The sequence below is a fragment of the Elaeis guineensis genome, chromosome 5 (assembly GCF_000442705.2).
Source record: "Elaeis guineensis isolate ETL-2024a chromosome 5, EG11, whole genome shotgun sequence".
In the NCBI taxonomy this organism is placed as follows: domain Eukaryota; kingdom Viridiplantae; phylum Streptophyta; class Magnoliopsida; order Arecales; family Arecaceae; genus Elaeis; species Elaeis guineensis.
The window spans coordinates 23,703,397-23,775,485 of NC_025997.2; the positions used below are offsets into that span (position 1 = coordinate 23,703,397).

Here is a 72,089-nt window from a genome sequence, read left to right on the forward strand (position 1 = left end):
GAAGCATCTTCTGAGAATTGCCTTACTAGTCTACCAATATGATCCGTTATAACTTTGACGTCATGCATATCGAGAAGAATATATTCGATAATATTTTCTATACTATTATGGATGTCAAGAGTAAGACGAAGGACAATTTCAAAGCTCGAGCAGATATGAAGAACATATGTAAGCATCCTTTATTAGAGCTAGTTGAGGTGTCACTTGAAAAATTTCTGAAGCAGAAAGCATCTTATACCTTAATAAGAAAGCAACTGAAGGGTGTTTGTGAATAGTACAAGAGCCTTAAATTTTTAGATGGTTATGCAAGTAATCTAGCTTGGTGCGTCAATATAAAAAGTTATAAGTTTCATGAGCTAAAAAGCCATGACTGTCATGTATTCATATAACGATTACTCCTATTGGCTTGGCGTAATCTTCTTCCCAACTCCATATGAAGTTCTTTGATTGAGCTTAGCCTTCTATTCAGAGACATTTGTGCTATCAAACTATCCACCGATCACATCTCCAATCTTGAGACTAGCAGTGTAGAGACCATATGCAAGTTGGAGAAGATATTCTCTTCCAGCTTCTTTGACTTCATGGAGTACCTCGTGATTCATCTACCATATAAAGCTAGGGTAGGGAGTCCAGTGCAGTATAGGTGGATGTATCCATTTGAAAGATACATGCACAATCTCAAGAAGAAAGTAAAAAATAAGCCTGAGTCGAAAGTTCTATTATGGAGGCTTATATAATAAAAGAGATTTTAAATTTCAACTGATACTACTTTAATCCCAATGTGTAGACCAAGCTAACTTAAGTGGGCCGAAATGATGATGGTGGTGCTAAGAGATCAGAGTGAGAGATCTCAATATTTGCGTATCCCGCTTGAGAATTTGGCACGAGGTTCGTCAGATTTTCTCCGATACTAAACTTCGACAGGGAGAAACATATATTTTACTAAACTGTGCGAAGGTTGACCCATATATCTTGTAAGTGTCCATCACAATCCCAACTCTTTAATCACTTATTTTAGTATATTTATCTTATGCATGTTTAGGCAATATGATGAGATGCTGAAAGGAGAAAATTTGAGCATAAATGATGAAGAAATATCAACACAGCGCTCATAAAACTTTGCATGTTGGTTCCATCAATTGGTAAGCATCCATTATTATTTTATATATTTTAATTTCTCTAATTTATTCTTTTTATAATATGCAAGTCATTTAAGAGAGCGAGTCCATATCAACGAAGCTGAGACTATTAGGTTACGGGCCTGAAAAAACGTGACATGCTATAATGGCTGTAACGTAAATGGTTTCAAATTTCACACCCATTATATAAAAATTATAAAATCATAATGAACAGTAGTGTGTGCATAAAAGACAGCGGATGGAAAGATATGATAGAGAGTGACTGCTATGGAATCCTCAAAGAAGTGATTAAAATAAGCTACATTGGAGGTAATAGTGTTATTCTATTTAAGTACCAATGGTTAGATACCGACAATGGTATGAAGGTTGATCCACAGCATGGGCTTATTAAAATCAAACATGCATCAAAAGCTTATGTTAATGAGCCATTTGTACTAGCTGCACAAGCTGCTCAAGTGTATTATACTTCTTTTCCATCAAGAGAAAGAGGAAAGAAAGATTGATGGGCTATATGCAAAATTAAGTCTCGAGCTATTCATTACGTGCTCGAAAAAGAAGAAGAGCCCCAATTACCCGAATGCTTTCAAGATGATGAGACAGTAGGAGTTCATCAATCATTAGATGATGTGAAATTGGATGCTCCAGAAATTCTCCTATGTGAAGATGGCTAACATGAGGAGATAGATCCAACTAAGATTATTTTAAAGGACAATCTTCCCCAAGAAGGGGAAGAAAAAGAAGAAGAAGAGGAAGAGGTAGAAGAAGAGGAAAAAGAAGAGGAAGAATCGGAAGAAGATTCTGAAGGATACCAAACATCTGAAGAGGTCGATGAGTAGTGCTAAATATATAATTTTTGGATCATTTTAATTACTTGTCTTATATTATTTTAAATCTTGTATTGTCATCCATAATTGTATAATTAATTTGGTGAATCTATTTATTTTTATTTTCAGAGAGCATACATCATGTCTTTCAGAGGTCGGAGCTATACTAATCGAGGACAGAGCTCTCAAGAAGAGAGCGATCACGCGGCCAGCTCGCATAGTTCTGCACCTCTCTTATCGGCGGTAAGCTCTAACGCTTAATTTATATATTTTTATTTATGTTATTTTATCATTTGTTAACTAATATAATATTTTTTATATTAGATGTTCTGTGCTCAGGTTCAGAGGATAGGGGGTCACTAGTGACCACATAGTCACATGCAGTAGCAACTGTCAGCTCTTAGACAGTGCCGTAGTCAAGGACCCACCCGGCTCGTGGCACCTCCGACTCAATCAGAGGATAGAAAGTTCATCCATATCCAAAGCCACTCGTAAGTACTACATGCTCAATTAATATGTTTAGAATTTAGTAATTTTAGAGTTAATATTTATTTTTTGAAATCAATTTTGCAATACATTCAGAGAACCTTCTACATCTCGTGTCATTATCGGGATTATACATTGATTGATGCTGGGACCGGTGAACGAGTTTTCGAGTTGAACGTCGGGAGCTTGTGATGCAACCTGGGAGATATTTTTGATAAGTGAAAACTAGTTTAATTTTTAATTTTCGATACGTTGGTATTTTAATTATATATTAATACATGCTTGCTTCTATCTTATAGGAGTACTGCTGATTTGAGACTCTCCAAGATGAGGAGGCTGGCCGTTGGACTTTTAAGAAGGTGACCATATGGAGGTTCTAAGATAGCCTCTCTATAGCCTCAGGCAGTCTGCCATCCAGTACACCAATTTCCAATTATCATTGGACTGGAGGTCTTTCATGGATCACTGAATATGGACGGACATATGGCAGGACCTCTGCGACCAGTGGAGCAGCGAGGAGTACTCTGATAGGCGACAGAGAGCCTGATAGAATCGGACCATCTAGTAGGATTCGATCAAACATACAGATAGCTCGGTCGGCACACATGTTGTGACGGACAGACTGGTAAGAAATCTATACCAAAATTTTTCACTAGAACTATAAAAACTCTTATATGCATGCTTTAATTAATCTAATTTTATTATTTCTTATTATAGACACGGCAGCTAGGTCGTCCATCAGATTAGCTATAGTTGTGGGAGGCCACACACCAGTCTAGGAAGATTGATGACTATTTAGATTCTACATCATGATAGATCGTGGTAAGAACTTTAAATTTTATTTACTAATTAAGTTATTATAGGATCTAATTTTTAAATTAGAACTAATATATTTTTGAACTATCTAGATACGTAACGTGGAGTATGTTGCTGAGAGGTACGACGATGACCCATCTTCTTAGCCCCTCTTGATCTTGAGGGATGGCTCAGCACCATCGGGGGGGCAAGTAGGAGCCGGGTCATAGAATTTAGCCACAACTTCGATCCTTCATCGGCTCGATATCTTTCGACATCCTCACAAGCCTCGACGTTCCAGACCTAGAGCGATGCACATATGTAGGAGGTCGTGCGGAGGCTTCTGAGCTAGTGATCTCAGAGCCTCCTAGATGCCATCCGTGATATGATCGTGGAGCTTCTCTAGGATCCACAATTGCATGGTCGGCTGGGCTCATTGTCCCAGCCACCACATCAGATAATTATATGACTAAATTCTTTTACTTGTTTTAAGTTTTCATATTTAAAAGCTTCATATATTTAAGTTTGAATCCGAAAGGAGGATCTAGGGGTTAAAAATTCAATTTAACCGTTCAATCGATAGATCGGGGGTGTCTATAGCTTCGTATCATCGAATAGAATATGTAGAAATAATCTATTCGAGAATCAAAAAAGTGTATTGAAAGATACATCTCTGTATCAAAAGATACACCTTCATATCGAAACTTACTAATATTATTTTATTTTTTTTGTTACAGGATGCTGCGACATCTGACTCTCATCCACCAACTACTGGAGAGAAGTGGAAGGAGGAGGCAGATGACAACGAGGATCAAATCTGATTTTTTTTATTTATTATATTTTTTTGATACTGATTATAAAAAAATTATATAATTTATATTTTTAATATAATATAATTAATTTTTATTATCATATTATCTTTAAAATTTAATTATAACAGGTATTAAGAATCATAATTTATTGTAATTAATTAAAATAAATTTTAAAAAATATTTTTATTAATTTTTTTAAAAAATAAAATTAATTATTAGTGATAGTATTAACGATGAAAAATACTATTGCTAATACTTATTAGTGACGGTATTAGTGACGATACCGTCATCTCTAATATTTTTTTAAAAAAATTATTTAATTTAAAAATTAAAAAAATAGATAGATATTAGCGATGATATTTTTGTCACTAATAATTATTAGCGACGGCAATAACCATTAAAACACTGTCGCTAATATTTTTTTTAAAAATTTAATTTAAAAATTAAAAAATAATTAATTATGGAGTTATTGCATCGCTAATGTCGTTGCTAATAATCATATTAGCGACGGTGGTATTTACTATCATTAATAAGAATATTTAGCGACAAGATTTTTTTAGATTGACTGTTACGACAGAATTGGCAACAGCAATATTATTAACGATGACAAATAGCCATCGCTAATAGTCCAGATTCTTGTAGTGCAAGGAAGATACTGCTCCTTCGAGGTCAGCTGCCCTCCGATCATTATTGGAGTCCTAGTCATTGACAGTGATGCCATACCAATCTCTGCTATCATATTAGAATTAGCTCATCCATCTAATGAGGCAGCTCGACCACCACCTCCCAAGAGATCACAGTCGAAGAGATCTTCTCCAACACCCCCTCCAACCTCAGGCAAGGCATCTCGACTAGCCGACCAGCGATCGAGGCCATCAGATAATCCGCCATCCAACTCGATGGAAATAATAAACTTGGCAAAGGCGTTGCTTATGGAGATGCCTAGACTAGCCCAAGATCTTTTCACCAAGATGATGCCTCTGAGGGGTCTCGACACCTGGAGGAGAGATCTTTTTATAAATCAATTGGCAAACTATGAGTTCACCAGCAATATGGATGTAAGTCTTTACCCCTTTTTTTCACAATGATTTTTTACCAATCTAACCATATTTTTCTTTCCTGTTCTTTTCTCCTTTTTTACATCAGCTTTTGATCGCTCTAATCATTTCCTTTTTTTTTTTCTGCTCTTTTTTGCAATCCACCATGTACCTCAGGCTGATGTATGACCATATGGGGTAGTTCCATGAGAATAAGAAAACCATAGAAGAAGGTTTGAAGGTCGAAAAAGAGGTCGAGAAGATGGTCGAAGAGGCCAAGAAGGCAGCAACAAAGAAGACTACCAAGGAGAAGGAGATAGCATAGGGGTTGAAGAAGCAACTCCAAGAAAAAATAGACACAATAAAAGAGAAAAATAAATAGCTAATCGACAACCAGTGTCAACTCAATGAGAAGGACAATCAGCTGATCGAAAAGGATGATCAGCTACAAAAGAATATTGAAAGGATCTTCGAGCTGGAGAGTAAGCTGAAAGAGGCCGAAGAGACCCTTGAAAAGCATGAGGAGGCCTTGGTTACATACCTACATCAAATCGATAAGGATAAGGAGTGGACGTCCCGACTTATAGAGGATTACAGGACCTCCAACAATTTTCAAGATGATCAAAGGGAGCCTTCGACAATGGCTTCCAAAGCTGTCGGTGCTTGATTATCAAGCAATTTTTTGATTTTTACCTCAACAAGAGCACAATTGAGGTAGCTTTGGAGGTAGTAGCCGAGGTGACCAGTGTTGCTACAGCCATCCGACTTCCTGCAACCCCCTCCTTCGAGATGCCTTCGATCGAGGTCTCAACTAGTCCAACCGAGGTCATTATTATAGAAGCTCTCCTGAAGGAAAAAGCCAAAGAAGAAACCAGCTCGGCTCCTCCTAAAGAAGAACCTAGCTCGGTGGCTCCTCCTCCAGCAGAAGATCCTTAGGCCAAAGAATGATTTGTATTTTTTCCTTTCTTTTCAACTTTTGTATCAGCCCAATGTGGACTTTCATAGTTCTTTCCATATTAATGAAATGAAACTTTTTAAATTTGTGCTTGTTTCTTTTTCCAACCTTAGATAATTCGATCTGAGTTTTACTTATTTTGAAATATGTGCAAGTTATTGAACTTCTGACGTCAGACAGATGATAACAAGTATATGCAATTTAAGATCAATCAATCAGATAGGTCGAATGACTATTCTCAGCTCAAAGAAATATGATAAATCAATATGATTAACTTTAAAAAGTAATCTTTATTATTGAACTGAATTTAAATTAGATCATGTAATCGGCAATAAATTAATATCTAATAATTCAATGTAAAGATTTCAAAAATATCTTTAATTGAAATTGGGGTGGCAGATCAAATTTTATCATCCATAGATTTGTAATCCATGTTGCACTCCCATACTCACCATTAAAGAAATCCAGTTATAGATCTAGATGCTTTTTCCATGGGCTTTAGCTCATTTCTTCACTTTACTTGATAAAGTCCGATCCTAAGATCAGATGTCCCAAATTGCTTGATGGGGTCCAATCCGAAGATTGGGTATCTTATGATATCTGGTGAAGTACAATCTGAAAAGCGAATATCTCATATATTTTGGTGAGGTCCAATCTAAAGATCAGATATCTCACATACTTTGGTGAGTCCAATTCAGGGATTGGATATCTCATATTCTTTAATGAGGTCCAATATGGAGATCGATATCTCACATTAGGTTGTCCTGGTTTGATCAAGATTTTTGTGGTCTTATCGTGGCTTTTCTGACCTCATTTTGAAATTTTTATGGCCTTGTCGTGGCTTTTCTGACCTCGTTTCAAAATTTTTATGGCCTTATCATGGCTTTTCTGACCTCATTTCGTAATTTTAATGGTCTTATCGTGGCTTTTCCAACCTTGTTTCAAAATTTTTATGGTCTTATCATGGCTTTTCCAAACTCATTTGGACACTTTGATTTTTTTCTGGTGATCATCCTCATTTGATCGAGTTTCACCGACCTAGTTTGGATGAAGAAAGATTCTTCAATGGAAACTTTGGCTAGAACTTTATCTTTATTGGGACAAAAATTGAATGCTTTACTGAAAAAAATTTATTGATAATATATTCTGAGATTTTCAGTATTCTATATCCTTAGAATGATTATACTATTTAGATTTTCAATTCAATAAGCTTCTGGATGAATTACTTCAGTTTCTTTCCAGTTCGGAGTGAGTTTTTCTTGTTCTGTTGGCTTTAAAATTTTAGCTCATCGAAGAACTAGATCATCTTTATAAAAAATTTTAGGCTTCACCCGAGAATTGTAATATATAGCCACTCTTTGTTTATAAGCTGCCATGTGAATTTAGGCACTCTCCTGGATTTCACTAAGTAAATCAAGATCATTCCTCAACCGATTTGAATTACTTTCAGTCTGAAAATTTTTTGTTCTGATCATAGGAAGACCGATCTCAACAAGTATCACTACCTCTGTTCTAAAGGTGAGCTTCAAAAGGTATTTCTCTAGTTGGTACCCAAGGTGTAGTTCTATATACCCAGATATTATAAAGCACTTCTATCAAGAGTCTTTTAGATTTAGTGAATCTTATTTTTAAACCTTGAAGAGTAGTTCTATTAGTGACTTTGGCTTTTCTGTTTGACTGCGACTGTCCAACCAAAGTGAATCCATGATCAATGTGAAGCTCGAAATAGAATTCTTTGAACTTTTAATTATCAAATTACCGTCTATTGTCAGTAATTATGACTTGAGGTAAACCAAAATGGTAGATAATTGATTTTCATACAAAATTTCTCATCTTTTTCTCAATGATTTGTGCTAGGGGCTCAGCTTCCATCTACTTAGTGAAATAATCAATAGCTATCACTAAAAAATTTCTTTATCCTATGGCCATTGGGAAAGGTCCCAAAATATCCATCCCCACACAGCAAATGGTCAGGATGCTGTAAGAGAAATGAGCTCAGATGTCGGCTGATGTTGAATATTGGCATATCTTTGACATTGATCATATTTATTGACAAGATTGCCAAAATCTTTCAGAATGGTAGGCCAATAATAACTTGTCTGATTATTTTGTAAGCCAAAGATTTGCTCCCTAAGTGATTGCCACAGATTTCTTTATGAACTTTTCGAAGAGCATAATTAGCTTCTGATGGTCTCAGACATCAGAGCAATGGAGAGGAATACGATTTTTTGTATAATTAGTTATTTAAAATAACATACCATGGGGCTTGTCTTTTAATTTTTCTTGCTTCAATTGGATCAGTTGGCAAAGCTCCTTTGGTAAGATACTCCATCAATGGATCAATCCAACTTGACCCATAATCAATTTGGGCAACAAGCAATGCCTCAATACTGGGCTTATCAAGAATGTCAATAGAAATATTTGAATTGAGCTCGAAGAAACCCGATGTGGTTAGATGAGACAGAGCATCAGCTCGGGCATTTTTCGATCTAGATATCTGTATGACTTCTAGGTCTTCAAAGCTTTTCGACAGTTCTTTCACATTGTGTAAATATTGAGATAAAATGAAATCTTTAGCTTCAATTGATCTCGTACTTGATCAACGACAAGCTGAGAGTTAGTGAAGACTTTAAGCCTTTTAATATTGAGCTCTTTAGCCATCCCAAGTCCTGCAATTACTGCTTCATATTCTACTCTATTATTTGAGATATCAAAATTAAATCTCGGATCACATTCAGTAATAACACCTTTTGAGCTTGCTAGAATCAAACCAGCTCCACTCCCTTTTGAATTAGAGGCTCCATCAATATATAATATTCAGAAAGAGTTTGTATTGACATTTTCAAAGCTTTCTAAGACAGGTTCCTCATCGAGGATAGAGCATTCAATAATAAAATTAGCCAGCACTTAAGCTTTTAATGAAGACCAAGCATGCTAATGAATATCAAACTCACTTAATTCAATATCTCATTTAGCAATCCGATCTGAAATATCAAGCCACTGCAAAACTGACTTCAGAGATTAATCAGTCAAAACTATGACAGAATAAGCTTGAAAATAAGGTCGGAGCCATCTTACCAATGTAATAAGAGCATATATCAGCTTTTCGATTTTAGAATATCGAGTTTCAGCATCTTTAAGCAGTTTACTTGTGTAATAATTGATCTCTGTGTTTCTACATCACTTCAAACCAAAATCAAACTAACAAAGTTAGCTGAAACAGATAAATATATGAATAATTTTTCACCTTCAACTGACTTTAATAGCAATGGAGTGGATCCAAAATACTTCTTGAGGTCATCGAAGGAAGCTCGATATTCATCTGACCAAGTGAAATCTTTAATATATCTAAAAAATTTAAAGAAAGAAAGATATTTTTTAACTGATCTGAAGATAAATTGGTTGAAAAACTACTCATCCAGTGAGCTGTTGAACTTCTTTGATAGAGCTCGGATGCTTCATCTCGAGTAGAGCTTAGATATTTTTAGGATTGACTTCGATTCCACTTTGAGTCACAAAAAAATTCAAGAATTTTTTAGAAGTTACTTCGAAAGTATATTTGTTGGGGTTGAGCTTCATTTGATATTTATGAAGTTCACCAAAAACTTCCTCAAAATTGATAATGTGCCGATCTACCTCAATGCTTTTCACCAACATATCATCAACATAGACCTCCATATTACGATCAATTTATTGCTTGAAGATATTATTCATCAGGTGTTGGTATGTAGCACCTATATTTTTAAGACTAAAAGACATCATTTTATAACAATATAAACTTTTTTCGATGATAAAGACTGTATTTTTTTCATCCTCAGGCACTATTCTGATCTAATTGTACCCAGAGAAAGCATCCATAAAACTCAGTAATTTATACCTCGAAGTAGCATCAACGAGCTGATCCTTGGAAGAAAAAAACTATCTTTTGGGCAAGCTTTGTTGAGATCAGTATAATCAATACAGATCCTTCACTTTTCATTGACTTTCTCAACCATGACAATATTTGTAATCCACTTCAGATACAGCACTTCTCTAATGAATTTGGCTTTCAAGAGCTTGTCATCTTCTTCATCTATTGCTTTCTGCCTTTCTAGAGCAAAGCTTCTTTTCTTTTGCTGACTGGCTTATATTTGGATCAATATTAAGCTTGTGCACAATGGCATCAACTGAGATTCCAGGCATATTAGAGGCTTACCAGGTGAAGATATCGGTATTTGTCCGAAGAAAAGATATCAACTTCTCCCTTAAGTTTGGCTCTAGTAAAGATCCGATCTGAACTATTTTTTCTGGATCATCATCCAAAGGAACAGTGATAAGTTTCTTAACTGATTCTCCTCGACTTTTTCCAACATCAAATTTATTTTTTTGATTAAATACTTCAATTGATAAGGCTTCTACAGGCCTCTTCATTTTTATTGCTATCAAAAAGCACTACTTAGCAAGCATCTGATCTCCTCGCATTTTTCTGACTCAATACTTAGTAAGAAATTGGACTAACAGGTGATGAGTGAAAACTATAGCTTTGAGGGCATTGAGTCTCAGTCGGTCAAGAATTGCATTGTAAGCTGATGGTACTTTAACAACAAAAAAGATGAGCCTTACAATTGACTGACATAGTTCTATGCCTGCAGTGACCAGCAAAGTAATTTTTTCTTCTACTGTTACTTATTTCCCAAAAAAGCCGATCAAAGGGGTGCCGACCTGCTTTAGCTAACCTGTCAAATTTATTTTTTAAAAAATATCATAGAATAATATGTTAGCAGAGCTTCCATTATCCACTAATATTCTTTTTACATCATATTTGGCTATTATCATAAAAATAATAATAGCATCATTATGAGGAGTTTGAACTCCTGTGACATCATCATCAGAAAAAAAAAATAGTATTATCCATGCGCTGACATTTCGGAGAGCTCCCAGCCACTTCAACTACTTCTATAGTTCCACCAAGATCAGAGATCATGTTAATAACTCTAGCGGTAGGTCTGTTGAGGTCATTCTCATTGTCTGGCTTCTACCGCTGGTTGGTAGATTGATTGGCCCGATCTCGGACATATTTGCCAAGTTGACCTTGGCGTATCAGTGCCTCAATTTCATCCTTCTGTTGTCGGCACTCCTCAGTATTATGGCCGTGGTCCCAGTAGTAACGGCAGTACTTTCTTTTATCTTTTTTTTCTGATGGGGCTCTCAAAAGATTAGGTTGGTGAAGATATCCTTGGCTCTCGATCTCCATCAATATCTGAGCTTGAAGGGCGGATAGCGAAGTGTAGGAATCAAATCACCGAGGTGGGCTTCTGGACTTGAGATTTTTTTCGAGATCGATTAGTGTTGTTTTGTTGATTTCTATGGTCTTTTTTTCGAGGCCATTTTTTTCTACCTTCTTTTCTTTTCATCTAATGAAGTATGCTTTCTTCTTCATCATCCTGTGTATACTTCCATACCCAGATGAGCATTTGCTCATAATTATCTAGATAGTTCTTGTTAAGGGAAAAAATCAAATGATTGCTCTTGAGTCCTTGCTTCAGAGCTGCCATAGCAATCATTGAAGTTCTTTACTTCTAGAGTAGCTGCATTAAAGCATGTAACATAATCCCATAGAGATTCACCTTCTTGCTGCTTCATAGTAAAAAGACCGTTAGTATTTTTTAGATGAACTCCGTTGTTACTGAAATAGATAACGAACAATTTAGCTAATTGTTCAAAAGAAGAAATAGATCTTGATCGAAGGCCAGAGAACCAGATTCTCACAGATTTTTTGAGGATAATTGGAAAGGTGATACAGAGTAGGGCATCAAACACCCCTTGTGTCTCATAATGGCTCTGAAACCTTCCAAGTGTTCCAAATGGTCAGTGGAGCCATCGAATGACTCCACAACAGGCATCTTGAACCGAAAAGGATCTAGTTTATTCAGAATCTGTTGAGAAAAGAAAGATTGCAAACTGAAATTCCTTCCACCCTGTAAATTGTCGATCTAAATTTTCATCAATCTTTTCTTAAGATCTTGGATCTTTTGCCCAAGACCTTCTTCTACACCCATCTTTCTACTTGGAGCAGATGATTCTGCCCCCCAAGATTGATCAGTGAGATCCAAAGCATGATCGTGAGAAGAATTTGAGGAGCTGGTTACTGGGAATGGTAAGATTGAACCACTTGAGGGGTTGCTTCTCGTTGCTACTGTTCAGTGGTACACTAGAGCTGTTATACTACAACAGTAAGGGCTTGAACTTGCTGGACAAGGAGACTGAATTACTAAAGATTGACACCAACTGACGGTTGGATGACCTCCTGAGTATCTCCAGGAGAAGATGAGGTAGGCGGAGGATGAATCGATGCTTTTTTGTTCATTATTTTTCACTAAAAATTTTCAGAAAGCCCTTCCTCTAGCACCAATCTGTTGCTGCAAAGCTCTGAAGGTGAGGACGGTAATGAACCGAGCTAGAGAGATGAGAGTTACGGTGATATGAATCACGAGCAAAATCTACAAAAGAAGTCCCAAAATCATAGGATGTCCTCCAGTTTAGGACCCTTCAATATTTAAGTTAGTCAGGACCTTAGAGAGCAAGTAATGAAAATGAAGAAATAAAAAGCAAAAAATGAGAGTTTGAGTGGTAAAAAATGGAGAAAACTTTGATTTTCTTTGAGAAATTTAGCAGAATTTGTCTCTATTCACTCAAACTTGACTTATCCTCTGAAGAGCATTTTTTCCTCTTTATATAGAGGGAGCTTGTTTAGATCTTAAGGAAAGGATGTTAGACCGTTATCCTCTGAAGAGCACTTTTTCTTCTTTATATAGAGGGAGCTTGTTTAGATCTTAAGGAAAGGATGTTAGACCGTTAGAGATCTAATAGGCTGTTAGATCGTTAGAGATCTGTTAGACTATTGGAGATTTGTTAGACTATTAGGTTGTTGTAACAGAATGACCAGCTGTGTAGAAATCGTGAAATGGTTGCCTACGTAGCAAATGAGCTAGAATACAACTAAAAGACAATTGCGACTGAACTGGATAACAGACTATCTGAATTGAATATCATATCTTTGGTGTCAACAATCATGTTGGGTGGATGTCTGGCCAGGACACCACCTCCCAAGATCTTTTCAGTACCACGCGATGCAGCAGGAAGAAAGAAGAAACAAAACAAAAGAAAAATAATCAAAATACGTGGATCAGCCACAAAAGGGCTCGTCTCCACGGGGCATGCAAACTTCACTATGAAAAAAAAAATTTACAAGAGGAGACCTCACCCTCAATCATTGTACACCCAATTCTCTCTCACCTGAAGTTTCCCTCACAAAAGCTCTCTCTCTCTCTCTTGAAGACCCCCCCTGAACCTCTGAAGTGCCTGGCGATCACTGTCTAGGAGCCTTCTGCTCCTTCTCTCTCAGCACTCTCGCCTCTCTCTCTCTTCTCGGGTTCGTACGGGCTTCGTACGGTGCAAATCCGAATCCCCCATCCTCTGTTCGTCACATGACCCTTTTAAAGGGTTAAACAGGGTTTAAACCTAATTAGATTAGGTTTTAAACAAGCCAAATCAACCTTCTGAACCGTCGGATCGTCACCGGAAATCATCTGGGCCCTCCGATCGCGCTCCGGTCCATGGAATAGTGCCGTGGACCGCGAGAAATGCGTGAGAAACGCCCATGCAGTCCACAGGCCCCGCCGTGGACCGCCCAGTCCACGGTGGACCTGGGCAAAGGGGCCAGCAGGCCGCTGGGCCGGGCCGCGCCTGCGTGCGGGCCTGCGCGCGCCTGGGCCGCGCGCCCGCCTGGGCCGCGCGCCAGGCTGGGCCGCGCGCCCGCCTGGGTCGCGCATCCCGCGTGGGCCTGGGTCGCGCGTCCCGCACGCCGCCACCTGCGGCCGCGCGGCTGCAGCCCGCCGTCGGTCGCCGGCGGTCCTCCACCGCCTCGAATATCATGCCGACTTCAAAAGCTCGTATCTCCTCCATCCGAGCTCTATTTCGGATGATCTTGGTCTCGTTGGACTCTATTTTTCGCCGCGAACCTCGTTGTGGGCTCAATATGGACTGAATCTCAAGACGTCAAATCCTAACAATCTCCACCTCGACTCGATATTCGGCCTCCTCCAAACTCCGAGAGCTTCTGGATCTCCTCGCCCCCATGCCCTGGGGCAGTCGCCTGCTGATCATGGATGGGCAAACATGGGAGTCGAGCCAGGCTGCTCGATCCCATCTCCGTCGTATGTTGTGCTCCTCCTGACCTGAGACCTGCTCGGGGCATCATCCTGCGGCAATAGGAATCTCACCTTGTGACGTCGCCTCTCATCCTCCCGAGTCTCCTGTCTCGTGCCCGATCCGCCTCCTGGAGCTCCACCTCGCTCTGGGCTCCACCTGGCTCCCGAAGCTCCACCTCGCACTGGGCTCCCTGCCAGGTAATAATGTCCTCTGCTCCCCTTCTTCCCCTCCAGCACAATCCTATCGCCATATAGCACCCTCAGGATTTCTCCACCAGCTACCGTCCTGTAGCCTCTCGAATCCAGTCTGCTAAGTGAGATAAGATTCCGCCTGAAATCGGGTATGTATCGGACCTCCCCCAATCTCCTCACGCACCGTCATGTGTCCTCCAGCTGATCGTCCCAATGCCTCTGATCGCACAGCTCGATCCATCCGGCAGATATACAGTGCCCTCACTATTCTCCAGGGAGTCAAACTGCTCCTCTCTGCAACATACATGATAGGGGCATGCAGAATCTAATATCCACTGCTGGGAAGAAGTAGATACCTCGTCAGATATCTCCAGGATATCTCCATCTAAATCGCTGCCGGCCGTCGCTACAGCAGCCACCGTCCGATTTTTAAGTTGAGGACAATCTCTGGCTAGATGCCCCAACTCCTCACACCGGTAACACCTGGTTTTGCTCAAGTCCCTCCTGGACTTAGACCGCCCTCGTTGCGATCTGCTGTCGCTCCGTCTACTGCTTCCTGTACCTCCAGAAGCCACCAAAGCTGAGCTATCGCCACCTGAGCTCGAAGCTGGGTTCTCCCTCCTGAGAACCTCGTTCTGGAGTATCGCCGCGGTGACCTCGTCCATCTTGATAGTGCTCTTCCCCACTAGAAGAGCAGTCACCAAGGACTCGTACGAAGGGGGAAGCGACGCCAGCAAAACCAGTGTCCTGGTCTTCTCCTCAACGTTCTCGCCAACGCTGAGAAGGTCGGTGAGGATCTTCTGGAAGTGGCTCAAATGCTCCTGTACGCTCTGTCCCTCAGTCATCCGCAGTTGATAAAACTGCCTCTAGAGGAAAAGTATGTTGGTGAGAGACTTCGCCATGTACAACTCCTCGAGCTTCAACCACAGCACCATCGGGGAAATCTCGCTCAGCACATGGATCACCACCTCATCCGCCAGGTACATGCAGATGGTACTCACCGCCTGCATCTGTAGCCATTTCCAATCCTGCACCTCCATGATGGTCGGCTTCTCATCGCACAAAAGAGCATCGATCAACCCCTGTTGGATGAGCACGTCCTTCACCCTTGCCTGCCACAAGGAGAAATTGCTCTTACCATCGAACTTGTTGATCTCCATCTTGATTATTCATATTTTCTCCATCTTCAGTCTTGCTCACCACCACTGCAATCTGCGTCCTTATATCGCCTTGCTCTGATACCACTTGTTGGGTGGATGTCTGGCCAGGACACCACCTCCCAAGTTCTTTTCAGTACCACGCGATGCAGCAGGAAGAAAGAAGAAACAAAACAAAAGAAAAACAATCAAAATACGTGGATCAGCCACAAAAGGGCTCGCCTCCACGAGGCATGCAAACTTCACTATGAAAAAAAAATTTTACAAGAGGAGACCTCACCCTCAACCCTTATACACCCAATTCTCTCTCACCTGAAGTTTCCCTCACAAAAGCTCTCTCTCTTGAAGAACCCCCCTGAACCCCTGAAGTGCCTGGCGACCGCTGTCCAGGAGCCTTCTGCTCCTTCTCTCTTAGCACTCTCGCCTCTCTATCTCTTCTCGGGTTCGTACGGGCTTCGTACGGTGCAAATCCGAATCCCCCATCCTTTGTTCGTCACAGGACCCTTTTAAAGGGTTAAACAGGGTTTAAACCTAATTAGATTAGGTTTAAGAGTCATAAACAAGCCAAATCAACCCCTTGAACCGTCGGATCGTCATCGAAAATCATCTGGGCCCTCCGATCGCGCTCCGGTCCACGAAATAGTGCCATAGACCGCGAGAAATACGTGGGAAATGCTCACGCGGTCCACAGGCCCCGTCGTGGACCGCCCGGTCCATGGTGGATTGGGGCAAAGGGGCCAGCAGGCCGCTGGGCCTGGGCCGGCCCGCGCGCGCGGGCCTGGGCCGCACCTACGCGCAGGCCTGCGCGCGCCTGGGCCGCACGTCAGGCTGGGCCACGCGCCCGCCTGGGCCGCGCTTCCCGCGCACCGCCGCCTGCGGCCGCGCCGCTGCCGCCCGCCGCCGGTCACCGACGGTCCTCCGTCACCTCGAATGTCGTGCCGACTTCAAAAGCTCGTATCTCCTCCATCCGAGCTCCGTTTCGGGTGATCTTGATCTCGTTGGACTCCGTTTTTCGCCGCGAACCTCACTGTGGACTCAATATGGACTGAATCTCTAGACGTCAAATCCTAACAAATCAAATTGACTGACAATCAAAGTAAATGAAGGAGATCGAAAAAAAATTGAAGAAGATCGAAAAAAATCGAGATAAACGTTGCGCTTACTAGCAATTCTAGATTAAGCCAATTAGCAAATAATACTGAAGAGGAAGATCGATCATAAACCAATGTAACCTAAGAAAATATTTACCTCAGATAACAATCTGATGCCATATGTCCAGATGATGATAAGATCGGATAATATACACCAACACCTCTTGCCTTAGCACTTGAAATCACAAAATAATTTCAACAGCCATTTATGTAAATTTTTTAAAAATAAAGGTTTTATATACTAGAACATCAGATTCTAACATAAGTAAAATGCCTGACTAAGTTGCTTATCTGCCAATGGTTGTGCTTCTAAGCTTCTGTCTAATCCATATAATAAGATCTTTTGGAATTAGGCACCCAGGACTACAAGAAATCTCCACATGAATTTTCTTTTTTGAATGTTGGTAAAGCGAGATCCACGAGAGAGCCACCACGGGAGAAAGTCCCTGCCTTTACTTTTTTAGAAAGGAATACGTGCTGTATTAATTATTATAATGCATAAACAAATACTGCCTACCACCCTCCCCCATGCTATTAACATTTTTTAAATATAATAGCAAATATACAAATATATTTACCATTAAATAGATATCAATCATAAGTTAAACAGACGAACATTGTCCCACTTAATTAAAACCAGATGCCACTTGTCTTTTTAAGAAGAAATGGAAGCTCTTGTGGTATTTATTAGAAAAGAGATTAAATGTCAAAATCCCTAAAAGCATTCAGCCCGGTGACAGTAGGGATGGCAATGGATAAATTTGGATCGGATAGTATACTACCCATCCCCAAACCCGAACTTAATATCCTATACCCAAACCCTATCCGATACCCAATCGGATAAGAAAAGAGATACCCATCCCCATACCCAACGAATTCGGAGATACCCGTGGGTAACCCATTTCCCCATACCCAATCCATACCCGTCCATTCTATACCCAAAAAAATAATAATAATTTTATGTATATTATCAATCAAAAATAGAATTATTAATTATATATATATACATACATACATACGCACATACACACTTCTAACACACACACATACATACATGCATACATATATGCATGCATACGTATATATAATTATATATATAGAGAGAGAGAGAGAAAGAGAAAAAGAGAGAGATCATATATATATATATATATATATATATATATATATATATATATATATATATATATATATATATATATATATATATATATATATATATATATATATGTGTGTGTGTGTATTCGGATATGTATATGTATATATATACATATACATGTATATATATATATATATATATATATATATGTGTATATGTATATTCGGATATGTATATATATACATATACATATATATATATATGTATATATATATGTATATATATATATATATATATATATATGTGTGTGTATATATATATATATATATTCGGATATGGGTTTGGATATTATCCATACTCATAGGTTCGGATCGGATTCGGATAGAAAATAGCACTACCCATACCCTACCCATACCCATACTATAATTTTCGGATTTTACCCAAATCCGAACCCAAATCCAGTCAAACCCTATTTTTCGGATTTGACCGAGTTCGGATAAGATGTATACCCATCAGATCGAATTAATTTTGCCATCCCTAGATGGCAGGTGTTGTTACTCCAACTTCATCCCCAAGCAGTATCTCCCAAGAACTGTTGTTACCCCAACCTCATCTACCCACCCGATGTTACATTTACTCGCAATTAAAATCATCATTGCATATCCTTTGTTCATAAAAAACAAAAACAAAAAAATCATTACAGCATACGTTAACCACCAAATCATCTCAGAGACCACAAATAATCTCAGAGACCACAAATAATCTCAGTGGCCTGACATTCACAGAAAACCAGTGAACTGAGCAAATAATGCATCCTTTGCGGGCAAGAAACATAATTTACCTCACTTCCAGCTATAGAAGTGTCCATCTAAACCTGTATGCTAGTTTTATGCTAGCCTATACAATTATGCATGTTAACAAAAAAGGAGACTGTAGGACCAAAAACAAAACAGACACCATGTTCCATACGTTAGGAAGAAAAACGTGCATCCAAATCCAACTGAAGGTTCTTAAGGTTTCTGATAGTGATATGCATTCAGAAGGGAAAATGAAAATACCTGCCAGACTTATTAAAATTCTACCCAAAATTGAAGCACAACAAAAAAATTCATAATAATAATCCTCACTGCTAAAAACATTGCCCTTACTTCCTCCTCCGGAATAAAAACAAGACAAACTGGCTTAAACCCTAAATCCCCTGCTGTTCCTTCTTCCTCTAGCCTTCTCAAATTTTCTTCCCTTAGAACGGACATAAGGCTTAGTATGGCTGTGTGGAACTCCTGGAGCTTTACCAAAGTGCTTCACAGCTTCCCGAGCATTCTTTGGACCCCGGAGGAGAACCTGCAAATTCATACAAGAAAAACCAATACAATAAGAAAACATTTACCGTGAATGCAGTTTATTTCTCATTGCTTTACATAGATGTGCATGCTTATACATATAATAGCCAGTGCAACTGTTAGAAACATGAAAGTCTTCGTAAATGCTGTCATGCAGCTATCTTCCTTACTGCAGCACTAACAGCTGATAGTCATCCACGACCATCATAATTTGTAGACATTTAAGGAGAACTAAAGCATGTCTTAAGAGATCAATGATACTTGGCATGCAGCATGACTGCAGCAAAAGTACATACAAGCACCAAGTAAAAAGCTGAAAAGCGAAGCCCCTCCCAACATATTTAGATAAAAGAAATGCTAACTCATGACCATTCTGTACTTAGTTATACCAGAAACTATAATGCTTTTTATGAAAATAGAGCAATAAATATAGAAATATCGATATCTTTATTGACTATATACCCCATCAGAAATTGATCTCTCCAAGATCAGCTAAACACAGCATCAGTTTCATCCAAAATTTTAAACTTGAAGGAGAAGAAACAATCAAGAATCAGAATTCACAAGGAAGAAAAGGAATCACAAAGAAATACTACAATGGCTAGGGAAAGTTTGATGGTTGAACCTGTGATATGCTAGAAGCTTTCAACTACAAGTTTTCAGCATCCATGGAAAGAGTGTAGATTTTAAGTCCGAAACCCAGACAATGTATATTAGCCAACACAAAGTTTTAACCAATATGAACAGGTTATAGGCTTACAAATGAGTATCAAACATCCTCCTATTTGACACCAACCAATTAATTTCAATCACAGGAATGAGTTTAATATTAAAAAGCATTGAATAACTTGAAAATGGGAAAAAAAGAAGACACCTCCCCCACCAAAAAAAGCTTGAAAATCACTTTGAAGATAGAATAAATCAAAAGACCAGTCATGTGTGCAGTTCTTTTAGATCAGAATATAAGAAGAGTCACCCAAAATCACCCAGAGCTAAGTTGATTTAAATAATATTAGCTCTAGCAGATGCAAATAAACAGAAAATACAACAAAATGTAGATGTCAGAAGGATCAAGGCATTTAGCTCAGATAATGTTTTGGTATCCATTCGTTGACCTCTCATTAGATGGAAGGTCTCATAATGAGCTGGGATTAAAACAATATCATCACTGCTACCATTATTATAGCCTAAAGTATCTTTAACTTCAGGAGCAAGGCTTTTGTTTTGTTGATGTGGGGGGGGGGGGAGACATTCAAAGACACAAAGGAATAAAAATAGCAAGATCAACAGTTAGCAACATAGAGGGCATTGAAGAAACAGAAATCCTGATTATGGAACCCAAGGATATTTGAATGTCCATTCTCCTCATTTTAAGGACAATATATTCATTACATATCATGGACCAAGGGATCAACCCTACTGCTGAGAATCTAAGAGCCAATCAAATATAAATTTGTTTAGTCTGAAAATGTACCATGTATTTGTAACGATCAAATATCAAACCTACATAAGCACTCTTGACCCAACTACTCTAGATTGACCAACAAGCTACATGACAATTTCTACCAGGCTTTGCTTCAGCATTGCGGATCATGTGCATTTATCCCAAACTATTATTAATAGCAAGAAAGAAAAGCAAAACTTTCTTTAAATGGCAATCTAAATCATGCAAACTGAAAACAATGGAGTGATTCCCTCAGGATAAAATTCAATGAGTTCATCAATGCACATCAGCATTAGCATGGTTCAGACAAACATCATAGGGAATCAAACCAAAATAAACATCAAACAAGAAAAAATGAATAGAATTTCTCTTGACTTTGTGTTCAGCTCGGATATTAATATGAACCCTGTTCCTTGGTTTTCCAATGAATGGAAGACCTCATAATGAGCTGGGTTTTAAAGAGCAGTATCTTCACCGCAATAATAATCTCCCAAGGGTTGAAACATAAGTCACATAAAAAGACAGCAACCACCATCAAGACTCAATCTTGGAACGTGGCAATAATGCAATTGCTGAAAGCCAAAGAATTTCAAAATTATTTTCCAGGGAATACATGCATGTGCATATAGCCTAAAAGGAAGACCATGAAAAATATGGAGAAGACCACAAGGCCAAACCAAGTCCAGAATGAGCAAAAGCCTCATAACTCAGAAGCTAGTAATAGAATTGCCAATTATCATCTTGAAATTGCTATATTCATATCTAAATATAGCCAAAATTTTCAATCTTTTGCATGTTTCTCTAGAGCTTTATAAATACAATTGTATCGTTCCTATACCTGACTCAAACATTATATAGGTTCAGGCTAACAGAACAAGTAAACCCATCTTACAAGATGAATAGCAGACAAAGCAACCATTTCTCTTCCTTTGTTCAATTAAATAAACGGAAAAGCACATCAACAATTCAGAGAAAAAGAGTACAGGAAAAGTGTAGTATAGTATATACCGTGTTCTGCCCCAGAGGAGCCCGAAGGGCAAGATGATCAAAGGTCAAACATTCTCCGCCAGCCTTGAGAATCCTTGCCCTAGCCGTCTCCGTAAATCTTAAAGCAGTCACCTTCAACGCCGGGACGTCGTAAACCCTCTTATCATCTGTCACCGTACCAACAATCACCGCAATCTTATCCCCCTGATTCAGAATAATAATACTAACAGTAAACATCCACCTATCAAAAAATCAAAACTTTAGTTTTAAAAACCAAATCTTTTGTTGAAAATTCAAAAAATGATAAAAAAACTACATATAGAGGAAATCAGCGGAGACCAAACCTTTCCCTCCATGAAAGTGACAAGCCTTTTGAGGGAGATCGGAGGCCTGTTGATCTTGCTCATAAAGAGCCGTTTAAGGATCACCGCATTGAACCTGCTCCCCGTCCTCCGCACCAGAAACCTATACAACTGATCAAAGAGAGCAAACAAACGGATCCATCGGCTCAATCATTCGAACAAATGCTACCTAAAAGATGGCGTAGATCTCAGATCCACAACAAACCCAAACGATCAGAACTGAGCTCACCTTGACGAGGAGCTTGAGGTAGACATCGTCGGACTTGGGCGCGGTGCGCCTGGCCTTCTTGCTCCTGCCGCCGGCGATGAGATCGATACCCTGCGACGAACGAAGACGAAAGAAAGCAAGGGATTTAAAGAGAAATAGAGAGAGGAAATGTTAGCGTTAGGGATCTCGGGAAAGAGAAGGATGTTACCATGGCGATAGCTTCTCCTCGTGGTCCGCGCGGCGGCTTCTGTTCTAGGGTTTTAGCGCCCCACCCTCGCCTCGCCCTTATGGCTTTCGCAGCAGGGGTACTTATAGAAGGGTACTGTCCGTTGTGCTGCCGGTTTTTGGTGTTGGATCTGGCATTCTATTCGCCCGAGATAAGTTGGTCCGAACCGTTTCTCTTGGATGGTTGGATGCGGAATAAAATCGGGAGATAATCCCCTATTCCCTCACTGGTCCTACCAAACATCTTGACTGATGGAATGGGAGAATTCTCCGCAAAATCCGTATCATTCGCGGATTGATCGTATATCTAAAATGGATCCATAAAATCTATTTAATATTTTTATAAATTTATTAAAAAATTATTTTTATCAAGTTCATATCAATCCCATGATTTGATATTATGTATTTTGAAGTAGAAGCCTTGATGGTTTAATGGGAAGACTTACGGTTTAGTTTATGAATTTTTGTTATGTTGTATTGGTAAATTGTATTATTATGTATTTTGTGAACTATTGGTTGTTATTTGATGTTTAAATTTTGTTGATTCGTGGAATTTAAGTAAGTATATATTTATGTTAGTATAATTTAGTTACTTTTATATTGAAATAGATTTTGATTGATGATTGATGTAGGTTTTTAAATATATTTATAATAGATTTGTTGCATCACCCTTGTTATGATTTGTGGTTAGATGGTTCTACGATTCTTTTTGCTTACTTTAATTTATATATACTAATATTCTTTTGTAGTTAAATTGGATCTTCAAAAAAATCATATTTATTTAATTTTTTTAGGATCTTCATATCAATTTTGTTAATCGTGTCATAAATTCATCATGTTCTTGTCGATCCGATACGATCTGTTTAATAATCGGATAACATGATTGACCTATTTAATAAGCAGTTCGTGTACAAATTATGAATTCCAACCGATTTAATAATAATATCATATTTGTGTTTAGGTCGCATGGGTCATGTCGTAAATGGATTGACTCACTTACGACCCGCCAACACGGATTGCCACCTTTACCCATGAGGTTATCCCTCTCACGTGTATCATAAACCAGTCCCATGGTGAGGATGGACTATAGTAAGGAGTGGAATAAGCTTATTCCCTCCCATAGTTTATCCCAGTTGCCATTTTACTATACACTTTTTCATCCACTCTCTTAGATACATAGAAAAAATGAAACAGCAGTTTTATTTTGAAAAAATTATAAGAACACCCCTTAACTTCAATCTGATTTTACTTAAACCTCCTGTATTTTAAAAAATATTAAACGGACTCTTCTATTTAATAGAGTGTATGAATGTAGCCTCTACGTCCACTTAAGTGCTGACGCCATTAGTTTGTCATCGTAAAGGACAGAAATTCTTCTCGTTCATTTTAAATTGTTTTCGACGGCAACTCTCTCAATTTCGAAGGTTCTTCATTTTGTATTCATCACTTTCTGCAAATTTTTTCCGACGAAATTCCAGCGACGGCCACCATCCCACTTTTCTATCGGCTTAGCAGTCTCTCCTCCTCCATGCACAAGCCTCTCAAAAGCTTTTTTTTCCTCTACTATGGCAGTGAAGCACCATCTTCTCTCCTTTGGCTGGTAATGCCTCTTTTCTCAAATTTTTTTCTTATGTAATCTTGATTTTAGTGAATATTATATGCTTATTTGTCTCTTTAGTGGCTGACCTAAAGTAAAACATCATAATCAAAGTTTTAAGGATGTTCTTTCTATCTTTGCTTGCATGATGATGTAAGGTCGTTGAGTTTTGAGATTGTGGTCCCTTTGTATCCAACTTGTGGTTCTATTTTTATTATGCATGTGCATAACAGATGGGTTATGGATTGACAGAACTCCCAGTAAATATTTTTTTTGGAATATTTGATCCTCTGTTGTGATCCTACTATGGACTTATATTGATCCCTTTTCACTGCACAATGGAAGCATTGAGGTTCAGTTTTTTAACTATGATCTGATGTTTCTTACATATTAAAATGCACAATGCATAGTGAATGCACTTTTTAACCATTTTGTGGCTGGGGCTGATCTTTCACTCTCATAAACACTATTTTTTAGACTATTGTTTGAGTGTATTAACATTGCAAGGATGGACCCTAGATTTTTTACTATACAAATTCAATATGGTGGATCAATCAATTACCATCCAAGCTATCACTACAGTGAGGGATATGTTAGATACTTCAATAACTATAATCCAGTATCATATAGTTGGAGGATATGCTAAAATAGTTATGGTATACAAATTGTACCCACTTTTATTACCTCATGTTTTCCAAGATGTTAGAACATGGCTTTAGGGAATTAACATGTAATGCAGATATTCTGGAGATATTGGCTTCCAAGAGAGGGATTGATATGGTACAAGTATATGTAAAGCACCAAGAGGATGCAACAGAGATACCTCTAGTTATTGCATCTCCTCTAGTGATTGCATCTCTTTCAACTATTATAGAGATGTCATCTAAAGGGGCAATGAGAACCAATTGATGGGTGTCTGGATCACCATTATAAAGGTGCCCGCTATCAAAGATGCAGCTGCATCCACACTAAGGACCCAAATGGAGGGAGTGGTGGTAAAAAGGGTTGGTAGAAGAAAACCATCTATATTTGGAAGGTCTAAAGTTGATGACAAAATGAAAGAAGTTGTAGCTGACACTTCAAAGCCCGTAGTTAGAAGTAGTAGTGGAAGTGAAAGTAGTAGTGATGCATTACTTAGTCAGCTAAGTGATTCGAACGACGACAACGATGATCTATTTGATGAGTTTGTACATAGAGATATTATTGATGAAGAGTTGAGATCTTAAACACATCATTCTCCTGTCCATGGAGGTGCTGATTTTTTTAGAAAGAAGCAACCTAATGGTAGAGAATCAGAAAGCAGTAGCAGCTCTCATCTCCATAGCTTGGACAGTGATAGTGATTCAGATGCTAGGATTCAGAGTTCTAATTATCCTGAATTTAATGAACATGCAGATGTTAAAAGAACCATCAAAATTTTGGTTGGAATGAGGTTTACCAGTGCTACACAATTTAGAAAGATGCTGTGACTTTATAGTATACATGAGGATTTTGATTTTGTATATAAGAAGAATGAGGCTAGTCAAGTTACTGCTATATGCAATCAGAGATGTGGGTGGTAGATTCATGCTTCACTACTACAAAGGGAGAGCACTTATCAGATAAAGATCTTCCAACCTATACATGGTTGTGGAAGGAAATTTGAAAATCACAATATCACATCCAGGTATCTAGTAGAGAAGTATCTTGATGAAATTAAATTTGACACAAAGTGGAGTGTCAAGGGCTTCCAAGAGCAAATAAGAAGAGATGTGAAGATTTTTGTTTCAAGATCACAGTGCTACAAAGTCAAAGATCAGAACCTTAGAGATTATTCAGGGAAGCTACAAGAAGCAGTATGCCCACCTATAAGAGTATTATCATATCACTAAGCAAACAAATCCTGAGAGCATGATGTTGATGATGTCAGCAAGCCTGATGAGACTAGTCAGCCTATCTTTAGGAGGTTATACTATTATCTTACAGCATGCAAGCATGACTTTGTCAAAGACTGTAAACCTGTCATTGGACTGGATGAATGTCACTTGAAGGACAGTGCTTATTTAGAGGATAGCTCCTAGCTGTAGTAGAAAAGGATGATAATGAAAATATGTTCCCCATTGCATGGATCGTGATCGAGGTAGAGACGAACGACAGTTGGAGTTGATTTTTGACACACTTATTAGAGAATCTTAGGCCTTTAGAAGAGCATGATTGGACTTTTATGTCGGACAGATAAAAGGTAAGTTTATATAATTCAATAGTTGTATTTTTCAATACCTATAAGTTTATATTATCTATAACTTATTTACTTATTCAATATTTTTGTAGGATTTTGTTGAGACCTTTCAAACTATTATTTTTAGTATAGATCACAGATTTTGTATGCGACACTTATATGCCAATTTTAAAAAAAGTGGATTCAGAGACAAGAATTATAGAGATGCTCTTTGAAAATATGCCAGAGCGACTACGCTTCATGATTTTGAGATTATCATGGAGAAGATGCAACACTTTGATGAGACCGCATGACAGTGACTCCAACAACACTCACCTAAGTTGTGGTTGAGACATGCTTTCAACCCTAGAAGTAAGTCAAGCATATTGTTGAACAATATATATGGTCCTTCAACAAGTATATAGTTGATGCTCGAGACAAGCCTATCATCACTTTGTTAGAGACTATTAGGAGGCTATTGATGTAGCAGTTTCAAGTTAAAAGAGAAGGCTTAGACAAAATTACAAACCCTCTTTATCCTAAAATTCAAAAGAAATTGGAGAAGACAAAGTTGGATGCTATGAACTACCATTACATATGGAGAGGAGGCCACAAATTTGAAGTTGAATATCACAATGATAGATTTATTATAGATTTGGGGGAGAGTGATTGTGAATGTAGGATGTGGGATTTAACTGGCATCTCATGCTACCATGCAGTAGCAGCTATTATATTTATTAGAAAGGAAGCAGAATATTTTGTTAGTGTAAGGTACACTAAACAAATATTTTCTAGGGCCTATAAACATATCATTGAGCCGGTTTCGAGCATAAAATCTCGATCAAGGATAGAGTACCCTATTATATCCCTCCTCTTTTAAAGGCTCCTTAAGTAGATCCAAAAAGACGAGAAGAAAAGAAAAGGATGAGCCAAAAAATTCTAATAGAATTAGGAGGGGTACATACTTAAGATGCAGAAACTACCAACAATGGGATCATAACTCTAGGACTTGCAAAGACCCTAAGAAGGAGAAATCCAAGAAGAAACAAGAAAACATCACATCCAGTAAAATCGGGAGCCAAGTTAGTAGGAAAAGAGAGAGATCATAGGTATTATGGCCTCGTTTACATTCAATAATGTAGTTAACTGATATATATATTTATGTTTTACCACCATATTTTGGATATTTACTTTTATTTCAGTGCTATTTTTCAGACTCAAAGGAGTGAAAGAAGAAAGAAGTCAGCAATATCAGAGCCTACCTCCTCCCAGCTAGCTCCCTCCCAGCCTCTCTCCTCCCAGACAGCAACCTCCTATTCCTAGCCAGCAACAGCAGCAGCAGCTTTCTCTCAGCCAGCAGCAGCCTCCTCTCTGCCATGACTTGCAGTATCACAGCATCATTTGGGATGATATTTTTAGAAAAATTTGGATGTATTTGGATGTATCATTTTGGATATTTGGGATATTATTTTGGATGTATTTGGATGTATCGACCTTTTTGGATATTTGGATGTATTTGGATGCATCATTTACAGGTATTTGGGGCATTTTGAATGTATTTAGATGTATCGAGCTTTTAGAGTGATAGGTTTGAACTCTATACCATGAAACTTTGTGATATATGGTGAAACTTTGTGATATATTGTGAAACTTTGTGATATCTTGTGATATATTATGTGGTACCTTGTAAAACTTTGTGATATATTGTGTTATCTTGTGATGTTGTTATCTTGTGTTTGTGCAATATTATGATATATTATATTATCTTGTAATATCTTATGATGCAGTGTGATGCGTTGTCAAACATTATGATATATTCTGATACATTGTCTTAAATTGTCATAAATTATGATAGAGGATGATTTAGTATCATCAATCATGATACATATTGTTTGTAACTTACAGGTATCCCCCAAACTACATTTGCTAATGTAGCTTTATTCATCAATTTTTTTCGCTAGCTAGTGTATTTGAATCTATTTAATAGTCTAGGGGGTGTAAGTGTGACAAAACAAAATTATAAGGGTGATCATTGGACCTTTATAAATTTGAAGGTGTGAGATTTTAATATTTGGAAAAATTGAGGGGGTGTTACTAAAACTTTATAAATTATTTCAAATCTTTACTTTATGATACTTTAACTTCAGGAAATGAAGTCCATATTGGTTTTTTTTTACTATGGCATTGGTTCTAAGTTCAGGACATGATTCCTCAGCCATATGAATTACATTTGAGTAAATGAATATTTGAGTAAATGCCTACTAAGGAAAACAAGCACCTGTAGCATTAACAATATACCAATTATAACAAGCATGTATGCTGGTAAATTTAAGAACAGATTTTTTATGACATAAATTATTAGACATTACAAGTTAACCTAGGAATATTTCTAAAATAAAACATCCACTTTTCGGACAAACCTCAAATATTCAACCAGCATACTTAGTACATTTAAAATTCAGACCCCATTACATAAAAAAATCATAGCAATTTAGCATGCTAGCATATAGTAAACCGCTCATTTGATCCTTTTTTTGTAGTTTGAAATTATAGAAAAGTACCACACACTACACATGTTAGAGGTAGAAGATCAAGGAGGAGGTTGCACGAGAGAGAAAATAAAATTTTCTTATGTTCAAAAGAATGTACAAGGCCTATATATATAAATATGTAAATCTAAAAATGGTAAGGAATATGATAATATTCTACAGAATACTACATACACTTTTATGGTATACATTACCCACACTTTTATGTTAGGAAATATGATCATATTCTAGAGAATATTAGCTATACACTTTTATGGTATACATTATCTATATTTTTATGGTAGAAAATATGGTACTGACTAATAGTCTCCCTCAAGCTGTGCATGAGTCTAAGTCATGGACAGCTTGCCTTTTAGAAATCAAAATTTTACCTTTGACAATTCTTTGGTGACTATATCTGCAACCTGATTGTCCGATCTAACAAAACAAACCTCTATCTTTCCATCCTCTATCTTCTCTCTGATGAAGTGCTGATCACTTTAGATATGTTTAGTTTTACCATGATGAATCGGATTAAAAAAAATTTGATGGAACTTTGGTTGTTACAATAAATGATTGATCATCCAATGCTTTATCTTAAAACATGAAGAATTTGCCTTAACCAAGTTATTTCTGCTATAAGAGAGGCTATAGATCTGTACTCTGTCTCTGCATTAGATCTTGCTATTATCCGTTGCTTTCTACTACTCCAGGCTATAAGATGTTTTTTAATGAAGATACAAAATTTAGAAATTAATCTCCATGTATCTAGGTCTCCAACCCAATCGACATTTATAAAGCCACAAATAACAAAGAGATTATCTATAGATCATATATACTTTAGCCCATCTCCTATAGTGCCCTTAATGTATTTGAGGATTCTCTTTACTATCTCCATATGCCCATCTCGAGGATCATACAGGAACTGTGAAACTTGATTTACAGCATACGCTATGTCAAGTCTAATGAATATCAAATACTGTAAGGCTCCCACAATGCTACGATATTCATGTGGATCTCTATATGCTGCTCCATCTAATTTAAGTTTTTTACCTATAACAACTGGGATAACTGCAGGCTTACAATCTTTCATCCCATTTCTGCTAAGCAAATTTAAAGCATATATTTGTTGTGATAGGAATATAGTATCTCTTACTTTGTCTACCTCTATACCAAGAAAATATTTTTGCTCTCTAGGATCCTTCATCTGAAATATTTGTAACAAATGATCCTTCACGATGTTGATATGTTCTTGAGATGATCTAGTGCCAACAATGTCATCAACATATATAAGTAACATAGTGATCCCATAGGTACCTGTATGAATGAATAGGGAGTAATCCACCTAACTGCACTGAAATCCAAGGCTACAAATCTCATCAGAAAATCTCTAGAATCAAGCTCTAGAAGCTTGCTTTAGCCCATACAATGATCTTAGGAGCCTACATACTTTTCTACCTACATCATCCACAGTATATCTTGATGGTTGCTTTATATATACTTCTTCTTTTAAATCCTCATGGAGAAATGTGTTCTTTACATCCATTTGATGCAGATGCCAACCATGAGTAACAACAAGAGCAAGAATAAGCTTAATAGTTTTCATCTTAATGATTGGGCTGAAAGTTTTATCATAATCCAATCCATACTCTTGGGTGTATCTTTTTGCTACCAATCTAGCCTTATATCTCTCAACACTCTCATCGGCTCGCCTTTTAATTTTCTAGACCCATTTGTAATCAACAACATTCTTTCCAGTATATCTATCCATGATCTCCCATATATAATTTTCATTCAAGGCAACCATCTCTTCATTCATTGCCTCTATCAATTGATGGTCCTTGGAAGCTTGCTTGTAAGAAACCGATTCATGCTCATGTTTGCGTGCAAAAAGGTATGGATGATGCTCAACACTAAATGCTTTATATGAGATCCATCTATCAATCGGATGCCTCTTTCTGCTAGAACACTGCAAAACTGTCTCTATAGCAGGCTCTTGCTAAACGTCAGATAGAGTGTGAAGTTGTTGCCTTTGCTGCTCACCTATCTTATTTTCAAGTCTAGCATAGTCTCCTTTAGTAGTACTCATCAGAACACGTTTGTGATAAACCTGTCCATACTTTGTATCTTCTCTATGCTACATGTCATCTATATTAATGGGCAAAGAGTCTATCCTTACAACAACTTCATATATATCGTAATGATCACAATCAACTTTTGTAACCTGCATTTGTCTTAATGCATCATCTAACCATGGTTGAAAGCTGACTATCATCATCTACATTAGAGATAGTCATTTCCTTCACAGGTGCAGTAGGACATTGCCCATCTAAATGAAAGTTATGTTCATTAAATATGACATTCCTTGAAATGACTATGCTCTGTTTTTGGAGATTCCAACAATGATATCCCTTGAAGTCATCAGCATATCCAACAAACCTGCAAACATCAGCCTTAGGAGCAAACTTATTTCTTTGAGTGTCAGGAATATGAACATAACACCTACATCCCCATACTTTTATATAGTCATACGTGGGAACCACACCATGGAGAATTTTGTAAGGTGACTTATGCCTCAAAAACTTCATAGGCAGCCTATTAATGATATGGACCGCTGTGGAAAGCTTCAATCTATAATCCAAAATGGACACAACTTTCACGCATCATGCTCATGCCACTCTCAACTATGTACTGATGTTTTTGCTCCACTACACCATTTTGTTCCGGCATATGTAGGCAAGATTTTTGATGATGTATGCCATGACTATGTAAATAATTCTTATATTGATGGAAAGTATACTCTCCACCTCTATCACTATGGAAGTTAACAGTAGGCATGCCATACTTATTTTAGATGAAAAAATGAAAACACTGAAATATGAAGAATACATCAGATTTTTGTTTAATAAAAAATATCCAGATAAAATGACTATAGCAATCAATGAAGGTAATACTTGAATTGCGGCATATCCCCACACATCTGAGTAGACAATCTCAAAAGAAAAAGAAGCTTGTTTATTTATTATCTGAAAAGGAAGGGAATGACTCTTGAAAATTTGACACTTTGGATATAACGATTTAATGAGCGACTCTTTGTTACATGGGATATAGGACAAAAGACCTTTCTTGAACATAGACTCTAAGAAGTGACTACCACAATGAGCAAGGCATTGATGCCACAACCTGGCATCTCCTCTCTTGGCATTGGCAACACTGAACAGCAACGACAATAAGTTTAGATTGATATTAGACTCGAATGGATGACTACGAGCTTCCTTCAATACAAACAGGCTCCCCTCACGAACACCTTCAGCGAGTATTTTGTTCGTTCGGAGATCTTTGATAAACATAGAATCATGAGTAAAAACAATATTAGAATCTAGTTGATCACATAATTGAAAAATAGAAAGAAGACTTTTTTGAATATCAGGAACTAAAAATATGTTAGACAAAATAAGAGGTGTGGGATGACTTGTGAAATAGGGAAGTAAAGCATTGCTTATATGTATGATGGTGTGAGGGGTACCATCTCCTGTAGTAACATAGCTATGAGATATAAAAGGTTTGGCATCAGAAATCTTACCCATATTACCAGTAATATGATTGCTTGCCCCGAAATCAAAGAACCACATCTCCTACTATTGATTAGCATCATTTATTCCCAAATTCTAGAAAGTGGCAGTTAATGCTTCATGTCCAAATTATATTTGTTGCTATCCACCATCATTGCATGCATATAATTAGCATTTTCAGCATTCCTATGCCCTGTAGCAGCAGTTCCATAAGTAGGTAAATCCCAACAATTTGCAGTAGGATATCCCTTTCTTTGGCAAAGCTGACAAAATACTGGTCCCCACTGTTGCCTTCCTAAATTATGATTTTTTTTGGTTATTCCTTGGCTGATTTCCTTGTCCACTATTATAGGGTGTGGGTAGCAGCCCGCATCCTCAATTGTTTTGCCTAGGATTCCAATTTCCACATCTTCCTCCACGTCCGTCACTGATTATTCTAATTTCTATCAAATTCAGCATTAACATTAAGCATATCATGGCTACCACTAGATTTGGTCTGCTTAGCCTTCTTTTGCTTCTTCACATGATGTTGCTCATATTGTAGCAGCATAGGATGCAGTGCTTCATAGGATAGAAGTTTAGGCTAATATTCAAGAGAGATGACCAGCATGTCAAAATCTGATCCAAGCCCTGTCAAAATTTGCTGAACTCTATCTATATCTAAAATTGGTTGGCCAATGAGAGCTAACTCATCCACTATCACTTTTATCCTATTATAGTATTCCATTACTAACATATCATTTTTTCGCAAATTCTGAAATTCTGCCTTGAGTTGCATGGCTTTGGAAGATGTGATCTGAGAAAACTAATCAAGTAGGCTTTCCCATAAACCTTTTGTAGTGAGCCCATCCTCAATCCCAAGAAGAACATCTTGAGATAAAGTGAAAAACAGATAGGCCACCAATACCTTATCTTGTTTCACCCACGCACGGTAAAGAGGATTAGGTATGAGGGTAGTTCGCTTGCTCTCACCTTCTCCTTGTATTTCTTCTAAATGCTGAGGTGGTGCTGGGTAAATATCATCCAAATATCCAGCAAGATCCAGGCTCTCAATGAAAGGGATAATTTGGTGTTTCCACACTAGATAATTTGAAGAAGTTAATTTTTTAGGAACAAGCTGAGAGAGGAAAGAAGCATTAATTCATGGGTGGTGGGAGAGAAGAGGAAGCTATTAAAGACTAAAAGTGAGAAAAGACAACCAAATGAGACTAAATGAGTTACTGGTACCTAAAGGGTGAAAGTGTATCTTCAAATCCAAAAAAGATCACAAGAAAAGTTGGATTGGATTAAGAGAAAAGAGAGAAGGAAAAGGGAAGAATAAGAAAGCAAAGAAAGAGAAAACAGAGATTAGAGCAGAAGAGGGGTTCAACGTGCGACAAGAGAAGAAGAAAAAAGATTGAATAAGAGAAGAAAAAAGACTGGATTTAATGATATTCTTGTTGCTCTGATACCATGTAGAAAAGTACCACACACTACACACGTTAAAGGTAGAAGATCAAGGAAGAGGTTGCATGGGAGAGAAGAAGTTTTTCTTATGTTCAAAAGAATGTATTAGGGCCTGTATATATAAATATGTGAATCTAAAAATGGTAAGAAATATGATAATATTTTAGAGAATATTATATACACTTCTATAGTATACATTACCTATACTTTTATAATAGAAAATATGATAATATTTTAGAGAATATTACCTACATACTTTTATGGTATACATTACCTACACTTTTATGAGAGAGAATATGATACTGACTAATAGAAATTTGATCCTTAAGCTTCTTGTTCCATTGCAACGGACTATTAATAAGATACTTATCCCTTACATTAAAGGTGGATCATGCCAATGCAGGTAACCTTAGTCTCCATTTATCTAAAAAATAATTTGGGATCAAAGATTAAAGCCAAAAAATAGATGAAAACCTGAAAAAAAAGAAGATGGCAATGTACCTCATACATACCATATCCAAATAAACACCGTCAGGATTTTCCATGGTCCATGAGGTCCTCAAAGGTGATCTAGTTCTACAATGGTAAAAATCGATAATTCGAAAGGTATACGTAGAAGAACTTGATTGGAAACTCTTTATGGTCTCCTTCATGTTCAACAACCCTTTCTTTCTTTCCTGGATTTCTTCTTCTCCACCTGCGGCTTGATTGAAGATCTCTTCTTCTACACTCATGGCTTGATTGAAGATTTTTTCTCTTTTAGATTTTCTTTTCTGTTCCTTTTGATTAGGGTAATCGACTATCATCATCTGGGGTCATATAATTCCCACGTGCTTTGACATTGTTGGTGCTAGGACTAACTCGAATGGCAACTGAAAGTGAGGGTACCATTGTCATTTCATAAAAATTGAATATCATGTGAGGGTCATGTGACGCCATTTCATTAACGAAGATAGACGGAAGGACCACACTGTGTTGAGTTTTGGCGCTTCGAATTTAACCCACAACAGTCCAAGATGGAGAAGCCCATAATAAAAAAGCCCAATATGCGAGGAGAGGCCCGGAGGCATGGCCCGTAGGCCCAGCCTGCAGGTGCCCAAGCCCGCTGCAGCATGCACGGTCCAGGCGGGGCCTACAGTGCACACGCGGATCAGGCGCATGGCCTGCAGCACGACTGCATGCAGCCTCGGACGCACGTGAGTGCGCGCAGCCTTATGCATGCAATGTGTGATGCGGTCCACTGTGGACTGTGAGAGGAGTCACGATCAATGCCTCATGCATGGACCACCACAGTCCAAAGCCCGTTTATCGCAGCTCATGCATGTGTGGACGAGCGTGCGACATGCGGTGCATGCGGAGTGGTTTCGATTTACGCAGTGTGCAGTCCATGCACAGTCCAGAGGGATTTTTTTCATGATCCAATGGTCAGATCTTGATGTGGTTGCGATCGGATAGCCACAGAAGCTTGTAGGGGCTGTTGAGTCCTGTTGAGGGCCTGATTTTGATCAAACTCAATTTTGGGCCTATAGAAGAGGCCTAACAGCCTGAAAGCAAAGTAGGCGGCTAAAGGTCTCAAGTAGTGGCCTGGGCAGAGGCTGAGGCATGATGTAGCGGTCGAATGCATCATAGAAAGCATCTAGAGACGTCGAGGATCCTGGCACGATAGAACTATGAAAGAGTCTCTTTGGAGGAATTGTGAGAGCTTTTATGAAGGTTGTGCTTCTTATTGAGAAAGAAGTTTGTGTATGAGAGTTGAGAGGGTGTGATCTCCTTTTATACTTATTTTCTTCTTTCATAATGAAGCTTGCATGTCCCGTGAAGGTAAGTTTTGAGTTGATCTATATTTTTAATTATCTTTTATTTTATCTTTTTTTCTTTCTGTTACGGTGTCGACATCATCACCGGCATTGAGATCCTGAGCGGAAGGATCCATATTCTACACTCGTGAAGGATCTTCCCCAATACATTATACACTCTGTTGAATAGAAGGATCCGTTTAACACTTTTTAAAGTATAGGGGGTGTAAGTAAAATCGGGTTAAAGTTGAGGAGGTGTTCATGTAATTTTTTCTTTTATTTTTGTGATAAAATTTAGAGTATTGTAAAATTCAATATGTATTAAATACATTCTATCCTTCCCCTCTATCTCCTCTAATCTATTTTTGGAATCAAACACCAAAAAAACTTATCTCATGATGTTATCTCATCCCTTTTTATGATACTCAAATATTTTTTTCTCTTTGTTTTATAAATTTATTCTGTAGCCAAACACAATGAATGCATCATTACTGTAGATCATGAGCCATTCAATAGGCATGGCTCAAAGTGTTGATGATGTGCCTTGGCAGAGGATACCAAAAAACCTTGAAGATCAAGGCCCTAAGTATGGTGAATTCTTATCCATCATAATTAATTAGTCATATTCCACCTTCATCAACCTACACCAAATGTGCACTCATAGGCAAATAGGGATGGCGATCCTTCACCCATTAATCTGATCCGAACTGAAAAGATAGTGGATTTGGATTGAGCATGATTAGATTCAAATGATAAACAAGCTAACAAGGCTAATCCATTTACTAAAATGGTTGAGTTTGAGTTGAAAGGGTCATTCCATTCATAACACATCAAATAGAAGAATAGATTATATTGTTGCTAAACCTCAGTGGCAATATGTTCGAAAGTTAGCCACGCACTTCAGAGGGTGTGGACTACCTATGGTGATTGGTGAACCTACAAAGAAAGTCTTTTTGTCGGAGTGTGTCTGACAGAAAATCCTTTGATGCTTTAGTCAGTCGGAGTTTAAAGAGAAGTTAAATGAGGAACGAGAAGAGTGGAAGTGGAGTATTCGCTTTGGAGTCTTACTCTTATATCTAAGAATCCCCTTATTACTTCTTTTATATAGAGATAGAGCTATGGACTATTACACCAGAATATGGTAGGCCGTTGGCGCCTATGAGATCATGATCTGACAGGCCATTGGGATTCGTATACTAATTTGTGATCAGGATTGTTAGTTATGGGTGCCAATGGCTAGTCATGCTTGCAAATCTTGTTGGTTAATCGTGGGTGTCAATTGCAGGTCTTATCCATATTCTAAAAGTTTCTAGGAGGTTTCGGAGATTAGCCACATGGCCCAATAAAACAATGGCCTAAGGTTGAGGCATGATCGAGGCTTTGGCTCGAGCGCATTAATACTCTTGTGGGCTTTTGAACGTCATCTCTTGCCACCAATTGAGTTCTGATCTTGAGATTGGTAACTGACCAAGCTGAAGGTCGAACGAAGACTTATGATATAGTACCACCTTGTGTCGAGTTCTTGAATCTATGCCTGATACCCAAGGTGGCCTCATTTTGTCGGATCATTAATGGGTGCTTAGCTTCGATCTGTGGAGGAGAGGTTGGGTCTGATGGCAGGTAATCCCCGTAACAAATTAATTATACACAAAATTAGGAGATTAATGTTGATTAAATATATTAATTGAATTATTATTTAATTAATTTTAAGAACATTTTAAGCATATTGGGTAAACTTAACAGGTCAATCCTGTCTTCTCAAGCATGAACCGATCTAACTTGTTTATTGGATGGCCTACCAGTGAGCTGGTATTACTTGTTTAATAAACAAATCAAATTTGGTTTGTTGGCATCACCGTTGAACAGGTCAAATTTGGTTTCACCATTTTAACAAAATGCCTGCATCAAAGTAATTTTAAATATATGATTTTCCTTCTTGTCCATTCAAACACAGCATCCAACCATATAGCCCTTGTTGCCATCTTTTGTTCCAGAAGTGTTCTCAAATATGAGCTCCGTCAAATTTAGCTTCATTGTTTTACCATTCATCCAGGTGATACAAATAAGCCAGATCACCAGCAAGCCTGTAGGCTGACCTGAAAACTTCATAGGTTTGCTATGAATCAGGCTGAGATTGGATCAGCTACAGATCATCCCAACCAACCTTAGAATAACCTGGCCAGGAGAAAGATCAACCCCAAGACAGAGCAAGGGAGGTTATCATCAGGCCAACTATAACTCAAGGTTTAAAAGAATGCATCATACCATTAAAACGGTCCCCCACCGAAAAATATTATTGACCATAACAGTTATAATACTGTTATTTCTCTAAAATATCTTTTTCCAGAAAAAAACTGGAAAGAACCATTATTTATTGCTCATGAACCAAGAATTTAAATATGTACACAAGGGTTGAACAAGGGTTGATACTCTTCAGAATTGCCCCCTTGTCAGGGGCATGCTCTATCCCAGAGCTAATAGCCCACCGTGTGCGCCTCCGACTAAGAGGCCTGCTATGTCAAAAACGAGAAAAAACCCCATCCTCTCTTTCTTTTTTGTTAGTATATATCACCGTAATCAAAGTGAGGGATGGCATTTGAAACTTTTAACACAAAATAATTAAGCAAATTACATTCTTGGTCCCTGAACTAAGTCGGATTTTCTTAAATAGTCCATAAACTACAAAAGCTAAAGTTTGGTCCCCAAACTATCTGAATCAGTTTAATGTTGCCTCTAGATATGATTCCGACAGTTTTCTTTCATCGAAAATCCAATGTGGCAACCTCCGATGCTTACGTGGAGTATCATTTGCTTGCATGGCTCAACCAGCTGGTATGGCTTAAAAAATTTTGAAAAAAAAAAAAAAAGAAAGACAGCATTACCTCTTCTCAAAAGCCATCCTCTCCTCCCGCTTCTCCATCCGCAAGGGCAGATCGTCCACCTCTTGTCCCTCAGCTATATCCACTTCCCCATCATCTTTCTTGCTGTCATATCCCTCGGTGCCATCCTTACCACCACCAACCCCCTAAACACCCCACAAAAAATTGCGAAGCAACTCTCTAACTCTGACTCCAACCCAATCATAACTTTTGCCACCCGCCCCCTCGTCGGCAAACTCGCCCGCAACTGCGATTTCCCCATCATCCTCTTCGAGGAGTCGGATTGCCAACGACGATACCCGCATCCACTACATGATAAAGGAATTGATGGTGATGGAGATTAATCTTAGACGCCAATGGGAGATGGTGAGCCAGGATGATACGGCGATGTTTATGTACTCCTCTGGGACCATCGGGACTAACAAGGTGTCATAGCGACGGTGTTCCCAATCTTCGTAGCGGTGGTGCTGATGGCGGTCTTCCTCGTCTTCTTTCGACCCCGAGATCCCAAGATCCAGATGGACAAAGTTCAATTCCCAAGCTTCTTCACCTCCAATGGCACCGTTGGCTTCACTTTTGCTCGGTATGCGACGGTGTGCAACCCCAACCACGCTATCTTCTCCCACTATGGCAGCACACTCCAGCTTGTCTATGTCGGCAACCATGTGGGCTTTATGTTCATCCCCGACGGCTAGATCGACCCCAACGGCTAGATCGATGGCGGCCGCACCCAACACATGGCTGGTAGCTTCGCCGTCGACTTCTTCCCCCTCGTGGTGCTGCCGCCGTCAAGGGGCAACATGGAGGTGGATTCTCGAATGTGGATCAAAGGGAGGGTCAGGGTCTTATGGTTCTTCATGTATCACATGGAAGCTATTGCCGGATTTGTTCTTAGAATCAGAGAAGAAGTGATGGGAAGAGGAGAGATAAAGGATGGAGATAATATTTGATAGATTTTAAAAAACTGGGGAGGAAAATAATGGAGAAGAAGATGTCTTCTGAAATTAAAAATTTTTAATTTTAATCATGTCAGCAATATTTTTCAAAAATACTTTAAACCATATCAGCATCGATTGGCCTATGCGAGCAAAGAATGCTCCACACAAACACCAAAGATTGTCACATCAAATTTTCAATAAGAAAAAATCATCAAAATCAACATTAAATCAGTTCAGATAATTTAGAGACTTAATTTTAATTTTTTATATTTTAAAAATTATTTTAAAAAAACCGACTTAATTCAATGACCGAAAACATAATTTATCCAAATAATTACTATTATATTGGTTGTTACATGCCATTATATCAAAATTTAATAGATCAGAAAATAAAGATATTATCTTTCCTCCGCTTTTCATTGGCTAAGAGTATTATTTTTTGGACCACAATCATTTTTCAGAGAAATAAAATGCAAAAAAAAAAAAAAAAATGAAGAAGAAGCTGGTATTTTATTTAAAGGAAGGTGCCTGTGAAAATAATGACCATTATTTATTTTATAACTAATTTTTATAACACTAAGTAATATTTATAGCGACTACTTACCTTTCCATCCTCTTATACACAGCACTATACATCCAACGAAAAATTATGCTCGATGGTTTAGCGACGGACATCAGGAGAGTTGGTCCGGTACAAAGCCACAGGTGGTCATATAGAGTTGGAGCAGGGTCTCTCCGTCCACTCCATCCAGGCCGTGATCAACAGCTTCTTCAGTCCCTTTTGACTCTCCCCTCAGCTGAACGCAAAAGATTAAAGCTCGGCATTTAAAGTCCCAACAGAAGCTAGGCATTCAAACACGCCAGAATTCTCTACAATAATTAACCCTGAAACTTTGCTCTCTCTCAATTAGTTTCCACACAAGATTTACGTGTTCTGATCCAACCATACTTCCTAAAGATTTATAACAATTTCCATAGAATTCCAGTGAAGCCAAGATACCCTTCAGCACTTATTTTTCCTCTTTTGCAGCGGTACTCAAGCTTTCAATCAGCACCTGATATGTCATGAAAGAGTCACTGGATACAGAAGTACAGTGATGGCTTTGGTTTAGTAAACTATAGAATAAAGACAGGAAAATGATGCAATGTAATTGTTATTAAAAACATAAATAGGAGACTCCCGAGTAAATTTCTACAAACTACATGCTTCATAATTGATGTAATCAGCCATAAACATAATAATAGCACGACACAATATCCTCTGCATAAAAACTGAAGGTACAAGTTTTTTTGGAAGCCATGTAATATCTTGCGGTGGTGGCTCTCCAAGGCATCTGTCGAACTTCATATTCCTCATTCCTAGTTAAGACCTTCCTTTATAAGGATAGTTGCTTCACCTACGGGAACCCAATATGTCATTAATTATTTTGGTTATTGCTAGAAAATCAACAAACTTGGTTTTCAAATAATTTACCGGAGAAAAACCCTTCTGGCAGCATTCTTACTTGTCCTCAGTAAGCCCTCATTCTAAGCGTTCCATCTGCAATCAGAAGAAAATCACCGGTGCGTGAGGAATAGACCCAAAAGAAAACTGTGATACCAGCCAGAAAATATGAAGATAACATGAGACTAAATGCCATGATTATGATGCTACTAATGGATATGATACATATGTTAAGAAATCAGAATGATTTTCCCATAGAAGCTGTCCCAGCTAATCCCTCGAATGACTAAAATAATAATATAAGATTATATGAATGCAAAGACTCCTCTCAAGTAGATGGCAAACAATCACAAACATAAAGATAAATATTGATTCGACCCTCACTTCCTTGAGTGAATGAGATGTCAAAAGAACAAAAAGATGCAATGATTTCCTGGTCAAGAGCCCAAAGTCCTACATGTGAAGCATAAAGCCAGGTGTAATTATTGGACATAGATCTGGAGGATTAAAAAACTCCATTTATCCCTCAAGGATTATTTAAGATGATTGCAGGAATTAGCTTTCTAAAGTGCTTTGGTACCACAATGTTCTAGGCTTGTTCATAATAGAAATAGCCAATAAGAGCCCTTCAGAGAAGAAAAGGAAACAAGAAATTGTACCTTCCAGAGGCCATCATTTAGATAGTGCATATTATCAACTCCAATTCCCTTGTTGACAGTCCTACTGCAGCAACAAATAAAGTACATCCTTTAACACAAAGTACTTGAAAATAGAAAAAGAAAATTATAACAAAATTTGAAAATTTTTATGCTTGAGATACTATTTGACACCAACATATCATTCATGAACACTGACAGCCCCACATACGCTAAAGGGCATCGACAAGTGCCCAATGGAAAATTCTAGTTATATAAGGTTATACATACTCATACAATTACACTTGAGGAAAGAAAAGTTTTCAAAGGAGCCTCAATAGGATGAAGCCAAGCTTTCCATCTCAGCTGAGATATTGGATTGTACCAGTACCGGGCACCTAAAGATATGACATAGCCAAGGTTCCCGGAGCCGAAACTGGACCCATGCTGGCCGGCCGACGGTACGAGGCAGTACGGATCCATATCGGGCCGAATCGGTGCAAACCGACATGATAGAGAAGGGGAGAGGGAGGAGAAAGAAAGGAAGAGAGAGAGAAAGGGGGAGAGGAAGAGAGGGAGAGGGAGAGAGAAAGGGAGAGGAAGAGAGGGCCTCCGACGGCTGCCGAAGGCCGTCGGATGGAGGGAAAAAGAGAGAGGGAAAGACCTCACTGGATCACCGAAGGCCCTCAGAGGCCTCCGGATGGACGGCGACGGCACCACGAGCTCTCCAATGGCCGACGAGCCAGTGCAGAGGAAGCGAAGGGCAGCCGAGAAGGGCGGATTCAAAACAGGGGTTCGCCCTATTTGTATCGAAATTTTTTAAAAAATATAAATTTGGCGAAGTCGGCAACTGGGTTGCCGACTTCATGCGTTAAAACCCAAAAAAAAAAAAAAATCAAAATAGGGGCGAACCTCTGTTTCGCAAATGAAGAAAGGGGCAGAGGCCCTCCTCCGGCTCGGCCACCCTCAGGCCTCTCAGCATGGGCTCGCCGGCCATCAGAGATGTCACGACGGAGGTGCCGTTCGTCCAAAGGCCTTCGATGGCCTCAGAAGGCCCCATAAAGACCTCCCACTCTCTCTCCTTCTCTCCCTCCACATGTACCGACCTCTGCAAGACCTCCAATGGCCTCCGACAGTCTCTCTTCCTCTCCCTCTCCTTCTCGCCCCCCTCTCTCTCTTCCTCTCTTTCTTCTCCCTCCCCTCGAGAACCATTTTGTACATCAGAACCGGACTGATTTTCCACCAGTACGGCTCGGCACAACCGGAACCATCCGGTTCGGCACAATTCAACAAACGGTGGACATAATTGATATCTCAGCCTGATTATCTTGGCCAACAAATCCGGATATATTCCACTATATCAGCCGATAATTCCTAATTGGACTGTTATGAATTTAAATTAGCATGTTAATAACTAAATACTCACATAAATACCCTAATATCATATGGCGGAGATTCTGATATCTTGGATCTATGATAATGGCCATGATCTACTAAAATCTCAGATGCTGGATCTTTCCCCTTTTTTTCTTCTATTTTTTGCCGTTTCTCCTCCTCGGCCAAGAAAAACCAAGATCTCCATCATCTTATATAGGTCACTAGCCAAGATGGCCAAGAAAACCAGCTTCAGAAACTTGGAAATCCAAGCTTTGCAGTCAGGAAATGCCAAGCATGACCACATAACAATTTGCTGAAGAGGTCGGATATACTAGATAGATCAATAATGCCAAGCATGACCATATCATCATTTGCTGATGAGCTTGGGTGTGTACTAGATGGTTGGATATACCAGACAAACAGAGAGGAGAAAACCCCGGCCACACATGCACATATGCATGCTGGGCTGGTGAGCAATTTTAATTATTTCATGCAACACCACATGTCCTCTTTCTCCTTTATGCAGAACACTTGAACTTTATTTTACCATGCCCCACAACTTGGCAATAAGGTTTCCACGAGTCAGGCCTCTGCAATGCGTCATACTTAGAACCCTCAGGATCACAACATCCATCTTACAAATGTGGTGCCCTGATCATACCACATGACCTATACATAGTTATTATATGCAGCCGGCCTATATACGTTGAACAAGCAGCCCAATTTATATTATGAAGCCTCATATGCGGCCTGCTCCTGGGCTCGTGCAAGCATTGTGAATTCAGTTGAGCTAGATGCTGGTTATGGCTAGCCAAATGCAAGTATTGCTAATAATGTTAATTTGATAGAAATGATAATTTATTGCTATTAGGTGTTAAGTACAAAGAAGAAAGAAGTGATTGTCATTTGCTATTTTATGTTACTCTTGTTATTATTGCAATTATTATACTTTTATGTATATTATTTATTTTTTTAAAACATTTCAAAAAATGCCAACTGTATATGCACTACACATTCACACTGCAAATGTGCTGTAGTCATTTGACTGCCCAGATACTGTGGCCATGTTTCAGAACACTATCAATTATTGTTATGACTCTGCACTCTGATTATTGCCTTTAAGACTCCAAGTGGCATTCAAGTGAAGAAAACAGAAATATAGCATAGTTCCTTTATTTGAGAGAAAGCTTACTGAAACCAGAAAAATTTTCTTGCCAATATAGTGTTTACAGAACTTGTTCAAGCTGGTAACTTGAACCGAAAAGACCCTCAGTCGTCACCACCCTCATGCATATCCTCTAGCATTACTAATATAGGCGGTTTTAGAAAAGAGAAACACAAGGAGTTCTTGGTTAATCGGTGTTACAAAATCATTGTGGACAAAAACTGATGCTGTTGACAAACTTATGACTCCAACAGTTATTTAACCTATTCAGCTAGTTTAACCTTAGCGGTCTTTTGGAAACTTTACAATAAGAGAAATTAAGGAATTATTTGAGACAAGAAAAAGCATGTTTTCGAGAACTAAAATTAAGAAACACTCATCAATGGTCGTGTGACTCAAACAACATGAATAGTTCTAACATAATCTCACTCATAAATAAGAGAATCATTGTTTGTTCTTAGTTTATTAGGTTCTTGTCTAGGCTACCCATTTTTTGTGTCCCCATATTTCATCAAGTCCTCACTCTGTATGGTATAATTACCTATACAGCCTCCTCACCTACAGAAAATAGTAAGTAGTTTTACAAAATAATAAAGAAATTCTATTAAAGACATATTTTACAAAAAAGTTCCATCTTTGCATCTATAATTTCTCAATCAATATAACTTAAACTAAAAGAAGAGCCTATATTTGTGGCTTTTAGTTCTAGAAAATGACATTCATTGTGACTTTGAAATTAAGCAGCAAAATGAAAAATTAAAAAAAAAATGTTATTATTTTGAAATATATATATGTGTGTGTGTGTGTGTGTAGATAATTCGCAAATGAAATGCAATTGATCTATCGAACATCAAAATATACCGGGGTCCATACCGGTCGGCCGGCGGCACAGTTTAGTATACCCCTATATCAGGCTTGAGCTGACACAACAAAGAGAGTGGGGGAGAGGGAGAACCAAAGAGAGAAAAAGAGAGAGAGAGGGGGAGGAAGTGAGAGGGAAGGAAGAAGAGGGAGAGAGCGAGGAGGTTGGCGGTGGCTGTCAGAGGGCCGCGGAGGCCCCGAAATAGCCAGATCTCCCTCCTCACCCTCCTTTGGATTGAAAAGGGATGACTCACCCCTATTTCGATCGGTTTTTATTTTTTTGTGAACTTCAAGGGTGAGCCACCACTGTTTCAATCCGAAGGAGGGCAAGGAGGGAGATCCAGCCATTCAAGGGCCTCCACAGCCATTCAGAAGCCACCGCCAGCCTCTTCGCCCTCTCCATCTCCTTCCCTCCCTCGCCACCTCTCTCTCTCTCTCTCTCTCTCTCTCCCACTCCCTAGAGGAGGGTGAAACTCTAGTAGCACTCCGACGGCCTCCCCAGCCTTTCCCTCTCCTTCCCTCCCTCTCTCTCTTCCTCTCTTTCCTTCTCTCTCCCCACATCCTCGCTAGTGTCTAAATGCTGGAACCATCCTGGTCGGCCGCTGGTATGATTCGGCACGATTCGGGATAGTTCTGCGATCTATGTATCAAAGCTTCAAAACAAAGTTAAAAAGAAAAAGAATTCAAATAGTAAAACTTACATATCTTTTGCCGACATTTTTGTATATCCAATTGCCAAAGCATGTTGTTTTCCTTCAGCCATTATAGCCTGAAAATTATGAAGTCACATAAATCAGACAATATTCACTACATAAAAGCACTCATATATTCCTTGTACAAAAGCAACACTTAATTAAGGAGCACATTTTAAAGATGCATGGCTGCTTTAAATTTAAACAGGTTATAGCAATAACTATTCAATCATCGCTCGCAGGTCAATATACCACATCAATACCTTTTAAGGAGCCAGTAACCCAGAACTCTGGTCACTGAACAGTTGAACTTGTTCAACGATGCCAAACTGATCTATGGCTACTCCATGAAGTAGCCTAGCAATTGACATATCTAGGTTGACAAGTTCCACCTTGACTTGATGAAGTCACTGGGACTAAATTTTATATTCCAAAATTATATATAAATCAACTCATGCAATGAACTTTCACAGGCAATGCATACCACAGGGGTTTCCTCCGACACTTCATCATCCAAAATGCCACCAGAGGATGTAAGACCAGGGCACATGATGTTAGCACCAGAAAGAACAAATTTTATCGCACCTCGATCCACTTGAAACTTTTTCATTATTTCTGGATCTGACACAGAGTAAGATAAAGAATGAGAACTGAAAAAACTTAGATGGCTAAATTATTCCTCCATATTAAGGCATCACTAAGACTCAAACAAGGTGCACTTTTTAGTGGCCCCATCTCCCATGGGGGTCCGCAATTTGTCTGCCCGTAGGCCAACTACACAACCACTCACATGAATAATATGTTACATAAAATAAAATAAAGTAAGCCTAATTGCTCATAATTCTTTAGCAAGGTCAATGAAAATAAGGAACATTACTAAAATCATACAACCAAAAATATCCGAAATATATTAAAGCTTGGAGCTCAACTTGTACCGAGCAAAGAACATATAAGAAGATGAAGGGCCAAGGAAATACTTTACATTGATGAAGAAGCCGCAAAGTTGGCATGTAAGGACCATCTCGAACATTGAAAAACAGTGGTACATTGTTCACCACGACAAGATTCAGATGATTTTGGCTAAATAAAAATATATATATATTAGTCAGAATTTGAGTTAAGCACTAAATCTAGTTTCATTATTAATATCGTAGACAACCAAATAGCATACAAAAGTTGACAAGAACAAGTTAGCATTTTCTGTAAGAAACCTTATGACATTTAATGATCTAAACAAACAACTCTTCAAAGTGACCAGAAAAGTTCTAAATGATCCACTTTACACAAAATTGTATAACATACATAATGGACCAGTAATATGACAAGCTTCAAGATTCATAGGATGATATAAAATACTCTTTAAATAACTTCAAAATTGAAAAAAAAATTTACTCAGAAAGCAATCTTTGTATCACCATCAGAGATGCATGATTACATGCTATGGTTCACATTTTCTTCTTCTATTTTGCTTTTTGCTCTTATTTCTAAACTGATTTCTTTTCTGGATCTTGTTCCTATTCTGAAACCTCCTTGCTCAAGTACTTTATGCCTCTTCTTACATCTATGTAAGCATCAATGATGCAGATAAGAAAACAAATTTCCTTGGAACCAAATTTTCTTTCGGTCTACTTTAGTCTGTGTGATTTGAAAGACAAACTAGCAATGAAATCAGCAGTCAATAGCTGGCAAGGCATGTACGGTGCCGTTCTAGGGTGCATACAGCTCCATGCAACAACAAACAACACTACAGAAGGATTTGGAAGGTTCTTGTCTCATCAAAAATATCATAAAGAGATCATTTATGGATGTTATATTGACCTGCTTCGGTGTTGATGCATGAACTGGCATGGGCTGCCTTTTGAAGCACAGTTATATTCAACAGAGCCAATGAGAGCAGCAAGGAAGCAGATAACATGATAGATCGTTCCTTCCTTCACTGTCACTATTAAGTTTTGGCAGCTTTGAGTTCACACCTTTGCTTCACAAAGTCTTGCATAAATCGATTTATTTGAAGGAACAATGATCATATTTCCTTTTCCAAAGAATGGGATGTTAGCTTGGATAGCTCTTCCACTTGCCATAAGGGGAACATTTTGAAGGATGAAATGTAGGATTAGTCTTCTAGTTGAGGATGAGGGGTATATGAGTTTGAATCACACCTGTAGGTTTCAATATCACACACTTTTAGCAGGGAAAGGTTTTCTTAGAATAAATGTTAAGGAGATGGAAGGTTATTTACTCAAGGCTAGTTCCTTCCAAATGCACCTTTTCATTGCTCTCATCATCCTAATCAAATTGCAATAATCAAAAACTTCTAGCTCTACTTTGTTATGAACAATCTTATAATACCCGCTTATCCATGAAAGGATGGGGTCGTCAATAGAGAGGCTAAGATGAGGAAGATACTACAACATACTTAAGAGGAGTTCTACACCAAAGGGAGCATAAATTGCATTTGCATCACAAGACAATTTTAGTAAGTAAAGACAACTTTGCAAATAAAAGAAGGAAAAGGAAGATGCACTAATTAACAATTATATTGTGTGAAAAACTGACATGGAATCAGTTTGAATGGATCAACTAGCCTTTTGATTTGATTTACTGTCTTTAGTCTTTACAAATGGAAAATAATAGTCAATTAGAAAGGAAGACTGATAATACCAGTAAGCATGGAAAATGTTGATAATAGTCAAATTGAAGTTTACCTTTGGACAGAAAGGTGTTACCATAAAGCTAATGGGAATAGTAGGTTGATCTGCAAGCAGAAAATTCTTAAGAAACCAGTACACCTTTGGACAAGAAAGGGGAGCCATTGAAGTTTTTCATGTGAAAAAGAGAGATGCTCCTCTTTAGTCTATCAACTTAGAGAACAGATAGCAGCATTATTGAAGAAGCAGAACTAAATGTGAGAACTAAGCGTGGAAGAACTAAGAGAAATTCTAATTGCAGCATGCTACCAAGGCGCAATTGATGCTTGAACCACTGTAAACCTGTTATAGTTCCATGCACAAATTCACGACAAGGTGATATAACAGATCATGCATGGATGATCTAGCATTAAATAATGAGGCTAGCAGTGATGGATGCTGAACCAGGTAAGATGGAACATTCTGAAGGATGATAATTCAAAAACTAGACAATCCAAAAGAGAAATGTTGTTTTGCAGCTCTATAGCTAAATGGTTCTAATAAGAGAACAAACCTGGACATTAATTATAATAATCAAAAAATTTTAATAGCTAACCAACTACTTCTCACCCTCTTTTGTTTTATTGTTTGATCCAAGTTACATATAAAATGAAAAATTGAAAGCATTAAAAAAAAATCCTGGAAAAATACATCATCAATTCAAATTTCAGTACAGATTTCTTTTTTGTTAACATGATTAAACTGCCATGTAACAAATAGAATAATAAATATATACCTCAGTTTTGATAAATAAAAAAGTACAAAATCATGGAGGAAAAATAGGACTCACCATTTTGCAACAATTAGAGGTGATTTCTTTGGAAGTAGGTCATCTAACAAAGGTTCAAGGCCAGGGTACTGAAAAACAAGTAATCCCATCAAAGATATAAACAAGAGTTGAACTTATTGCCTTCCTATAATCAGAAGCACAAAGTAATCGAGCAAAAGTTACTTTTCACTGTTAACACAAACCTCATCAGCAATACTTTGTCGAATCTTCCGCTGTACAGATGCCTTCACTTGGTTTTGTGCAGATATATCTTCAAAGGAGAACCTTCAAAGAGAAAGTGAAATTTTGTTGACATACTTCGAGAAAGAGGAACTTTTGCAAGACAAGACATTGCTATACTTATCAAAACCTTGTAATAGAAGCTCCTATGGAGCAAAGATCTTAAAAGTTCATCTCCCATTTATAATAAAAAAAATTATGTATATTTATTTTGGTTTTGCATTTCAGATCTTGTCCAACCACTTTTTCCTACAAGAGTAATTTCCAAACCCAGGAACCCAAAGGAGTGGATAAACTACAGGCTTCAATTATTTCTCACCAAATTGACTGCAGTCCAAGAATGTGTAAAAAAGCATCAAGATTGATGCAAAACTCATGTGTATAGTCCCTTTTACTAAGGATAATCCACATTCAGAACTTATCCTTGCTTTTGCCCTTCGACACTTCAAGCTTTCGCATGCTTGTAGAAACCATCCTCGAGATGCTGCTATTTGGCTCAACTAATTCTAATTTATTTATTTATTTATATTCGTATTTGCATATATAGTTATGACTTGTTAACTTAAAGCCAATAAGTAAAATTCCAGTTGAACTTTACAAGTATGTATATCAGACTATCTCATTCCTCATAAGAAAAGGTTTTTAATAAGCATATGGCAAAAAGAAGATACCATGACAATTGAGGTCTCTGATGATTACTAAATCAAATGACCTTTTTGCAGACCACGTAGGCAACTTCTACAGGACTGACAACATAATGACAGATCGTCATCATGAATTAAGGTCATACAAGTATCTCCATCCAATCATTCTATCCTTTATAAGTATTGCAATAGAAAATAGGAGGCGCTGGAACGTTTCTTCTGAGAGCATGCTACAACAAAAGCCTCTGTGGAAAAATGGAAGAAGATGGCTTTACCTTCCAGCTATTTGCATTCCTAGGCACATCCTGATTTGTGTAACAGGATTCTACATTACCTCTTTATGAATCTCAGTCAAAGGGGAAGAAGAGGGTTGAGAGACAAGGGCCAGTCTCACAAGTACAAAACATCACACTATTCAATAAACACATTTTCTTGAGATAAAAATCTTTATTATCGAGCATCGTGTTAATGCCCTCACGAACATAATCCAACAATAGTCCTTCACAACACAATTTGACACAAGTTTTACATATTCACTTAGAATGGGATTTTTTTTTTTTTTTGAATTGTACAGAATTCAGAGAATTAGCAACCAAAAAAAGAAGGAAAAAAATATTCCGCAAAAGGCCACAAATATACTACTAATTTAGTGCATGTGCCTAAAGGGTGGAGCCCCAAAGTCATGGGAATAACTTGACAGATGAAGGTGAGGAGGAAGACGATGTTGAATGATCCATCAATCCATATGAGAGTGATGGGAATCTCTCTTACTGCTCAAAAAACAAAAATTTAATCTAGCTTAACACCTCATCAATTTTCAACACCTACTATCAAGATATTTGCACGTTCTTCCATTTCACAAATTCACCATCAGACTGTAAATGCTTTTCATTTTATCTATTTTCTATATTTAGCAAGAAAGGCATGGTTCATAGTAGAGTAATTACCAATGCTAATCATCTGCCACCATATCAACAAAGGTTGATTGAAGCATAAAAGCCTAAAAGGTCATGCACCATACAATCATCTTCTAGAAGGATAAATGTTCGTGACAGTCCACTTTGATCCCCCCTTTGTCAAGATTCACTTTGTAAAGGTTTACCTCTAAATGATAGTACGGAACCAAGGACTAAAAAATTTTCCTCAATGTTATTATGTACAGCACTTTTGAAAGTAAGAAAACCAAAATAATAATTCACAATTAACTACTGCAAGCTTTCCACCCATACTCTTTGTAATAATCACAATTTTTACCATGAAACATCTTGTCTTTGTGGATGGGTGGGGAATCCTCTCAATAGTAAACTTCACAAACGTAAACCCCAAAGATTGGATTCATCCTCGTCAATTAAACCCCACATAATGGATCATTGACAACTAAATAATCTAAGAGGTTTCATCAAGGATCGTCAACTCGAAACCAGACCCCGTGCTGGCTGACCAACGATATGAGTTGGTATGCCTCCATACTAGGCTTGAGCTGACACGGAAACGAGGAATAAACTGGGAAGAAAAAGAGAGTGAAAGAGAGAGGAGGAGAGGAAGGAGAGGGAGAAAAAAAAAAAGGAGGCCAGCGGAGATGCCGGTGATGGCTACTGGAGGGCCGCCAAGGTCTCCTGGGCTCCGTAGTCCAAAATGAGAGGAAATGAGAGCAGAGAGAGATAGAGAGGGCAAGGGAGAGAAAAGGAATGCAGAAAACAGTAGAGAGCCTACCAAATGGCGTCGGATGGCCCAAATCCACCCCACGATTGTCGTAGATTTGAAACAGGGGTGCCGATTCAAAACACCCCTATCTCATTATTTTTTTTTTTGAAAATACGATAAATAGTGAAGTCAGTAATGGATTTCGAACCCACAGTAACTGCAGGATGAATTTGGGCTATCCGATAGCCACAGCGGCCTCCCCACCGTCTTCCCCTCACTCCTCTTATCTCCCTTCTCGTCTCTCTCATCTCTTTCTTCTCGCATCTTGCGAAGGACCGTGGAGCCCTAAAGGCCCCGACTGGCCACCACCGGCTTTTTCCTCTCGTTCTAATTTATTTTCTCTCTCTCTTCCTCTCTTTCCTTTTCTCTTGCTATGTTTTTACCAACATTCCAAATTGAATGTTTGAACTGCACTGGTTAGCCACTAGTATGGTTGGGCGAACCATTTTTTAATCCTCATCAGGCTACATTATAGTTGTAGTATATTCATCCACTTGACTACGTATGTTTGAAGGTAATTCTTTGCACCTCTAGTCAGTCCTCCCAAATTATCCACATAACATGTCGATAGAGTTTTTATCTTAGTAATGTTTATTAAATCTATATACCTCAAACAAGACAACATTATGGATTGAAAAAACACAGCAACTTTCAATGAATCAACTCCTCCTTCCACATCCTTGACTTCTCAAATTACCTTCCACAAATCCAAAGTGCAGATAATTTTGTTTTATACCATGTAAGCAGATCAAACCTTCAATGCTCTGTCAATGCCAATTCTCTTGTCATAACCCATACATGACATCACTTCTCTGCCCCCCACTTTTAATCAAAGCATTGGCTTCATTCTTCACATCAAACTCACGAATTTCTTCTAAGATCTCCAGTAATTCACATTGAAATACTCATCCTCACGTTGACAATAGTTATACACCGTTATGTCATCCACACTCCACTCCTCCATATAATCCAGTTCCAAGTTCTCCAGCCACATTACCTAAGACACAAAAAGGTGCGCGGGACAAGATAAGCCGTCTTATATCATATAATTCACAGCGCAAACAGATAACAATACAAGATTTGGAGTCCAAACTACCATGGCGCTACCTGCTGATCTACAACACATAAAGAATACTAAGTATGGCATCTTGCAGTCCAATGTTAACTCCATTCACATTCCAAAACATTGGAACTCTTTCCTATAAGCAGTATCTCAAATAATAACTAACTTTGCATTTTTAACTAAAATTACACTAAAAATTAACTCCCAATAACAATCGGCCACCAAATACTGGATACAAACTCAAAATTTGTGCTACCAATATCCAACTGATGAAATCCAATTTCACAAAGGAGATAAAGGCATATATGTCTGGCAAGCATAATCCACATACATTGCAGAAAAACGGTACCGAGATGAAAAAAGAATCAGATTTGAAACCCTAAAACAAAAACATAATTAACAGCATCAAGAGATTATCCAGTATAGGTTTTAAAAAAAAAAAATCTTTTAAACAAATTAGGAAAAAAAAGTCCGTCCAAACTTCTTGAGAGGATTAAAAAAAGAGCTGCCCTAAAAATCTTAGGAGAGAGAAGAAAGCGAAAAGGGAGCTCACTTTTTAAACATATTCGAGCGTGGAAGAGGGAAGGAGAGAACGAAGGCCGAAGCGATCCAAAGGGACAGCAGCGAGGGCTTCGGGCGAAGCGGTTGGGAGAGAGAAGACGAAGAAGGGGAGCCACAGAAGTTGGGCCCGACGGGGGGAGCCGGCAGTGGGCGAGGATGGGCTACGGATAGCTTGGCGATTAAGCCGGCACAACTTATTACACGGTTGGAAGGGATCCGTACGGACCAATCGCAAAATCCAAATATGATGTGACGTGCGATGCATGTGCTAAACAATAGAATCAAATGGATGGAAAAAATAAAGAAAATAGCCGGACCCTCTCCAATCCATAGTTGGACGAGAAAGTCATGATTAAGTAGAACCCATATGATACGACATTCATAAATCATAATGTATGTGATCTACTCAATCATGGCCATTACACCACCATACGTAACCATTATTCATGAAAAAAATAGGAAATGCAACCAATATATATATATATATATATATATATTATATATATATATATATATTTTTTTATATGTATATATATATATATATATATATATATATCAAAAATTAATCACGAAAAAAATTTTGATCTATTTAAAAATTTTTAATTTTATTTTAAATATTAATTTAATACAATCAGATCATCAAATTTTTAAAAAAATTTGATTAAGATTTAAACCATGCTCTCTGTCTACTTACCATTATAAAAAAGTTACATGGACTCACGTGACAGAGATATGTGACAAAGGGGTTGATGTAGATGATCTAATTTTTTCTTATTTTTTTTCTTCATTTAGGATGTAAAATCCGAATATTCTCACACTCCCGACGATGCTTGTGAGAGTGTTAGTTTATCAGTCGATAAGAAGATAGTGAGGTCCTTGATTTTCACAACGAAGATATATTTTTTACTGTATATTAAGATTTCACGTATTAGGGCTTAGCTTAGATTTTTTTCATAATCCATAATTTCTTCAATCTAAAAAAACAACAAAGATTTGGCTTAGCATTAGATATTATGACTAATTTTGAGCTGAAATTGATTCAAAAAATTTATTTTTGTTGTGTCTATATGTGGTCCCAAAGCTTTATTGAAATTTTCTTATATACATAAAATATAATCTCAAGATGTTGTTTGTACGTGATCCTAAAGCTTTGTTAAAGCTTCTTTATATAGTATAATGGATCCCATGTCGTCCCATGTGATCTCAAAGCTTTGTTAAACCTTTCGAATTTGGTAGAATGCGGTCTCAATTTTTAAAGCTTTATTTTTTAATGGTTATCATTGTTATCTCTTGGCTACTTTCTTGCTAAGCTACATGCTTTTCTGAGAAAATAGAGGAATTTATTTCATTTTCAATCATAGATCTTACTAAGTACAGCAAGATAGTATGCCTTACTGAAGCAAAATAGGATATCTTTCTTCATAGATAGACTTTTACTATTAATAGACTCTCTATTAATAACCAGTTCATTTTGGCAATAGCCTTTGTGGCTACTTCATTGATATTGCTCATAATTTTTTTCTTAATATTACTTATACTTCAATGTAGTTTTTTTAATATACCACAGAATGGATTGTGTAATCCTTACTGTGCATCATGGTGGCAAGTTTATTAACAAAATGAATACACTGAATATGTTAGGGGAATATGGCTTATTATGGCATCTGTGACATAGGTAACTTATGTGATGATAAGTTACAGGATATAGTGGAGAAGCCATGCATGGATAAAATTATAAGATTATTTTGTAAAATTTTGCTCCAAATGATAATCAGAGAATGAGGCTTGTGAATTAGGATAGGCAACTTCAAAAAATGATAAAGCTTGTATTGGATATAAAATAGACCTTCATGTTTATGTTGAGCATGAAGAATCAGTCAATAAATTAGTTATGGAGAGATCTAGAACTAGAAGTCTTACTAAAAATATTATGGAGAAGCAAAGCCTGGAACTAGTGAAAAACAAAAGCATTGGTCAATGGGTAGTAAGGGGCAAAATCAGCAAAGTAGAAACAGAGGAAAGTCAGCAAGTGGTGATAAACAAAGGAAAAGAAAATATGCTTGACAGATCTAAAGGGATTGCTGAGAAATCTTCCATAGATGAAAAGTATACCCCACTCATTGATAGTGAAGACCAAAAGAGTGATTACAGCTATTATATAGATGGTGAGCTATTAACTGATGATGAAGAGTTGATAGCGACGAGAGACAAAGTGTAGGAAGTAGGGAACAAGAAAAAAGATGATGAGGTATAAAGGAAGCAACCACCATGGATGAGAATACAGGACAAGTATTGCTGCTCCATTTGATAAACTTGAAGAGTAGATTGGATACGATAGTGACTATCATGATTCATCTAAATTTGATATACCTGAATCGAGTTCTAAGCATGAGGTTGGTGAGCTTATGAAGAGGAAGAGATGGATTTATTTTAATCTTGAAACTAATATGTAGAATGTCAACTTTTGTAAGGATATAACATTCAATATCACAGAACATTTTAAAGATACTGTGATCAAATATAGTATAACACTAAGGTGTGATGTGAGGTTTGTCAAGAATGAGCTAGTAGAGTAGAGGTAAAGTGTATATTTTTTTAATGATTGTCCATTCAAAATATGATGTTTATATGAGCAAAGCATTAATAAATTTTGAATTTAAGACTTATGTAGATGACCATAGATGTCTAAAAAGCCACAAAATAGTCAAATGACAGTTAGATGAATTGTAAGAAAATTTCAAAAAATAGCTTAGGATATATCTAGGTATAAGTCCAAAGAGATGAAGCATGACATTAGGATGAGATTTGAAGTTGATGTAAGAGTGACTAAATATTAGAGGACAAGATAAATGGCTTTAGAGACTATTAGAGGGTCTCATAACAAACATTATGGCAAACAATCTGATTAATGTGAAGAGATTAAAAGAAGCAATAAGGACACAATAGTAATCATGAAGGCTAAGAGATCCGATGATGGTTCATAGCTTTAGAGGTTGTATATTGGTTTTGAAGCTCTTAGAAGGAGATTTTTGATAGCTTGCAGACCTATATTCGGGTTTATGGTTATTTTTTGAAATGGATTTGTAAGGATGAGCTTCTAGTTCCATTGATAGAGATGCTAACAACCAAATGCATCCAATTGTATAGGCTGTAATAGAAGTAGAATGCAAGAATTCTTGGAGTTGGTTCATTAATCTCTTGACAGAAGATCTAGGGCTTGGAGATAGTCTATATTGGATTGTTGGTAGTGACCAATAGAAGGTAAACTTCAGTCATTGTCTTTTATATAAACATCATGCTTATCTTTTGATCATTATACTCATTTTTATATTGCATGTTAAATGTAGGGATTGATTCAATCAATCAGTGATTTGCTACCACATGCTGAGCATAGATATTGTGCAAGATATGTATATGAAAATTGAAGAAAGAAGCACAAGGATGGAGTTTTAAAGTCCACCTTCTTTAAGGCTACCAAGTATACAACAGAGAGAGACTTTCTGGATGTACTGGATGAGCTAAAAGGACTATCTGAAGTAGCAAGAAAAGATTTCACACATGCAAATCTAAGAAAGTTTGTCAAATTCTTTTTCAATTCATTTTCAAACTGTGATACCATTGACAACAATATGCCTGAGACCTTCAATGTTTGCATACTTCAAGCAAGAGAGAAGCAATTGATTAAGATACTGAAAGATATATGAAGGGTATTAATAGTCTGAATGGCAAAGAAAAAGAAAGATATTGAGAGTGGCATGAAAATGTTTACCCTCAAATTCAAGAGAAGATATTGAGAAGTGGCATGTTACTCAATGTCAATTTAGTATTGAGACAATGTAAATTTTAATACTTTGATAAGTTCAATGTGCAGTCAATCCTTTGGCACAATGCTCTATTTTTTGGCATAATATTTTGGCCATAATGTTTCAATGATTGAGTGCATTGATTGGAGATACTTTATAGGTTCAATGTGTCTATAATATTACTGTAAATGTTTGTTATTTGGGATAATATTTTAGGCACTATGGTTATCTTTATTGTGTCCTTGTTTATTGGTTTCAACATTGAAATATGTGGCTGGTTAGTATTAATGTTAACATGCCGTATATCTGCTGATTTAGTAGTGTTCCATACTAATGTGGCTGTTTCAATGTTAATGTTAACTTTAAGTTTTATTCTATTGTGTCCTTGTTTATGGCTCCAATATTGTTAACTTTAATTATATCTACTAGTTCAGTAGGCATATTGCCTCATTGTCTAATATTAACTTTAATTATCCCTCTGATTGTTCCTGTAACTCCTCTCTCTCTATCTTCTGAATACTTCTTCTATTTCTCCAAGCCTTCTCTATTTGTCTGCTTGTTCCTATAATTGATACCTCCTTATGTAGTCAAAAAAAAGAAAGCTTGTGGATGTCTTAGTGGCATAGTCCAAGTTTCATAATGTTTTAATGAGACTTGTTTCATAATGTTTCATAGGGGCATCATATACTTGTCCATGAACAAGCTGGATGAACTTCTTCAGTGCCTCTTTCAATAAGAAAAAAGTTCAACAAGGCATTAGGGTATCACATACTAGCAAGGTATCACATACTTGTTCATTTTTGTTTCATGTTCAGCAATATGAACTTATTTGTGTCTTTTAATATATTCCAATAGAAGTTTAGCAAGGGTTTAGCAGTGGCATTAGCTTACTCAATGGCATAGCAAATGATTTAGAATGTTTCATATTTCAACTTTAATTATTATGGCATTAGCAGGGGCAGTTCAACTTTAATCAAGTGCACCAGCAATGGTGTAGTATGCGCAATTTGAGCTTAATAGTGCCATTCCAACAATGGTAGCATTAAATATTTTTCAAATCTCAAGGTTTTAGATTTCAAGAACGTGACTTTAATAACAGTCTACTATTTCAAAAGGTTATGATACATAACTCTCTGATACATAATTAATAGTAGGGCTATTTAAATCTGAATTCCAATATAAGTAACATCTATGAAGAACCTATTTATAAAAAACACACAAGAGGTGATGTTGAACACACCTTGACATGTCCTTTCACTCAAGTTCCATGTATATGCCATTTTATATTTGTTGATTCCATGCATGTGCTCTTTTAGTGTTAATTGTTTAATATAATTTGATCATATGCTAGGCATTAAACTTGTTCAAAGCTCACTATTTCATATTTTAAGTTCATAAAAATAAAATAATTTTTTTTAAATAAGAGATGCAAATAGTCAAAAATAAATCATTATATTCAACATCATTGGTGCATAACATTCATTACAAAGATGATTTTCAAAATCTTTAATACACTAGAGCTTGTCCCCTGTGTAACCATCACTTTCAAAAATATTACATAATAGCATACATGAAAGTCAATGAAAATATAACCATCATGGTTAACTGAATGAATAAAAATATGATTACAATTATATATAATTTTTCTCTTATAGCATACTTCACAAGCTTCTTCTTTAACTCTGCACATTCTACCTTCATCCTTATTGCCTCATCTTTGATGTCACTAATAAATTGATTGTTTCTCCTCTGAGTTCTATACATATTCTTTTAAACTAGAACTTTCTCCTCTGTATATTGCAATGATAGCATACAATTTTCTCACATTGGCTTTCAAGTATCCTGCTTCTTCCCTTTTTTCAAATAGAGCTATCTTAGCTCGACCCTTTATCTCTGGATCAATCCAAGCAAAATATCAATAGTACGAATTGTTATGCCATCAATTAATATCCATATTACAATTAAACAACTTTTAGTAGCACAATTCAATAATTGAAAATTTAAAAAAATAAATTCAAGATACTAATCACACTCACTTGATAATTTAAACAATCTCTAATCCTTCATCTAGGATTATCATCACTTTATGAAGTCCATATTTTAGCTACAAGACCATACTTACATTGACTGAGAGCTTCATAGCTTCCAATTTAGTCCATATTAAAGAGTAGAGAGTTATATAAAGATCTTCTAACTCTTCTAGATGCTATCTTTTCCAACTCTCCTCTCTATCTTTCTTTCACTAATGTGCAATCTTTATAAGTTGCAATTAGAGTCGATCAATAATCATCAATGAGAAGGCCGGATGGATTAAGGAAGGTAAAATCATATTCATAAGAAAAAATAAAAGGTAAAGTAAAAAAATTATCTTCGTCGCATACATGGAGGACCGGTCACTGCCTTCTTGTGGACGGACAAATCATTATTGTCACAAACTTCACTGGTATTAAGTCACCGAAATGGAAAAAATAATTGAATTACACAACTAAAATGAAGAATGGAAGAATGAGAAAAAATACTTTATCCACATCAGCCCTTTCTGTTACATAAGCCCATCATGTGAACTCATATAACCATACTAGACTCTTCCATAATGGCAAGTAGATGGAATGCATTGCTAAGATCTGGAACTTTTCTGAAAGTTTGATGACTTGATTACATTAAATTGAAGTTCAAAATAAAATTAAAAATTCTTAAATAGTTTAGGACTTTTTCTGTAATTAATCCTCTTATCAACTCAAGCTTTTAGAGAAAATGAAGTTAGTTGATTTACCAGAGGTCAAAATTTTTTCATGCTAATTATTTATTTAACTAATATAACTGCAATCTTGTCTTATTAGAGTTGATTTATTTGTTGTTTTTGACTCATTTAAATCACTATAGTCCCTCCACATGGATGGTCATTGTTGACTATATAGTAGCCTATATGTATGACTTATATAATTAAATAATTTTCTATGGAAGATAAGGGAACATATCTATAATGCTCAATCCAAAGCCCCACCCTATCACAATGAAATAAATCTATTCAAAGAGATTATAAAACTAACTTAACAGATATATCTAGAGTTTTTATAAATTGACATGTGATAAAGTTACGAGTTTGATAAATATTTTTAGCAATATAAATAATAAATGAATAACTAAATAAATAAAGAAATAAGTTGATGCATAATAGAATTAATAGAAATCAAAATTTTGAATTCCTTAGGGGTTAGGCTTTGACAAGTTAGTTGAGAATGATAACTAAAATGCTTGGACAAAAATTCACCACAATAATAGACAAGTAATTTACTATTCTTTTAATAAAGTATTTTAAATCTCACTCAACACAACCGGTTATCCATATGAATTTCTCACTCAAGTCATCAGTATATTCCATGCATAATAAATTGAAGCTTTATAAATGTATTCTAGAAGTAATATCTGCATAATAAATTGAGGTGGCAATAAGAAAAAACTTTCAAGAATTTCAAGATATATTTTAGACATTACAAAATAAAACTTTTAACTATTTTAAATAATAAACTTGGTATAGAGGTATTTTGGGTTTTTTTATGAAAAAAATATTGCAACTTAATATAAAAAAAAGCATTTCAATGCACAAAAATATTGTAAATAATTTATTAGACATTTTGATTAAATATACTACATACTTTTGTTATAAATAAAATCTTATTTAGGTGCATACTTCATATCATACAAGAAACTTATTCTATTAAATATAAATATAAGCATTGCCCATGACTAATTATGACTAAAATTCAACATAGCATTTCAAGAAATTAAAGCAAAACTAAACCGGAGAGAGGGGGTAGAGAACGGGTCAATCTAAGGAGTAGCATCACTATTTCAGAGTTCTAATCATAATAATATATATAAATATCTAATTACTAGATATTTTGAATTTCATACTAATCATATATATATATATATATATATATATATGTATATATGTAACCATACTCTATAGAGGAGTATTGTAGTATTGCCAACTCAGGAAGTCAAAACTCTTCCAATGCACCACGTGTCGAGCTTCGGCTTCCTCATAAATATTTTTTTTTCTTATGAAGCTTCCTGACCCCTCCCGACTTTTTTTTCCGTCTCCTCCTTGCTCTCCTTGCCGCCACCTCCCATCGTTCTCCACCATCACCTTCTCCCCATCATCATCGGCATTGGCCCACCCTTCCGATCTCCCTGAGGCACCGTCACTTTTCTCCCTTCCAATTTTTTTCTTCAAAGCTTCTTAAGTCCTCCGGACGTCCATCCCCTTCTCTTTTCAATCGAATTCCATCAAATTTCTCCACCCATGTCCATCAAAACCGACGGGCGAAATGTGTCCTTCAACTTTCTCGCCAGTGACAGCTTCGGTGGCGACGGTAGCCTCTCCCTTCGGCCAGCCTCCAATCCTTTCCTCTCGAATGATGGCGAGGATGGCTGCTCAACCCGTCGAAAGTAAAAATCTAAGGCATTGAAGAAAAGAAAGTTAGCTGAGAGAGCGGCAGCGGCTGGGGATCCAGGCCTTTTGGTAGGATTGGATCATCAGATGCCATCCTTATCCGAAAATGGTCACTATGAGGATGGGATGGTTGCTTGAAAGGGAGCCGATTCATAGAAAATGAGGCTTGCTTGACTTGTGATGCAAAGTACTGTATAAGCAAAATATTTACTGGGCAGACGGTGGTGGGGCGGGGCTGGGTTGGTGGCACCAGAGCTGGGGGAGGGCAGGGGCAATCGTCGATGCCTGTGCGAAGCCGTGGAGGCTCGGATTTGTCGAAGCCGAGGGAGGGAACAAGAGGAGACGGTGACGGAGCGGGGTTGTAGAGGGGAGGGGAGGGGGGTTGGTGGCGCTGGAGCCAGGGGACATGGCAGGGGCGGGGGGTGGGGGGGAGATAGCGGGAGGAAGGAAAGGGAAGGGAGAAAAAGAAAAAAAAGAAAATATTTAGAGAGGAGAGGAAAAAAAAAAATATTATTATTTTATTACTAATAATAATTTAAAATATTTTTTTTAGGATATTAATTTAAAAAAAAATTTGGAGAGGGGAGAAAAAAAGTTAAAAAATATTATTATTTTATTATTAATAATAATTTGAAGCAGAATAAAAAAATATTAATTTTAAATAATAATAAAAATATTATTTTTTCAAAATATTATTTTAAAAATACTATTAATAATAATAATATATTATTTTTTTAAAAAATATTTTAAAAAATTAATAATAAAATATTATTTTTAAATAATAATAAATATATTAATTTTAAAATATTAATTTATTATTAATAATAATTTGAATAATAAAAAGAATACAGCAATATCAGAAAAATTATTTTTGCGTATCCGATGCGGATGGCGGTGGGGCGGGGCCATGGTAGGGGTGGTGCAAATGGCTGTGACCTGGGTCTCACGCTGTGGGGGCGGAGGTAGAGACAACGGGAGGAAGAAAAAAGAAGAAAAAAAAATATTTGGATAGATGGAGGAAAAAAAAAATATTATTATTTTATTATTATTAATAATTTAAAGTAAATAAAATATTAATTTTAAAATAATAATAAAAATATTATTTTTTAAAATAATTTTAGGAAGGGAAAAGAAGAAAAAAAGAAAATATTTGACGAGAGGGAGGAAAAAAGAAAAAAATTATTATTTTATTATTAATAATAATTTGAAGCAAAAAATATTAATTTTAAAATAATAATAAAAATATTATTTTTTTCAAAATATTATTTTAAAAAATAATATTTTTATTATTAATTTAAAAATATTATTTATATAATAACATATTATTTTTAAAAAATTAATTTTAAAAATTAATAATAAAATATTTTTTTTAAATAATAATAAAAATATTATTTTTAAAATATTAATTTATTATTAATAATTATTTGAATAATAATAAGAATACAGTAATATCTGAAAAATAAGATAACAAATTTGAAAAATTATTTTCGTACATCTGGTCTGCGCAATGTGCGGGGCTTCGACTAGTTTAAAAATAATACAATCCCTTTAATTAAAGTAAAAATAAGATAGATCTTGTTTCAAGGAAAACGATCAATCCAGGTGACCTCGGCATGTTTGATCTATTAGGTGGTCAAAACTTGATGGCCTCCCAAATGATCTCGTCATAAAGGTCTTAGTATCGCATGGTAAACATTTGGGTGGTCATCGAGTATATTAACAAGAAGTGAGGATGGATATGGAAAGGGACACCTCCTACTTTACAGTAGACTTGAAATAGATTTTATCTTTACTCTTGTTGACTAATCATTATCCATGCCCATGTTATATTCAATTCGATGACTATATAAACAAGACAATAGCTATAGCTTGGGTTATATGGTGACTAGCATCAATATATAAAACCATAGAAGATGGCGGGAATCCAGTTTTATGGTAGTTCGAGTTCGACAGATGGACATTAAAAAGGAAGTTCGGAGAGTTCTTGAGATCCGCTTTGCTTAAGGGGGTGGAGGAGAATTGAGGCCCATATGAGTAAAGAAACAGAAGCAGAGCATCAGTGTGGTAGGAATCTCTTTTAAATTTCAGTATTTTCTAGACTTATTATTGAAATAAAATAAAAACTAAAATTAGAAAATGATGTTATTTTCCTAAAAGCACTTTTAAGAACTTGTGGTGGGAGTGAAGGTAAATTTGTCTACTCTAAAATAATGAGAAAGAATGGGAGTGTCCGTACTTGAAATAGATGGTTTTGAAGTTGTTAACGATGGTAGATAAAGGTATACATTTGCATTTCTTATAAAAATATAATTTTTAAAAGAAAGTAGTGAGCGCAATTATCAATTTCTTTCATTTCATATCAAGGGACATGCTTATAGGGACCAACAAATAGATTGGTGTTATATACAGTATTTTTGATAAGATGTTATACAGTATTAAACATGCTACACTTGAGTAGGATAGAAATCTATAACCCGCCCAAAACCCCACAACAACCAAAAAAAAATAAAAATAAAACTAAAAAATAAAAAAATTCTGCACGCGCAATGCATGCGACTCACCACCAACCGTCAAGAAAAGAGGGAGTATGCGCTGCCGAAGTCTCATTGCTGTGGAGCATCTCCAGGGAAAAGATTCGGTCACAAATGAAAAGCGGGGAGATAAAAGGCAAAAGCGGTAACAAACGCAGACACGGACACCTCTCATAAGTCTCGTACACGGACATCATAGGATATAATCTACAAAGTAGTCTCGTGATAAGGATGGTAGAGTGCTATGATCCTCAAAGCATGAAACCAACAAGCATGTGCAGAAACCGTCTTGGCAAACTCTGCACAACTTTTATAGGCGAAGTTGCAGCTACTTTTACCATCTCATCTAACAGCAGAACATGACCTACCGCATAGACAAATCCAAACTAACAAACGCAGAGGCTAAATTTATTTTTTGCATTAAAAAACGATGTTCATATAGGACCTCCTTCCGCCATGGAACAAACGCCCTTCTCCAAGTCCCTTCCAGCGACTAAAAGGTGCAGCAAAATCAGCAGATCTAGACCATACCAAACAAAGAACCACCGTTGCACCTCCTACTTACTAAGCCTTGCGAATCCTAACGAGACCACTAAAATAAAGATACAACCTAATAATGTCAGGCTAACACCAAGCCTCTGAACTGGATAGAAACCCCTACCCCTGAGTAACGGAGGGTATGTTTAAACTCCCAAAGGGCCTAGTGGCTTATAGAAAGGTTTCCTAGCAGCTGGTGCCATTTGTTAAATAAGTTATCAGGCGGGTTACATCTGGCTCAGGTTCAAAAACTCTTAACCAAAAAGAAATTATCAAGAATGCAGTCCTAAAAACTCTAGCCAGGGGAAAATAAGGCCCAAATAATCCTGCCAAGGGGTAAGAAATTTTGAGCCTTACTGTAGTAAAAATCAATTCTTCACTGGCTCCATGTTTAGGGATTCCAAATGACAATAATCCCTCGACTCCAAATGACAATAATCCCTCAACCTCTGCACCACCATGGTTTCTGCATCTAAACACAATGAACAGCAGGTCAAGACTGGCATCAAGATTATATCACAAGCCATGCATTACAAAGTCTTCTAGCTCTCATGTTTGTGCAGAAATATTCCTGATTTAATTGACAAGGAACTACCTCTGAGCTTACGATCAACATGCGCACCATACTCAGCGGGCAACAATAAACATCGTCAACATTTAAAATTTTAAGCTAACAGTAAATAAATACTTTATGAGCTTATAAGACATGACTACTTAGTTCAAGATTCCATGTTCCAACACGTTGCTAATTGCACAGATGGACTCAGATATACAGGCAAAGTGTAGGAAAACCAGGGTGAGAATTTGCAAGCCAAGAGGCTCTCAACTAATAGGATACAGGCACTTTTACCAAAAATAGGATACAGGCAATGGCTGGAGCATCATCGTCGTTGTCAACCAGATTTGAATAACAGCACTGCCTTCGAGTCTACATAGAAATAGATGAAGTGGTTGGTCTCATGCGTCACATATGAACCTGTACAATACAACCAGAAGCCAATAGAAAAAGAATATTTACACTCCATGGACAGATTAACTAAAAGAATGAAGAAAATAATTATCTTAATCCATCACAATTAGTTTTAAAATAAAGCCACAAAAAGGAAGGGGAAAACTTCGAGCCAAAATATGGAGAAAACCAGGACATAATTGCAAAAACAGTTCATCAAGTAGAACTTTACAGTTACATGTATACATAGTTCAGTCATGACTCTCTCTCTCTCTCCTCTCTCCTCTCTCTCCTCTCTCTCTCTCGTGCAGCAAGTCATATACTCAGTTAAGCTTTTGAAAAAGTTAATATAAGACCTGATCCATTATGGCAATACCAAAGCACTAGTACCATTTGTGGTAAAGAAAAATTTTGAGAGATAAAATCCATATAACCAAGAACGAACCGAGGGATGAGCCAAAAGTCAAAAAGACAAGATAGTCTCTTTTATAACGAAGGGCATCAAGCTTACCAAAAGTGAACTGCACAAGTGGATTTTTAGAAGCTAAATGAATTAGAACTCAGCCGCTTTGATGTTTTAGAATTTCCAAATATGAGATTTGCCAAGGAGAAAGGTTTAATGAGATTTAAAAGTCAATGGGTGTGATAGAAAAAATATTGTAGAAAGATGCAGAACAATCTTTTGAGCAACATGATGGAATAGTCCAACATGCATTTCATAAGAAATGAAATGAGTACAAAAAGCAGAAGACAGAAATAACAGAGAAAAAAGAAAAAGAAAAGAAAAGGATAGTAGCCCCAGAGCCCAAACAAGAAGGTCCAAACCCAACTTTAGTTCACATAAAAGCCCATCATATAACAGAATGTTCCAAATTGAAAATGGCCCACCTGCAGGCCCAGCAATTTGAATTCAAAATTCAAATTGGCCAGCTGGAATCCTCAGTCATCCAGCAGGCATAAAACTCTGTGCAGCATGATGGGGGACCAGATCTCCACCTACTACACTATGATGCAGAATAATTATATTATCACATAAACATAAGATAAACAACAAGCCTTATCTGATCAATTTAAGGCAGGCAGTTTTGATTCCATTTCCTAGTTCCTCTCGTCCACAGGTTTGTCTTCAAATGTTTAAAACCGGAAGCAGATATGTTATTCAATGATATGATTCGAAATGGTTATTGCCAGCACTAGAATGAAAAAACTTGTACAAAAGATGCTGTAGCTTGTCATCATTTAGAATTTGCATACTAGTTAAAGAAAGTCTTCATGAATTCAGAAAGTACATGGATGTGGAGAGAGAGGAATAGAGAATGAAAGCAAATTGAGACTAGAAATATCTAAGTAAAATCCATTTCTAGAGGAATTCTTCATATGTCAGCTTGTGCATGTCATTTATCATACAAACATAGTGGGTGCTGTGGATTTTGCTTTATATCATGAATAAGTCATCATTTTTGAAAGTGAGAAGAATAACAATAGCAGGATAGCCAAGCCAGTCATTAGCTTTTCCCTTCACTTCCATCCATATGAACTAGGATTGGTGCATTTTTCACAAAAATGATGCCACTCTAGCATCAACAGGAACACCACAAGAATGCCAAAAGGTACAATTATTTATATAGACTTCATAATGCCAGCAGATCCCATATTACTAGCTGGACAATTATATTACCACGGCTTTACCCATAATAGGTTACCCAATCATGGTCCAAGCAAAGCATTATAAATAATCAGAAAATAGAAAAGTCCATTCAAACAAATGCAGATCAAATCACAAAGCATGAGTTTGATCAACAAGAAGGATGTTATACAAAAAATCAATCTTGTGAAAAGAAAGGCATAAATCTAGACAACTTACAGCTACAAGGAAAACCAAAACATTTAAGAAGAAACCAAGAGAAATTATATGATATGGGACAAGGAAACTCACACCTCAAGTTCCATGCCAAGATCACTAAGGGGTCGAGTTACCTCAAATTATCACTCCAACAGAGAAATAGCCCTAGTGCATCAAAAAAACACCAGCCTAGCTTTCGATCTAAAACTAGAGTTCGACGGACATAGAATACATATCCATGTCTTGGATGGCCCCTTCCTAGTAATGCCAACCTAGAATCAGGGTCCTTGTTTGAGCTTAGTCAATATTGCATCTGCTGCAGGACACAATGCATCAAAATGCCTTAAGCATGCCTTATCAATAATTTAGTCAAACTTGAGTCAATTTCCCATTCTGAGAGCACCTACAAGTCCTACTCATGGCAAAAGAACCTAAAAGATATAAATTCTGCATGTTATCTGTATTTTTACAGTGAATTGTGCTATTATTTAGTTGAGTGCCAACTTCATACATTTTCAGGTGACTACATTGATTCCAAAAGAGCTTAAAGGCAACTTGGCATTGATCCAAGGAGGCTGATGGGCAACCTGCTGCAAGCCAATGCACTTATTCCACATCCAAGAGATAATTCTCATAGCCTGACACTTAGCCACAGGTATCCCTTTATTAATCATTTGCTTTAATATCCACATTATTAGTTATCCATTGCATATTTTATGATCATTTAGAAAAATAATTTTCCTTCTACGACAAAAGAGGGATTTCAGGTCCTGACAGTGATCAGACCCAAGCTTGTCTTCTACTCACAAACAATAAATACCCCATTTCCACAGCCAGTAATCAATTCTGGATGTGCTTCTTTGGACCTCACATGAACAATCCTTCCTGTATGGTGCCATGTCGTGCATCTAGTCCAAATAATTTCACTATACAACATTCAGCATTAATTCAATTAATTGTCAAATTTCAGCTATAAAACAATGAAATGACAAGAAAATGTGGTTTTTCCATCTAAATATGGATGAAACCACACAAGAATGAATGCAAAAGACTATTTCTCAAATTCATTTATCCTGCAAACAAGTACAACCAAATGGAATCAACAACCATTACCATTCCACATGGAACTAAAATTATAAATGGATTTTTTTTTTTTTTTGTAGGGGAGAATTGCCAAACTGTTTTTGCACCCAAAAACAAAATCAACCCAAACTTACAGATGTGACAGAAAACTGGTTAGAGGTATAAATTCATAAATCCGGTATTCAGAAAATGTACCTAAAGGTAGTGAACACGCCAAAAAGAACTTAATTGAAGTCCAAAACCAATGTTATGTAGTCCGATAATTAAGGTAAAATTCTAGATAAAGAAGAATATGTCAAGGATGTTTTACATTAACTAGAGATGCATTAGATTATGTAATAGTGTCTGCTAATGCAAAGATTACAAAATACCAATTACTGCAAAAATGCTATTGGCTTTGTGCTCACAGACATTGACAAATGAAATCTATTCTCATGCTTAGGGATTGATGAAAATATATAGCATGAGAAAAGATATACAAATGGTCTTTACAGGATGTGGAAAACATGCAGACTACTGCTAAAAGCAATTTGGTAACCATCAAGAAAAGGCATGAGAAAGGTCATATACCTAATATTTTAGATAACTATGAGAATACAGTGATATGTCTGCATGCAGCAAGACTAGTAAGTTCTAGTTGTAGTGGTAGCCTGCACCAGGAGTTAGGATTACACCACATATATTTTCACTTTAATAGAATGACAGACACTAATTCCGTGGAATCTGATTACACATACTATTAAGAATGCTGCAAAGTTGAATCAATAAGTCAAAAGTAGAAATTAATAAGAAAAACTTATAGAAACATGGATTGAAAAACATTTGCTCCATCCAACAGATTTCTATTTCCAGGAGAACCTTAAAGCAACTAAGCTTATATTAGATATATAATATATGAAACAGAGTGACAATTGGAGCATCCTATAGATTTGAAGCAGGTTGTTAATGAGGAGTCAGTTTACCTAATTATCATATGCTGTTAAAACTTGAAGAAATATATTATAGAAAACAATAAAGATGACAAGAATATATTAAACAAACTCTTGACATTGACGAAGGCTCGCTTACATATATGTCTTGAGAACATGAGGATGTTGAAGTGCATATGAGATAAACCAAGGGATAATTATTTTACTACTTCAAAATAAAGTTTAGGGTTGCAATAATAAGTGTATGTCCAACGAAGACCAGAGATTGCTCTTTCGAGAAAGGATCTTACAAACTTTGGCTCATAGAAAAACAAGGCCATTTGATAGGTAAAACAAGGCGATGCCTAATTCATTCTCTTAGTGTCAATCAAATTTTCTTGGTTACAGCTATGACTATTATAGCTTCTTCATCTTGGTGGCAAAAGAGTAGAGCATACTTTGCTAAAGCCAAAATGAATCACTAGCAAGCTGAAAATTTCACACATAAGAAACAAGTTTTGACAGCTTCTGACCTTAATAAATACTGCAGTGATTGTGAAAACCTAGATAGTGGGATTCATATGAGACTCCCATATATAGATCCATATGAATCACTTCAGACCTTCTAATGATCATGAAAATTTGTGGATGGCTGGAATCAGCATTTCAGAGTTACTTGGTGTATCGATATCTTTGTTCTGACATACTTTGAGCAAATTTATAGAAATAAAAATCCTAGTTTAGATAAAAGTTGCTTTTCTATATCCAGACAAGGTTCTATATTGCAGTTTATCGAAGATTTCAGCTGACCCAGATTGCATGGATTGGCACATCAACATGCAAGGACAAGCTACCATTATCTTCAGTATGGACTTGCATCCAAACGGGATCAGAAACCATCTCTGGAAAAACCTTATAACAAAACTGTCAATGCCTCAGGGAACTTGTTCGCCAGAATAAGCATCAAGCTGTCATGGATGAACAAAACCTTCTTCTACTGCCTTCAAAAGGATACTCTGACAGTCAAGGAAGAAGCGCTGGCTTTGCATAGGCAGGCCGTTGCCAAGCATCTTTAGTCAAAAAATATATCGAACAAAAAGAGGTTCAAAAGAAATGGAACGGGAAAAACATTCCAAGAACGCTTCTAACAATTCACGATACCCACCAGTTTTCTATTGATCATCCCAATTCACAGATTAATACTAACTAAATGTTTTGCAGAAAAATTGAAATATCTCCAGGTCGTGCTTTCTCATCGGCATTTCTTTTGTAACTCTTTTTTCTTTCTTTCTTTCCTTTATCCTGGCGACAAGCACATAGATCAAGCTCCAAATCAGGTAACTGCTAGCCCATGCACCAGTTAAGTCATTACTCATCACCTCATCCAGCTAAAAAGCCTACAGATCTAAGTTCTCGGAAGTTATTATCTTCATCTCAGCAATAAAAAGAAAAAAGAAAAGAAAAACTAGGCTAAAAGATTGATATGAAGACAAATAGGAGAAAAAGAATATATCACTGGGAGTTACCAAAGTTGCGACCGACAATGCAGTGCCAAGTTGGGCCGTGGTTCTTGTCGAACTCCTTCTTGATGTACTCCGCGATGTCCTTCTCCACCGTGTACTTCTCGAACGCCTGATCAGAATAAACCCCAATCAATAGACTCGAAAATAGCAACTAGAGACGAACTTTATCGAAGAAATCAAAGGGGAAGTGAAGGAAGAGGAGGAGGACGAGCAACGTACGATGCGAGCACATTCGAAGACCTCCTGCCGCATCTCCTCCTTCATGTCGGCGCTCTTGAAGGTGATCTTCCTGGCCGCGGCCCCCGTCCCCGCCGCCGGAGCCGGCGCCGTCGCCGGCAGCTTCCGGTCGTCTGAGGAGGCCCTCAGGTACGTCACGGAGGACACCGATCCGGCGACCCCCTTCCTACTCTCCTCCGCCATCTCGCCCCCCTTTTTCCCTTCTAATCCCTTTCCGAGATCGCCTGCTCCGGCTCCGAAGAGAACGCGGCCGCTCTCTCTCTCTGCTGTGCGTCTATAGAAGTTTCGGGAGAAATGATCTGGATCGTGTTTTATTTGACTTAGAAGCGTCTTAAAACGTTCTCAAATTTCGAATTTAAATAATGAAGGGGGAATTACAAAGCGAAGCTTTTTGCACCAACCGGAGCCCAGACTGGAGAAAGTAAATTTAGGCCACGCAAGCTGCTCGAAAAAGGACGACAGCGTCGGAATTTCGTACATTAGGATGGGTGGTGCTGGTGGTGTTACCGTGTCGCGTGAATAGAAAGCAAATTATCTTGTGGAGCAGCTTACGCTTCCTGCACGCACTCAACAGTGCTGTAGGGTTCGAGAGGCCCGAGAACGCGGCGATTTCCAACAGACCGAGCCAAGAGAGCAAAGCGCCATATTTACGGCCAAAATACATTGTAACCAAGGCAATCTTCATACAGACTAGTGCAATCATTCCATGAGCTCCACTAGTTTATCTTCTGATTTGGCCTAATAACATCTAGCTCGAACTTGTTTTGATTCAGCGACTGGTTACATGCTCATACAGCTAGTTCCTTTTTGCCCCATCCAGGGGTCTTATAAGCTTGGTTCACAATTGATTTAACCGAGTTCCAGTTTGGCTAGGTTACAACTGAAACGAGACTGGTCTGAGCTTATCTAAATTTAGCTTAAATTGTTGCTGTGGAATTAGATATGCAAATGAAAAGTAATACTTGAAAAGGATGTGAATTTCTACCATTGTAAGGTAGGTGTTTTAGACCTAAAAAACATCA

General features: G+C 37.2%; 3 protein-coding genes and 2 non-coding genes across 5 annotated transcripts; all 5 read right to left on the bottom strand.

Annotated features, from left to right (window-relative positions):
- Window positions 1–18,766: 18,766 nt before the first annotated feature.
- LOC109505915 (large ribosomal subunit protein eL18y) lies at window positions 18,767–22,515 on the bottom strand. The gene is made up of 5 exons (XM_019850928.3): window positions 22,383–22,515; window positions 22,196–22,285; window positions 21,949–22,077; window positions 21,626–21,808; window positions 18,767–19,174 (listed from the first exon to the last, which is right to left on the bottom strand). The coding sequence occupies exons 1-5, from the start codon at window positions 22,383–22,385 to the stop codon at window positions 19,016–19,018; spliced, it is 564 nt and encodes a 187-aa protein (XP_019706487.1). The 5' UTR covers window positions 22,386–22,515; the 3' UTR covers window positions 18,767–19,015.
- On the bottom strand, window positions 20,251–20,352 carry LOC114914281 (small nucleolar RNA snoR69Y). Its single transcript, XR_003801066.1, has one exon. It is a non-coding gene; the product is annotated as a small nucleolar RNA snoR69Y (small nucleolar RNA).
- LOC114914284 (small nucleolar RNA snoR53Y) lies at window positions 20,863–20,941 on the bottom strand. The gene has a single exon (XR_003801069.1). It is a non-coding gene; the product is annotated as a small nucleolar RNA snoR53Y (small nucleolar RNA).
- A 17,975-nt stretch (window positions 22,516–40,490) lies between the features above and the next one.
- On the bottom strand, window positions 40,491–53,361 carry LOC105045157 (uncharacterized). The gene is made up of 9 exons (XM_019850929.3): window positions 53,187–53,361; window positions 49,186–49,267; window positions 49,004–49,071; window positions 46,509–46,606; window positions 46,011–46,147; window positions 45,536–45,603; window positions 41,456–41,519; window positions 40,827–40,892; window positions 40,491–40,749 (listed from the first exon to the last, which is right to left on the bottom strand). Exons 1-8 carry the CDS (start codon window positions 53,195–53,197, stop codon window positions 40,875–40,877), a joined length of 546 nt encoding a protein of 181 aa, XP_019706488.1. The 5' UTR covers window positions 53,198–53,361; the 3' UTR covers window positions 40,491–40,749; window positions 40,827–40,874.
- An 11,819-nt stretch (window positions 53,362–65,180) lies between these two features.
- On the bottom strand, window positions 65,181–71,562 carry LOC109504754 (uncharacterized). The gene is made up of 4 exons (XM_073257759.1): window positions 71,469–71,562; window positions 71,050–71,366; window positions 70,834–70,939; window positions 65,181–65,500 (listed from the first exon to the last, which is right to left on the bottom strand). Exons 1-4 carry the CDS (start codon window positions 71,545–71,547, stop codon window positions 65,418–65,420), a joined length of 585 nt encoding a protein of 194 aa, XP_073113860.1. The 5' UTR covers window positions 71,548–71,562; the 3' UTR covers window positions 65,181–65,417.
- Between the last annotated feature and the right edge of the window lie 527 nt (window positions 71,563–72,089).

Bases quoted from the DNA above. Each gene is read 5' to 3' on its own strand.
- LOC109505915 (XM_019850928.3), bottom strand. The intron at 21,809-21,948 runs GTTTGGTCTCCG...ATTCTGAATCAG, and splicing joins TCACTTTCATGGAGGGAAAG to GGGGATAAGATTGCGGTGAT. The intron at 19,175-21,625 runs GTATATACTATA...ATGAATTTGCAG, and splicing joins CTCCTCTGGGGCAGAACACG to GTTCTCCTCCGGGGTCCAAA.
- LOC109504754 (XM_073257759.1), bottom strand. From the start codon at position 71,547: ATGTACGAAATTCCGACGCTGTCGTCCTTTTTCGAGCAGCTTGCGTGG. The intron at 70,940-71,049 runs GTACGTTGCTCG...TATTCTGATCAG, and splicing joins TCTTCGAATGTGCTCGCATC to GCGTTCGAGAAGTACACGGT. The intron at 65,501-70,833 runs GTAACTCCCAGT...TGTATTGTACAG, and splicing joins CATTGTCGGTCGCAACTTTG to GTTCATATGTGACGCATGAG.
- LOC105045157 (XM_019850929.3), bottom strand. The intron at 46,607-49,003 runs GTGAGTCCTATT...ATTTTTATTTAG, and splicing joins CCTCTAATTGTTGCAAAATG to CCAAAATCATCTGAATCTTG. The intron at 46,148-46,508 runs GTAAAGTATTTC...ACTCTGTGTCAG, and splicing joins TTTGCGGCTTCTTCATCAAT to ATCCAGAAATAATGAAAAAG.